This window comes from Stegostoma tigrinum, chromosome 26 (genome assembly GCF_030684315.1).
Source record: "Stegostoma tigrinum isolate sSteTig4 chromosome 26, sSteTig4.hap1, whole genome shotgun sequence".
NCBI lineage: Eukaryota > Metazoa > Chordata > Chondrichthyes > Orectolobiformes > Stegostomatidae > Stegostoma > Stegostoma tigrinum.
The window spans coordinates 14,444,296-14,505,243 of NC_081379.1; the positions used below are offsets into that span (position 1 = coordinate 14,444,296).

The 60,948-nt window shown below is 41.7% G+C and overlaps 1 protein-coding gene across 1 annotated transcript; it reads left to right on the forward strand.

The window, feature by feature from the left end:
* Positions 1 to 7,330: 7,330 nt before the first annotated feature.
* LOC125464083 (aldehyde dehydrogenase, mitochondrial-like) lies at positions 7,331 to 57,982 on the forward strand. The gene is made up of 14 exons (XM_048556117.2): positions 7,331 to 7,454; positions 7,636 to 7,789; positions 20,055 to 20,159; positions 21,531 to 21,671; positions 26,810 to 26,889; positions 33,794 to 33,905; positions 36,886 to 37,014; positions 44,836 to 44,949; positions 47,003 to 47,105; positions 48,301 to 48,485; positions 50,013 to 50,177; positions 51,747 to 51,904; positions 56,504 to 56,618; positions 57,306 to 57,982. Exons 2-14 carry the CDS (start codon positions 7,664 to 7,666, stop codon positions 57,336 to 57,338), a joined length of 1,566 nt encoding a protein of 521 aa, XP_048412074.1. The 5' UTR covers positions 7,331 to 7,454; positions 7,636 to 7,663; the 3' UTR covers positions 57,339 to 57,982.
* The last annotated feature ends 2,966 nt before the right edge of the window (positions 57,983 to 60,948 follow it).

A 60,948-nucleotide genomic window follows, 5' to 3' on the forward strand; every position in this document is an offset into this window, starting at 1 on the left:
GCTAAACACCAAGATGGTATTTTTTGCAAAGACAGAACGCATGCAATCTTCACAAATAAAAAATAAAGTTTCAGCTAATTTAATCAATCATTCATTCACATTAGGCAAGGTATCTTGTCTGCATATGGAGAAAATTTTGAAGTTTTAATATGCAAGAGGTTATGCACATTGGTAGTAAGAATAGAAAAGCTGAATATTATTTAAATTGGGAAAGATTGCAGAAAGCTGCAACATAGAGGGAATTTGGACCTAGTGTATGAATCACAAAACATTAGCATCCAAATTTAGGTAACAGAAAGCAAATCAAATGTTGGTCTTTATTTCAAAGGCAATGGAGTCTAGAAATAGGAAGGTCTTGCTAACACTATACAAGGCACTAGCCAGACCACAGCTGAAATACTGTGAACAATTCTGGGCCTCCCTATCCATGGAAAGATATACTCTCAATGGAGGTAACCTACAGAAGATTCACTAGGTTTATTCCATATATGAGGTATTGTATAATGAGAGGTAGAGTAGGATGGGCTTGTACTCATTGAAGTTTAGAAGAACGAGAAGAAATCTTATTAAAACATAGAAGATTATTGGTGGGGGGGCATTGACAGGATAGATATACAGAGGTTCTTTCCCCTTGTAGGACAGACTGGGGCCACAGCGAGTAATCTCAGAGTCACCCATTGAAGACAGAGATGATGATTTTTTTCTGTTAGCTAGTGGTGAATCTGTGGATTTTTTGTTACCATAGAGGGCTATCAAGGCTGGGTTGTTAAGTATACTCAAGGCTGAGATAAGCAGATTTTTAATATTGAAGGAATCAAGGATTATGGGGATAAGGCTAGAAAAGTGGAATTGAGGATCATGAGATCAGCCATGATGTAGTTGAATGGCAGAGTAAGCAAGCTATTGGGACTGAAGGCAGACAAATCCCCAGGGCCTGCTGGCTTACATCCTAGGTTCTTGATGATTTTGTGAAGGGTAAATCACATATGATTAATTTGCTAGAGTTCTTCAAGAGCGTAACAAGTGGATGATGGTTCCTGTAAACATAGTATATGTGAACCTCCAGAAGTTATTTAATAAGGTGCTGCATTAAAGTTTGATATGCAAAGTAAGATCACATGGGGTTAGCTGTAACCTATTAGCTTGGATAGATGATTAACTAACCAACAAGTAGCACAGAATCAGAGTAAATAGGTCTTGTTTTTTGATTGGCAAGATATAACTAATGGAGCCCCAACTATTTACAATCTATATAAGTGACCTGGATGGAGTGATAGAAGGTACTGTAACCAAATTAGCAGATGACACTAATGTGGGTAGGAAAGTATGTTGCAATAAAGAAATAAGAAATTTACAAAATGAATATGTGACTGAATATGCAAAAATAATTGACCCTGTGAATAGATAAAAAAAACTTGGCTGTGCTAAATCGTAATGCTATATTCCAGCAATATTTAAAGACATAATTGGCTACGGCATATGTAGTGGAGTGTGAGCACAATTAATATGAAAGTGACAGAACATACAATAATTTGCTTTTATAGTGCCTTTAACATTGTATAATCTACCGGTGTGCTTCAGAGAAAGAATGCAAAATTGGGCTTAAAGGGGAAAAGGAACCTGAAAATAAGATGCAAATAAGACTCACTAAACATTATTAGATTTCAAATTGGACAGCAATTTCTATCAACTGCACATAAATGTGTCACTCAGGAAGTACCTATTAAATGCACTGCTCAAGACGACACAAGAATGGAATCTTGCTGAAAGATTAGATCAAAGTCTCATATGAATGGTATAAGGTCAGTGTACTAATTCAGTTTATAAAACAGAAAAGTTGCCAGAAACTAAAATCACGTTCATTTCTAAAATAAGACATGAAATGCAATTAAAAATTAAGTACTGCTAAACAACCCTCTCTCAGTATAAATTAATTTTAACAAGTTTGGACTCTGATCCAGAGCTAATAGGAACTGCAGATGCTGGAGAATCTGAGGTAACAAAGTGTGGAGCTGGATGAACACAGCAGGCCAAGCAGCATCTTAGGAGCACAAAAGCTGACGTTTCAGGCCTAGACCTTCGTCAGAAAAGGGGGATGGGGAAGGGTTCTGGAATAAATAGGGAGAGAGGGAGAGGAGGTCAAAGATGGATAGAAGAGAAGATAGGTGGGGAGGAGACAGACAAGTTAAAGGGGCGGGGATGGAGCCTGTAGAGGTGAGAATAGATGGGGAGGTAGTGAGGGGATAGTTCAGTCCGTTTCAAGCCCACAGACTCCCACAGCTACCTAGAATACACCTCCTCCCACCCACCTTCCTGGAAAAATTCCATCCCCTATTCCCAATTCCTTCGCCTCCACCGCATCTGCTCCCAGGGTGAGGCATTCCACTCCCATACATCCCAGATGCCCTCGTTCTTCAAGGACCGCACCGTTCCCCTCCGCTGCAGTAGTCGAGAACGCCCTCGACCGTCTCTCCCACATTTCCCGCAACACATCCCTCACACCCCCATGCCTGCAATAACCACCAAAGGAGAATCCCCCTCATCCTCACATACCACCCCACCAACCTCTGGATACAATGCATCATCCTCCAACACTTCCGCCATCTACAATCCGACCCCACCACCCAAGACATTTTTCCATCCCCACCCTTGTCTGCCTTCTGGAGAGACCACTCTCTTTGGGACTCCCTTCTCCGCTCCACACTCCCCTCCAACCCCACCACACCCGGCACTTTCCCCTGCAACTGCAGAAGTGCTACACTTTGCCCCCACACCTCCTCCCTCACCCACATCCCAGGCCCCAAGATGACTTTCCACATCAAACAGATGTTCACCTGCATATCTGCCAATGTGGCATACTGCATCTGCTGTACCCCTTGTGGCTTCCTCTACATTGGGGAAACCAAGCGGAGGCTCGGGGACCGCTTTGCAGAACATCTACGCTCGGTTCGCAGTAAACAACTGCACCTCCCAGTCACGAGCCATTTCAATTCCCCCTCGCATTTCTTAGACGACATGTCCATCATGGGCCTCCTGTAATGCCACAACAATGCCACCCGAAGGTTGCAGGAATAGCAACTCATATTCCGCTTGGGAACCCTGCTGGCCAATGGTATCAAAGTGGATTTCACCAGCTTCAAGATCTCCCCTCCCCCCACTGCATCCCAAAACCAGCCCAGCTCGTCCCCGCCTCCCTAACCTATTCTTCCTCTCACCTATCCCCTCCTCCCACCTCAAGCTGCACCTCCATTTCCTACCTACTAACCTCATCCCGCCCCCTTGACCTGTCCGTCCTCCCCGGACTGACGTATTTCCTCCCTACCTCCCCACCTATACGCACCTCTACAGGCTCCATCCCTGCCCTTTTAACTTGTCTGTCTCCTCCCCACCTATCTTCTCCTCTATCCATCTTTGATCCACCTCCCCCTCTCTCCCTATTTATTTCAGAACCCTCTCCCCATCCCCTTTTCTGGTGAAGGGTCTACGCCCAAAACATCAGCTTTTGTGCTCTTAAGATGTTGCTTGGCCTGCTATGTTCATCCAGCTCCACACTTTGTTATCTTGGACTCTGATCCAATCAAGTTGCAGTAGGGATTTCAAAAACAATTGTATGAAACTCTATCTTTCTTTCGTAAACTAGTCTGCTCTCCATTTCACTTTCTGAAACTTATTTGACATAATTAAATATTCTGACTGATGCTCCTAGTTTGGATTCTGCATTGCTTAATAATGATTCTCCATCCTGGTTAATTGAGGAAGCACATGGTGTCTTGTCCTGTTCACAAGTCACAGCTACCCTTCACTCTTTTGATAGTTTGTTCTAAACTGAACTGTTCAATGCAACAAACTGCCTGCTAACTGCAAAACTCAGGCATTATGTTTAGAGAAGCATTAACGAAAAACTGATTGGTTTAAAACTCTTCACAAATTCTGGAAATGCTCAGCACTGTTACTATTCAAGGTCAACACCCTCTGGTCAGAGCTTTGTTCACATTGTCAGCATTTGGCTAGAATTGTCATTGACCTGAAGTGTTAACTGCTTCTCTCCAGGGATAATGTTTGATTTGGAAAATAATTGCATTTATATGGAACCTTTTACAACCATGGGATGATCCAAAGCGTTTTCACAGCAACAAATTTGCCAAGAGCAAGTAATGTGGTAATAAACAGAATTTGCTTTTGTAATGTTGACAGCTAAAAATTAGCCAGAATGGTGGAAATAATTGCCCTGCTTTGCTTTAATATGATATCACATTCACATGGGTTTAAGGTCACATTGCATTACCAATACCTTCAAAAATACCACACTGCTCAGTGCTGCACTGAGGTTTGTGTTCAGATCTTCAATCTACAACCTAATGTCTCAAAAGATTACCAACAGCTGACTTGCTGAGTATTTTAGGCATTTTCTGCTTTAACTTCTGATTACTAGCTGATTTCATTTTGTTTCTCTGCTGTCTTGTTACCTCATCTTTTTGTTCTCTGGCACCAATTATGTTACTTAATTTCTTGAATATTTGACCTTCTTTAGACCTTTCTCTTCCAGCCTACCTTCACCGCCCCCGCCCCTGTCCCTGTCCAGGTACTTAATCTCTATTATAACTTTCCCAGCTCTAATGAAAGATTTCATGAAATATTATCTTGTTGTCTCCACTGCTGTCTTTAACCTCATAAAAAAACAAATTCATGCCCAGTGTTCTGTTGTTTTAAAGTTTTAGTTTCACAGATGATACACGTTTGCGTTGAGGCAACTACAATCTTTGCAGCTTGCAGTTATCAAGCTACAAATGAAAGCCATTAGTATGATCAAAATGTCATGAATTCCTAAAGCATATACCAAAGAATGGAGGATTTACAATCATCTATTCGCAAGCAACATTTGAAGAGTCCTTCCTTCACAACTGTTATAAAGTCTATTTTGTTATTTTCAACAAGTAATTTTTTCCCTTGAAAATGGATTTTTCGCGAAACCTCCAATATCACGTGATGCAACCGGTTCGTAGCGCCATCGTGTGGAACGCAGTGGACGGTTAGTTTTGAAAATGAGTGATTGTATTCTGGAATGGGGCGGTTCACGCCTGTGATTGACGGCGGGAGTGGGGCGGTTCACGCCTGTGATTGACGGCGGGAGTGGGGCGGTTCACGCCTGTGATTGACGGCGGGAGTGGGGCGGTTCACGCCTGTGATTGACGGCGGGAGTGGGGCGGTTCACGATTGTAGATAACAAAAGTGTGGAGCTGGATGAACACAGCAGCAGCATCTCAGGAGCACAAAAGCTGACGTTTCGGGCCTAGACCCTTCATCAGAGAGGGGGATGGGGAGAGGGAACTGGAATAAATAGGGAGAGAGGGGGAGGCGGACTGAAGATGGAGAAGATAGGTGGAGAGGAGAGTATAGGTGGGGATAGGTCAGTCCAGGGAAGACGGACAGGTCAAGGAGGCGGGATGAGGTTAGTAGATAAGAAATTGAGGAGTGGCATGAGGTGGGAGGAAGGAATGGGTGAGAGGAAGAGCAGGTTAGGAAGGTGGAGACAGGCTGGGCTGATTTTGGGATGCAGTGGGGGAAGGGGAGATTTTGAAGCTGGAGAGGTCCACATTGATACCATTGGGGTGCAGGGTTCCCAAGCGGAATATGAGTTGCTGTTCCTGCAACCTTGGGGTGGCATCATTGTGGCATTGCAGGAGGCCCATGATGGACATGTCATCTAAGGAATGGGAGGGGGAGTTAAAATGGTTCGTGACTGGGAGGTGCAGTTGTTTATTGCGAACCGAGTGGGGGTGTTCTGCAAAGTGGTCCCCAAGCCTCTGCTTGGTTCCCCCAATGTAGAGGGAGCCACACTGGGTACAAGGTATACAGTATACCACATTGGCAGATGTGCAGGTGAACATCTGCTTAATAATGGAAAGTCATCTTGGGGCCTGGGATGGGGGTGATGGGGGTGAGGGAGGAGGTGTGGGGGCAAGTGTAGCTCTTCCTGCGGTTGCAGGGGAAAGTGCCAGGTGTGGTGGGGTTGGAGGGGAGTGTGGAGTGAACAAGGGAGTCACGGAGAGAGTGGTCTCTCCAGAAGGCAGACAAGGGTGGGGATGGAAAAATAGCTTGGGTGGTGGGGTCGATTGTAGATGGCAGAAGTTTTGGAGGATGATGCATTGTATCCAGAGGTTGGTGGGGTGGTGTGTGAGAACGAGGGGGATCCTCTTGGGGCGGTTGTGGTGGGGGCGGGGTGTGAGGGATGTGTTGCGGGAAATGGGGGAGACGCAGTCAAAAGCGTTCTCGATCACTGTGGGGGGAAAGTTGCGATCCTTGAAGAACGTGGACATCTGGGATGTGCGGGAGTGGAATGCCTCATCCTGGGAGCAGATGCAGCGGAGATAGAGGAATTGGGAATAGGGGATGGAATTTTTGCAGGAGGGTGGGTGGAAGGAGGTGTATTCTGGGTAGCTGTGGGAGTCAGAGATAATGGGAACTGCAGATGCTGGAGAATTCCAAGATAATAAAATGTGAGGCTGGATGAACACAGCAGGCCAAGCAGCATCTCAGGAGCACAATGCTGCTTGGCCTGCTGTGTTCATCCAGCCTCACATTTTATTAGCTGTGGGAGTCAGTGGGCTTGAAATGGACATCAGTTTCTAGCTAGTTATCTGAGATGGAGACTGAGGTCCAGGAAGGTGAGGGATGTGTTGGAGATGGCCCAGGTGAACTTGTATCTGTAGGTTGCAGGAACAGCAACTCATATTCCACTTGGGAACTCTGCAGCCCAATGGTATCAATGTGGATTTCACAAGCTTCAAAATATCCCCTCCCCCCCACTGCATCCCAAAACCAGCCCAGCCTGTCAATACCTCCCTAACCTGTTCTTCCTCCCACCCCAAGCCGCACCTCCATTTCCTACCTACTAACCTCATCCCGCCTCCTTGACCTGTCCATCTTCCCTGGACTGACCTATCCCCTCCCCACCTACACTCTCGTTTCTATCCATCTTCGGTCCGCCTCCCCCTCTCTCCCTATTTATTCCAGAACCCTCTCCCCATCCCCCTCTCTGATGAAGGGTCTAGGCCCGAAACGTCAGCTTTTGTGCTCTTGAGATGCTGTTTGGCCTGTTGTGTTCATCCAGCCTCACACTTTGTTATCACGCTTGTGTTTGACGGCGGGAGTGGGGCGGCTCACGTCTGTGATTGACAGCGGAACTAGGCCGGTTCACGATTGTGATTGACGTCGAAATGGGGCGGTTCACGCCTGTGACTGACAGCGGAATGGAGCGCCTCACGTCTGTGATCGACAGGGGGCGTCGCGCAGTTTACGCCTGTGATTGACGGCGGAATGGGGCGGTTAATGTGAATAGTCGATACAGAAAAGCTGTAACGATCACGAATGACCGTTGGTGGGCGGGTATCAAGCTAGGGAGGAGGGGAAAGGATCTGGACTGTTGCCTGGCGTCACATGATTTCTGACTGAAGGTTGTTTCCAGAAATATTTGTCTCGTTCTTCTTCCACGATCCTGTCCGTATTTTCTTTGTGTCGATGTTACTTTAATTCCCAGTTGATTAGCAGCTGGGAGTGGGTTCGGTCTTCCGTAGGCGCCGCGCGTTGAAGGATCGTGAAGGAACGAGAACTAAATTTTTTTTGTTTGTAACGCAGGTGAAGTGTTTATTTGCCCCTCGCGAAAATGTTGTGTTCGAAAGTCCGTTCACTTTCCAGGGTCTTTGCAGTGGTCACCTCTGGAGTCGGGAGATATTCTGCGGCTGCAGCACTTCCAGCTCCAAACACCCAGCCAGATGTTTACTATGATAAGGTAATAGGACGCAGTTCTGTGCAATAATCATGGACGTTGACTATGTAACTTGATTAAAAATGTATTTGATGAAACTGTACTGAAATGCGAATTATTTATTACCAGACGAAATTGCCCCTTTTAGTAAGGCTTAAATCAGCAATGTAAAGAACTTCGTTAAGTTAACAATACGGCATTTCGCAAGCCTTCTGAACATCTACAAGCCAGAAATCGTGACTAATTTAAGAAAAAACTTTCCACTTCCTGGTGCAGCTCTTGTCTCTTGTACAGATCAAGAATGTACAAGGCAAGATACACTCCTTTAATTGGCATTACATTTGGTATGATAAACATGTGTTCTGCTGCAACCACCATTGACAAAACGTACTGGAACAAATTTTAAATGTGATATCTATAAATATGTAGAACAAGAGTAGTGTGTGTGTTGTAACTTTCAAGTTGCCCAACACCTTGACTTGGAATTATACTATTTCCTCACTGTAACTCTGTTACAATCTTTTGAACTGCCTGCTAAGCAGCAATATACTTTCACCACATTGGAGAGAATTGTAGTGGTCCAAGGCAATTAATGACTTTCTCAAGGAAACTTAGTGAAACAAGGTAACAAATGTTATTCTCACAATTGAAGTATGTAATAATAATTTTAACAATTTCAGTAAGTTGAAGGAAATGGGCAGTGAAAGTTCCTGTAACAGGACTTTTAAAAAAAATTTTCAAATGGCATCCATTTGTGGAAGTCTAACATTAAATTGTGCAATGTTCTTTTCACACAGACTTGATGTACTAACATAAAGCTGCATTTTTTTTATGACTTGATCTTTTCAATCATAGGCAGAATTTTCCAGCCAGAGAGAACACTTGGCCACCACTTTCAGATCCAAATGTGTTCTCTAGTGCAATCCTCAGTAAGGCAGCAGTTAAGAGCCCACCTGTAGAATCACCAACAGAGATGAGTTAAGAGGTAAATTGATTGTGACAAATTTGAGCAATTGGCAGCTTTCACTGTCAGTGAGTGCTGCATTTCTCTTGTGACAGGATCAGGAGAGGTACGGTTGAGAAGCAGGCTGATTTTTTTCAGTTGTATCAATAAAAATTGACCACATGCAGATTGCATTGGTTCAGATGGTTAATTGAATGCATATAGACACTTACTGACACAAGGAAGATGTGAAGTCAGGAGAGAGATTCCTGTAACTTTTTTTGTGAATAAATCCCTTTTAAGTAAGGCCTGGATCTGTTTATTTCCTTCAACTGAGTATCAGGAATATATGAAGTATGGGAGATGTCAGTCCAACAATTGCTCCTAGGAAGGCAAGCCTCTCCAACAGGAGACATCAGACTTGAAATTTTTTTCCTAAGGAAAAGAATGGAGCTCCAATCTTTTGCCTGTGTTGTGGCCTCTTTTAAGTTAGTCATACAGCAAGGAAACAGACCCTTCAATCCAACTCAACCAGACGTTACACAATTTTTAAAAAGTTACCACTCGGATTCTTCTTAACTATTTCCCCTTCACCCTAAACCATGCTCTCCAGTTTTGGACCCATACCCTTTGAGAAAGATCCTGGCTAATCACCCTGTCCAATTCCCTGCAATTCTACAAATCTCCACAAGGCCACTCCTGATGCACCTGGGGTTTTAAAAAGCAGCCCGGATCTCAAACCCTCCAGTCCTGGTAAGTTCCCTGCAAATCTGCTCTGCAGTCTCCCAAGTTTAGCAACATTCTAATAAAAGAAGGGTCACCACAACCACATTCAACACGCCCAAAGTGGCCCCACACATATCCCACACAGTCACTCATATATTTTAATATATTGCAGGATCTGGAAGAAAAATTCAGTCATGAAGTGAATAATTAGAAAAATCTTTCCAGTAATTTTTCTGTGGATCCAAGAGAAATCAATGCTGCATCTTCCTTCACTTCAAATAGTAGAAGTGCCTTTAGCGATGTCCTTTTCAACTGTATTTGTGGATGATTCTTGGGTACTATTTCTACATAATTTTCAATTGTCCACAATAAAAAATCCTTTTATTTTTACTCCTGCTTATCTGTAGTATCTTGGTCATCTTCAAGTCAGTCCCTTTACAAATGTCTGACTTGATCATTTGAGTATTTGTTTTCATTTTCTTAATTAGCGTATGCTGCCTGCTTCATGCAGCCTGTTTCATACATGCAAATTCACATACTGCAAAAACCAGTGTAAGCATATATGATGACACATGCTGTTGACTTTCGGGTGATCTTATTAAAATATTGAATTCTGTTTTCAAGAACTTTGGGACCATGCAGAGGAGAGTAAGCCATGTGTATGGTATCCAGACAACCATTCACTTTTACTTGAGTCCAGAGACAAGGATAAGATGTCATCAAATAAAGCTATCAACTTATTAATTTCAACCTCACTTTCATAGAATGTGGATCAATACTAAATGGATATTACATTGAGCTACACCCAAAGTGAGTTATTGCAATTCCCATTTTTCCCTGAATCTTCTAACCGCAAACGTTTCTATTTCACACCCACTGATTGTTGTCTCATCTCATTCATGATCCCTGGAGAAATTTTACTATCCAAAAGCTATTTACATAATATTTCAAAACAGAAATTAAACATTCCTAGTTGGCTCCAGATGGTAACATATTTTGCTTGGCTGATCTTTTAAGCAGCACTTTTATTTTTCCCCAGAAGTAACTCATTGAATCATGTCTGTCTTCTGCACTGTTGAGGTTGATTTTTGGTTTTCATCACAGATCGTGGAATCCCTACAGGTTGGAAACAGGCCCTTTGGCCCAGTTATTCCACACAGACCTTCAGACATCCGATCCAGACTCATCCCCCTATAATCTACCAAACCTACACATCCCTGAACACTATGGGCAATGCAACATGGCCAATCCACCTAACCTGAACATTTTTGGACTGTGGGAGGACCCAGAGGAGACCCACACAGACAGTTAGCTAAGGGTGGAATCGAACCTGGCTTCCTGGTGCTGTGAGACAGCAGTGCTAACCTCTGAATCACCATGCTGTTTTGGTGTTAAATTAACTTCTTTCTAAAACAAATGTTTTCTTATTTCATGACGTATAGAAAGGACCTACACTGTACTCGTATTAATTCTTGGCAAGAGCAAAAATTGTTTATCCACTTTAAGCTTGACAAGTTTCCCTTTTGAATGCTTGAAAGAAAATTGATTTGAATAGCTGTTTTATCAATTCCAATTTCAAACAATTGTACTTGGGCTTACTTTTAAACGGTCCTATTGATTCAGTGACAGAAGTGCTTAATGTTAGTTTACAATTAACTTGCACATCTTTTCAAGTAAGAATTTGTCTAGAAAAATAACAAATGGTGAGAAACAGCCTGAATGGTTAAACCAAGTCCAAATTTGATGTAGAAATGTTCTTGAACTTTCAAGATTCCTGGAACCCTGCAGTTAGGTACTTATATTGCCTGGAATGTGTTTCTTTTTATCGTTTAAAAAAGAAACAAATCCGTTATTGCTGTGGCTATGAACCCAATGTCTTGGTGTCAAATCATATCTAAACTTATATTTTGTATTCACTTGTTTCTGTACATTTAGTTACAAAAGTTGTATTTTTGGAAGGCAGATTGAGTCGACTTTCCAATTTATCTTGCTCCATCCCTTGGAAAATTCTCAAATCCACATAATTGTCACTTTTAAAACTTTTCTCTGATCAAAAATAAGTGTCAAACTCTTTGAATTTACTTTACAAATAAAATTACTTGTCTTTACTAAGTTTAAATAGTGATTAAAAATTTTATCACTTTGAATTGTTTCTCCTCTTCTTATGACCAAAAGCTTTAAGATAGCAGCTTTGTTTTTAAAAAAAGAACTTTTATGTTTAAAAGTGTGTTTTCAATTGAGTAATTTAAACAGGTAGTCAAGATGTTTTGTGTTTAAAGTTGTGTAACACAAGCTAAGTATTTGCTGAGCAGCCTGCTTATTGTGTAGTGTACTTGGAAGTGCTGGGCTTGCCTTGGTGGGACCACATTTGATTTTTTTTTCCAATTTGTGGGATGTGGACTTGGCTAAATGGTCAGCCAGTCTTTTTTTCCCCATCCCTAATTCTCTTTGAAATATATCAGTCATTTGTGATTTAGCTACATGAACAAAATTAAAAAGGGAGGTTGTGGATTGTGACACTTTGACAATGAAGGAATGATGTTATAATTCAAGTTAGGATGCTGTGTGCTTGCAGAGGCATGGTATTTCAATGCTCTTCTAACCTCTAGATGGTAGAGATCATGTATTTTGAAGGTGCTGTTGAAGGATACTGTGCCACAACTCAACAGTAAGTATCCAATGCAGGTCATGTGTGGAAACAGATGATTTCCAATGAAGGGTTCTAGTGCTTCTCTCTCCTGTGTGACAAGCCTGAATATGTCTCTGTTCAGTGTTCACACTTGCTACTCAGGCAGCCCTAGAGTGTAACAGGCTGAGGTTCCTTGTCTCATTTCTGGTCCAAGGTCTCGAGGACAGTTGTGGAACCCTAATTATCCTCTTGACTAAATGGGTTCATCTGGGGCAATGGCTGATGTGTTTGGAATGGGAGGTTTAATTTGCTAATAATGAAGCTTCACTTCTGCATTGATACCAGGTGATGTGATTTCCCAATGTGTTTTTTTTCCTAACTCTGCAAACATGTACAAACTGTTCTTCAGAATTTGTGGAATTTCATCAAATCATTGCAGGCATTTCTTGGAGTAATGATTGCAAGCAGTGAGTGATGCTTCTGAGTAATGTGATTAGAATAGACAATATAGACAAGAAAAACAGGCACCGTTAGGATTTCAAGAAATTATAAATAGTTCTGTGCATTTTGAAAGTTTGCTAATTTTCAGACTGGTGTGTCCTCCATTATTACTGCCAAAATTCATTCAGCTGCTGTACAACACAAGGTCAGTAGAACTGAAGAATGTGACACAACCTTAGCCTTCCTCTCCGACCATGTTGGCCCAGACAATTATCTTGATACAGATTCAGACTGCTTAATTCTATCCAAATCACTTTTAATTCCTGGAAAAGGCCACAACTTGAAATAAGCTCATGCTATCATCCTCTTATTGATATATATGTGTGTGTGTGTGTGTATATAGTGTATCAATGTTGCAGCACTTCACTATCTGGGACAAACTATCAAGGGCAATCTTTTTGGTAGATATGTTGGAGTAGGATTAACCAGGCAAGATTGATTTGGATATGGCTTGTTGGGCAAATTTTCCAGCCAGTTTTCAGCAAGTCAGAGCTCAGATTTATTCACCTTCAAAGCAACTGTACTGGACTTTTAATAGGCAGAGAAATTGGAAGGCAAATTCAAGGTAGAAGTCTGCTCATAATTCAGAGAAACTATTATTCTTAACTCTCATCATTCCCATTATTGTGACAATGGCTAGTTGGTAGGCTTCCGTTCATGGATAACGGATGAGTCTTCCCCAGACTTCAGTTTTTGACTCAGTTTCAAAATCTTTTGAGATAGATGTATAATTCTGGTTAAAGCAGAAGCTCCTGGCCAGAGACACCCCTTTCAATTGTTTTTCTTTAGAAAAACCTCTCTTCAACAGAGTGAATGAACTCACTGTGGGATTGTACAGAGTTATTGTTCAATCAACAGCCAGGATTTACTAACCATGTAAAAGTAGAGATAGCTATAGTCAGATCACAGCTGGAATACTGTGAACAGTTTTCGACCCCTTGCTGAAGTACAGATGTACTGATATTGAAGGCCCTCCAGAGAAGGTTCGCTAGACTGAAAGCAGATGTGGAGGGATTGTTTTATGAGGCGCGATTAAGTCGGTTAGACCTGTATTGTTTGGAAATTAGAGAAGTGACCTTTCCAAAACAAGATTCTTGGGGTATTTGGTAGATGGGGAAAGGTAGTTTCTTCCTTGCACTACAGTCTAGGACCAAAAGACACGATTGAGGAATAAGGAGTTGCTAATTTAAGACTGAAGAGTATCTTCTAAGTAGTGAATCTGTGGACTTTTTTCACTGAAGAGGACTGTTGATGCTGGGTCATTAAGTATATTCAAAGCTGAGATAGATTGATTTTTAATTCAGTAAGGGCATTGAGGTGAAGACAGGAAAGTGGACTTGTGCATTATGAGATCAGACATGATCTCAGTGAATGATGAAGCACACTTAATGGACCAAATGACCTACTTTGACTCCTGTGTTTTATGGTTTTATAACATCTATATTTGATCTGTATAGTTACAATGTAAAATGATCTTTCTCTTATTTCTTGTTTTTTAAAAACAAACTATGAAGCTCTGTTTGCTCATCCACATTTGAGAGAGTCACTGTGCTCTTAGTATGAATTTTAGGATTTCTTTTCAACTCTCATGCAAATCATTTTAAATTTTACTTTGAATTTCTGCCAAATGTTTCAGAAATTCAGACTTATCTTTGAATGTTAGAGTTCAAGCGATATGGCTGCCTTCACAACTGTACACATTTCAATTCAGTCATATTTCCACTGTAATGTTTTATGAAAAAACACCATGCTTTAATGATACGTGTGTGGTGTTTCGAATGATATACCTAGCTGGGTAAAAATACAGCTTTGTGGAACTAGGGTAAGAATTCTGGATGGTGGTATTGGAGTCAAGAGTTGGATATCATTACTTGCTAACTGCTTTTGATATAACACATCAGTGTTAGCCTCTCAATCTATTTAGTTCTGAAACATATTCAATGACTTTGCCTCTACAGCCTTCTGTGGTAGAGAATTCCAAAGATTCGTTGCCCTCCGAGTGAAGAAATTTCATCACGTCTCAGTCGTAGATGCTATCTCTTGTGCATTCTGAAACTGACACCTCATTCTGGATTCACTGCCCAGGAAGAACATCATCCCTACATTCAGTCTGACCAGCCCTGTCAAACTTCTATACATTTTAATGAGATTCCCTATCATTTTTCTTAACTCAGCTGAATACAAGCCCAGACCACTTGATCTTTTTGTACAACAAACCTGCCATCCCAAGAATCTTTTTAGTGTGCATTTGAACTCGCTCTTTGGCAGGAATATCTTGGTTCCATGCACTAATCCCGGATGTGGTCTCACTCAAAATGCAGTAAGACTTACTCCCGTATGCAAACCTTCTTTCATTAAGGGCTAACACACCTTGACAACTGCTTGCTTTCAAAGCCTGGTGTGCGAGGATCCCCCGGTCTCTTATGCATCAACTTTTTCCAATCTGTCAACATCTTAAAAATATTTATGGTAACAATCATTAAGGTTCTGTGAAAATACATGGACTTGTGATGACAGCCTGTTTGCAAACTAGCTCTTGTGAAAATTAGTCTACTTGGCCTATGGTACTTTCTGAAAATCAATATTTACCTCCCTTAAGCAAGCCTGCGGTCATATTGTGAGAGTCTGTGCCCTACTTTAACAAGCAAAATTTGAACATCCTCATTTTGAAATAGTTTGGGTGGGGAAGGGCCTGTGTGAGGCTGTAGTTAGTGTTCTCTTTCCTGACCCCAGCTAAGTGAGAATGACTCTTTATCCCTCGCATCCGTTTTATTCTGGTCTTGGTCTGTGCAATGGCCTTGGATCATTCATTGGCACCCTTCTATTCCATAGATATGTGGAATGCAACAATTAATCAATAACTTCATGGCAAAGGAGCCTCTAATTGTCAGCAGTCACATAATTGAATTCCAAGCTCCAGTCGAAAGGCACGTATAAGCTAGTGTTCCTAAACCTAAAATAAAGGTAACTGTGCAGATTTGAAGACAGAATTGACTAAAGTTAACTGGGGTAAAATGTAAGCCAATAGAATTTCAGTTGCAGATGTTTCTAAGGAGATAATTTAGACTTAGCAAAGGTTTACATCAATGAGAAAGAGAAGCTTTGAGAAGGATGTATCATCATCTGGGGCTAAACAAGGAAGTTAAAGATAATAAATTTAAAGAAACAGTTAAAAATCTGTAAGGATCAGGGGATTAGACAGTCTCTAAGATCGAGCAAAGATGCAGAAAATACAGCACGAGAGAAAGCTAGCTATCTCAACAGTTTTTACAATCTAGAGCACGAGGGGAATAGCCTTTATGGGGAGAGGATCAATAATTCAATTGGCATGAGAAAATTCCTCACTCGGTCTTCAGAATTATCTACTTTGGCATTGCAAATGCTGCACTGTTGACTATTCAAATAACAATAAAACTATTATATAAAGTAAAAAGAATGAAGATAAAATAGACTATTATACAACAAACTTAAGTATGAAATGATGAAATGTGATCCCATTAAACTCAAATGTTCCTTTACAAATCCCAAAACACATGATTTGTAAGCACACTTCATATGACACCAACACATCAGAAAATCCCTCTTCTGTAACATCTTGATGGGTTAACTTCAATTCAACTGCCTCTGCAAAATCTGACAAATTCTTCCTGGAGCTATCATAGAAGGCTTAAGTGTTCTCCACGTCAAATAACCTGTTTAGGGGTTTTATGCAAGCGCTTTTGTTCTGGGTCTATAATGACCTCCTTACTCTATGTTCTGCCTTTCTCAGGGGCAATATTTATTATGAAACCTTCTGCAGAACAACTCAAAACCAACAATGGTCGGTTTCTCTAAACTGTGGACACTTCCCCTTTTTGTGCAGAAGTTGTAGACTCTTTATCTCTGGGTCCAAGTCCCTCTTGCTCCAAAAATGTATTGTGACATGCCTGCAAAAGAACAAGTATAGAAATCTCAGCCTCAGCACATTTAGTTATAGGCTGTAAACAAAAAGCTTTAGTTCTGAAAACTAGCTGCCTCAAACCATTTTGAAAGTAAATAATCATGGCTACAGAAATAGAAGTTAATGATCAACTCATTCTCACTCAGGAAGACTTATGTCACTACTTCAAAAATGAAAATCCAAATTTAATACAGACAACACTAAACAAAAACCTCTGACTCTGATGGAAACTTTGCAGTCTACCCAATCTAGTTAAGTGCATGATTGGAAGAACTAATGGGAAAAGGAGGGAATATTCATGTAGCCATTCTGTGGTGCTAGAGCCTAGTATGTGAATGAAAAGACTATGCTAAAGCACTTGCAATCGTCATCAACCAAAAATGCCAAGTGGTGAAAATTTTACCTCTGCCTCTTTCTGAGATCCACACTTCTAGGATGCTAGTCTTTAAATTGTTTTGATTCACTCTTGAGTATGGTGGATATGGCAAAATGTTGTGGATTCTAACAGTGGGCTGAAGACTTTGTAGAACATAGAACATAGAACAGTACAGCACAGAACAGGCCCTTCAGCCCACAATGTTGTGCCGACCATTGATCCTCATGTATGCACCCTCAAATTTCTGTGACCATATACATGTCCAGCAGTCTCTTAAATGACCCCAATGACCTTGCTTCCACAACTTCTGCTGGCAACGCATTCCATGCTCCCACAACTCTCTGCGTAAAGAACCTGCCTCTGACATCCCCTCTATACTTTCCTCCAAACAGCTTAAAACTATGACCCCTCGTGCTAGCCATTTCTGCCCTGGGAAATAGTCTCTGGCTATCAACTCTATCTATGCCTCTCATTATCTTGTATACCTCAATTAGGTCCCCTCTCCTCCTCCTTTTCTCCAATGAAAAGAGACCGAGCTCAGTCAACCTCTCTTCATAAGATAAGCCCTCCAGTCCAGGCAGCATCCTGGTAAACCTCCTCTGAACCATCTCCAAAGCATCCACATCTTTCCTATAATAGGGCGCCCAGAACTGGATGCAGTATTCCAAGTGCGGTCTAACCAAAGTTTTATAGAGCTGCAACAAGATGTCACGACTCTTAAACTCAATCCCCCTGTTAATGAAAGCCAAAACACCATATGCTTTCTTAACAACCCTGTCCACTTGGGTGGCCATTTTAAGGGATCTATGTATCGGCACACCAAGATCCCTCTGTTCCTCCACGCTGCCAAGAATCCTATCCTTAATCCTGTACTCAGCTTTCAAATTCGACCTTCCAAAATGCATCACCTCGCATTTATCCAGGTTGAACTCCATCTGCCACCTCTCAGCCCATCTCTGCATCCTGTCAATGTCCCGCTGCAGCCTACAACAGCCCTCTACACTGTCAACGACACCTCCGACCTTTGTGTCGTCTGCAAACTTGCTGACCCATCCTTCAATCCCCTCGTCCAAGTCATTAATAAAAATTACAAACAGTAGAGGCCCAAGGACAGAGCCCTGTGGAAATCCACTCACCACTGACTTCCAGGCAGAATATTTTCCTTCTACTACCACTCGCTGTCTTCTGTTGGCCAGCCAATTCTGTATCCAAGCAGCTAAGTTCCCCTGTATCCCATTCCTCCTGACCTTCTGAATGAGCCTACCATGGGGAACCTTATCAAATGCCTTACTGATGTGCCTTACTTTGTGCTCCAGAACTGATGAAGCTGTCACTTTTTATGGCACTATTTTGCCTGTTTGTTTTTTTTTGGTAGAGCTTGTAAGGCAGAGGTACTGAGCTGTCTCTTTTTCTTTCATTTTTTTAAAAAAAAGTAAACAATTGAGGTCTTGGGGCTGTTTTTTAAAGTTGGAACAATGGAAGCAGATCGGGTGTAGCCACCTCTCTGACCAGCTTTTCTAGTTTCTGGTTTTTTTTTTAGATTTAGTTTTAAGCAGAAGCCATTGGGGCCTTCAATGAATGTCTCCTGCCTATTACACTCTGAGTCTCCCCTAGATATTTTTTTCCTTGATTGGTGAACTGCATGTGAGAAACTGTGGGTCTGGATTTGCCTTTTTGCCTTATGGAATGTTACTATATTGGAACAGTTAATTAGTAATAGTTACTGTATCTATTATTTGGTTGAGTATCCACCTGACAAAAGTATAAAATTGCCCAAGTATTTTCAGTGCATAAAACTGAATTCATTAACTCCACTACCAGCAGCATTTACTTACCAATAAGCCACTTACTCCTGATTTCTCGATTCTTCTTGGACTATACACCTCCCAATCCTATCACACATGGTTCAACATGGGTAAAGATTTCAAATCTGGGGATGCATTAAGTGTGACATCAAGGAGCTGTAATAACATTGTCGGTGGAAATCAAAAAAAAGTTTTGCTGATTTGAACCCAATCTGACAGAGGAAGTTGGCTTTGGTTGTTGATTGCTAATCGTTGCAACTACACTTTATTTTCTGAACAGGGTTTTTTGGCAGTGTCCTAACTCGGATGTCTTTGGCTTCTTTAATGACCACGCTGTCATGAAATTAAATGTAGAAATATTCTCTGCGCAGGATTCAGCTTAGTTTCAAACTCCTCTGAAGCAACCCATGTCTGGATGATATGAGACCAGGACAGCATTTAAACTTTGGATTCTTACATGGCAAATAACCTTCACCCCCCAAAAAAGTGCCAGGAGTTCGCAATCTCCAATGAGACAGATCCGACAGTTTCACATTTTTCTTTGCGTCATAGTTGACCAGAAATTAAACACTACCAGGCACATAAATACAATGATTTTAAAGCAGGCCAGAATCTGGCTATTCACTAGTGAATAACTTGCTTCCTTGCCAAAGGTGCAAATAAGAAGTGTGTTGAATTACTCCCATTGAGTGCATTTCCAACAATATTCAATTCCACATCATCCAGGGCAAAGATACTTTATTGATGACCCATCTCCTGCTGTAAACGTTCAGCCTGTGTGTAGGGAGTGAATGTACTGCTGTGTGTACCATCTCAACAATGGTGAAAATTATTCAAATATTCCTGCTATTTAGGACTATAATCCCAAGCACACGGGAATAGTATCACTTCTGAAATAATCACAAAGATACTTATATGTTTCCAAGACTCATTGCTGCTTCATCGCAGAGTCAAAATTGTAGAATGTCTCTGGAGTGTACCTGCATTAGCACATGCTGAAGGACAATTTGCAATGGTGCATAAATTTTTAAAAATGACCTGAGTACCATAGGATACAATCATTACCAAATTTTAAGTATTTGAATAAACAAATAACTACATGACCCAACTTATTTCTAAATTTACGCCTTTTTGACATGACTTATTTTCACTTTGTCTTCAAACACATCCGATGCCAGGTCAGTTGCTTAAAGGTCAAAAAATTTGGGTCAAAATCCCTGCCTCAGTTTGGTGCGAGTAATGTTATTTGAATTCTACAGTGATCGTTGTCTGCTTTCTCAATTGCTAATAAAAGAAATCCTGAGAAATTAATGTCCTATCCTCAACGCAAGGTGATTTATGTATGTATGTATGTATTTATTTATTGCAGATCTTTATCAACAATGAATGGCATGATGCTGTCAGTAAGAAAACATTCCCAACCATTAACCCTTCCACAGGGGAAATCATCTGCCAGGTTGCCAGGGGCGACCAGGTAATTTGAGTAGCCGGTCAGTTGTCTATTTCTCATAATTTTCTGCCCTTTCACCAGAGCCAGCTGTTTCCTTTATCTTGACTCTGCATAATAAATTTAAGTATGGACAGATTTATGGAAAATGAATCAGGTGTTGATTGTAAATAGGGATAACATTGCAGAAACAATATCTCTCAAATGCTTTGAATTATACTGCCAATTTGTTCAAAAGTAAGCCCTTTTGAGGGTCTGATGAATAAAGGTACCTTACTGCCTTGTGACTGGAGGTTGAGTAGTTTAAGCGTCTAATTGTTAGAAGAATAAGAGGTAACATTAGAAGCATACAAGGTTCTTGAAGGACTTGACAGGGTAGATGTGGAAAGATTGTTTCCCCCTTTTGGGAGAGTCTAGAACCACAGAATAAGAGATCCTACGTTCAAAATGCAGGTTAGGAGGAATTCCTTTTGAGGATAGTGAATCTGTGGAATTCTTTACCCCACAGTGGGTGTTAAGGCTGGGTTGTTAAGTATATTCAGGGCTGAGATAGATACTTTTAATCAATAAGGGAATTGAACATTATGGGGAAAACACAGGGAAGTGGAGTTGAGGATCATCAGAGCCATGATCTCATTGAATGGCAGAGCACACATGATCGGCCAAATGGCCTATTTCTGCTCCTATGACTTGTCCAGTGGTCTAAGAGAGAATATTTGAAGCAGGTCTTGATAACATTCAAAATCACAAGGATTAGCATAGAATTGCAATTTCTTGTCACGTGTTTTTACAAAGTCAGTAAAGTTTTCAAAGTCACCGTACCTCGGTGCCTAAATCTCAGTTCAAATAACAACTCCTGGGTTTGGGATACACTGGAAAACTAGCCAAGACAAGATCTCCATGCCTGGACTAGACGTCTATCCTGGGCAGTTGGAAGTTGCAGAAGCCTGAGCGAAAGAAGGAAAAACTGTTTCTAGTTACGAAAGGACACTTAAGGTAGTAGGCAGAGGTGACAGTGGAGAGAAGAAAAAAATGCTATTTGTAATTTGAAATGTATTGCTTGGCAAACTGTCATAAGATTTCAATTTCCTGAATGGAATTGAGTAAATAAGCAAAGTGGAATGGGAGTGCTTGGATGCATCTTTCAATGAGATGTAAGCACAAAGGACCATGTGGCCTATTTCTGTTCCGTGAAGTGTGTTGAAGGGTGGGAAAAGTGTTCGTTTAGATTGAAAATGGCTTAAACTGCGTTGTCTAGTGCCAGTAAAGATATTTTAAAGTTTCTTTCAATTTCCTGTACCTGATAGTCGGTTCAATGTTTATATTTCCTCAAACACTGTCAAATGCTTGCTTTCTCCCTGTATGTTGGCTTATGTTTGGTATTCTGTCTGTCCACAGGATGATGTGAATAAAGCAGTGAAGGCAGCAAAAGAAGCATTTAGGTTTGGATCTCCATGGCGATTAATGGATGCATCACAAAGAGGGGTCCTTATAAACCGTTTAGCTGATCTCATTGAGCGTGATCGAGCATATTTGGCAGTAAGTTCTCCTTGTGTTTTGTTGCACTTGGCAGTCTGTTTTACTTTGCAAAACATTACAGCAAGAACAAAAGTTTTGTAACTGTCAAGCACTCCCAAATTCTGTCCTAACATTCCTTGGATTTAATATTTCCTGTTTATTTTAACTTGGTTTGTCAACATGAGCAGGGCACTTCAAATTGAATACGAACACGTCCCTAACAATAACACCTGCCCTTCAGCATCGTAGTTAGCTATGATTACAGATGTATTGGGACGGGGTTCAAACAATTTGGTCAATTTATAGCTATCTACGAGAAAAGGATAAATCTCATTGTCGAATCTACAGTGATTTCCCCACAATCCACTGCAGCGAGATCCTGGTCGTCTTCCTCCTGGTCCTGAAGAATTTGTCCTGGTAACCCAGCATTGGTTCCAAACATGTGGGGGCACTGAAGGCATGGCCTTTATGGTTAGGCAAATCTAGGAAAAACGTTGGAAGCAAAATTCAGAATTATTTCTTGCCTTTATCAACCTGACCGAGGTGTTTGATTCTTTTAAATTGTGAAGATTTATGGATTGTTCTCCAGTGCTTTGGTTGCTCATAGGACAATAGCAAACTTCAATAACTGCCTGCATGACAAAAATAACTTTTGCTGTCCTCAGTGAAAGATCTGAAACTGACACCTTGTACATCCAGACTGCAGTCAAGCAAGGCTGGGTGATCACCCCCATATTGCTCACCTACTCGAGCATAGTCATTCCCGTCATTCAAAATGAAATGCCATCCAGTACCCACTGTAGTCTAGATGGCAAGTTTTTTTTTAACCTTAGCTACTTTCAGCAAAAACAAAGCTCATTACCATGAACATCAATGACCGTAATGTTGTAGGGGACCTACACATGATGACTTGCCACCTCCCAGGAGATTTAGAATGCTGAACCTTTACAACATGTTTTACATGACATTTGGCTTGTCCTCAAATGTCACCGAGACAAAGGTCTTCATCCACTTTCCCCCTGCATTCCAACCCATCTCACCCTCCCCCACAACTTTTGGGTAGAAGGGTGACTATGGAGTAAATGCAGTTTCCCATAAAAATGTCAGCACCTTTTTCCAAGAGGTTACCGCCAATGAAGAAGTCCAACATAAAGTCAACTGTCCTGGCAATGCTGCCTTCACTGGTAACAATGTGCCTTTGACACCAGGTCAGAAGTCAGACAGCACATTAAATTCCAAGATAACAAAGTGTGGAGCTGGATGAACACAGCAGGCCAAGCAGCGTCTCAGGAGCACAAAAGCTGACGTTTCGGGCCTAGACCCTTCATCAGAGGGACTGATGAAGGGTCTAGGCCCAAAACGTCAGCTTTTGTGCTCCTGAGATGCTGCTTGGCCTGCTGTGTTCATCCAGCTCCACACTTTGTTATCTTGGATTCTCCAGCATCTGCAGTTCCCGCATCTGCAGTTCCCATTATCACTAGCACATAAATTCCAACAGGTTTATTTGAAATCAGGCTTTCAAAAGTGTAGTCCCTTTGTCAAGTGACTAACCTGGTGTTATAGATAGAACATAGAACAATACAGCACAGTACAGGCCCTTCGGCCCACGATGTTGTGCCAAACTTTTCCCCTGAGCCTTAGGTCTATCTAACCTCCACCCCTACCTTATACAAGCATCCATATGCCTATCTAATAGCTGCTTAAATGCCCCTAATGAGGCTGACTCCACTGCCCTCTGCTGGCATTGCATTCCACGCCCCTACCACTCAGAGTAAAGAACCTACCTCTGACATCTCACCTATATCTATCTCCATTCACTCTAACGTTATGGCCCCTCATAATAACTGCCTCCACCCTAGGAACTAGTCTCTGGCTGTCCACTCTATCTATACCTCTGATCATTTTGTACACCTCTATCAAGTCACCTCGCATCCTTCGTTATTCTAAAGAAAAAAGCCCTAGCGTGCTCAAACTTTTCCACGTAAGACCATCTCTCCATTCCAGGCAACATCCTGGTAAATCGCCTCTGCACTTTTTCCAACGCTGCCATATCTTTCTTGTAATGAGGTGACCAGAGTTGGACACACTACTCCAGATGTGGCCAAACCAGGGTTTTGTATAGTTGGAGCATAACTTCACGGCTCTTGAACTCAATCCCTCTATTAATGAAAGCTAACACATCATATGCCTTCTTAACAACTCAGTCCACCTGGGTGGCAGCTTTCAGGGAACTGTGGATATGAGCCCTAAGATCCATCTGCTCCTCCACACTGCCAAGAATCTTTTCGTTAACCCTGTATTCTGCTTTCAAGTTTGTCTTTCCAAAATAAATCACCTCACACTTTTCTGGGTTAAACTCCATCTGCCAGTTCTCGGCCTGGCTCTGCATCCTATCAATGTCCCTTTTTTAACTGAGAACAGTCCTCCGCACTATCCACTACTCGACCCACCTTCATATTGTCCACAAATGTACTAATCCACCCTTCCGTTCCTCCATCCAAATAATTTAGAAAAAGCACAAATAGAAGAGGACCCAGATGAGATCCTTGTGGTACACCACTCCTAACTGAGCGCCATGTTGAATATTTTCCATTTGCTACCACCCTTTTTCTTCTAAGGGTCAGCCAATTTTGAATCCAATCTGCCATGTTTCCCTCTATCCCATGCCTCTTTACCTTCAGCATGAGCCTATCATGGGGAACCTTATCAAATGCCTTACTTAAATCCATGTGTACCACATCCACTTCATCCATGTGCTTCGTCACCTCTACGAAGAATTCAGTAAGGTTTGTGAGGCATGATCTACCCCTCAAATCCGTGCTGACAATCACTAATCAAACTGTGCCTATTCAGGTGATCATAAATCCTATCTCTGAGCCCTTTCCAATAATTTTCCCAGCACCGAAGTAAGGCTAACTGGCCTGTAATTTCTGGGGTTATCCCCCATTCCTTTTGAGCAAGGGAATGAAGTTTGCCACTCTCCAGTCTTCCAGCACTATACCTATGGACAGTGAAGACGAAAAAATCATTGCCAAAGGTGCTGCCATCTTTTCAGTTGCTTACCATAGAAACCTTGGATAAATCCCATCGGTCCCGGGGTACTTGTCTGTCTTCAAGTTCCTCTAAATACCTAGTACATCTTCCTTACTAACATGGACTTCTTTTAGCCTACCAGCCCGTTTCACACTGTCCTCCCCTACAACTAGGTCCCTCTCAGTTGTGAATGCCAAAGAAGAATATTCATTAAGGACTCCTCCTATCTCTTTAGGCTCTGTGCACAAGTTCCCTTTTTCAATCCTTGATCAGCCCTACCCTGTCTTTGGCCGTTCTCTTATTCCTCCACGTATGTGTAAAAAGCCTTGGGGTTTTCCTTGATCCTGTCTGCCAAGGTTTTCTCATGTCCCCGATAGCTCTCCTAAGCCCCTTCTTCAGCTCCTTCCTGGCTAATTTGTATCCCTCTAGAGCCTTTTCCAATCCTTGTTTCATAAACTTTTATAGAAGCATCCTTCTTCCTCTTAACTAGTTTGACCTCCCTTGAGAACCAAGGCTCCCTCACTTGACTGCATATTCCCTGCCCACTAGGGAGAAACATATTGAGCACGCGCAGTATGCGTTCCTTAAACAAACTTCACATTTCTATTTGTGCTCCTCCCTGATCTCCACATTACTATAGTACTCTTCCCTGACTTCTGACCTTGTTGACCCCAGTCCAACACTGGCACTGCCACATCTTTGACAACAGGAATTTTGGAGTTCAAGGAGGGTCCTGATGTGCAAGGCTGTGGTGTTGACTACCCTCCTGCACTACAGCAAAACTTGGATCATCTGGAAACATCACATTAAGATTCTTGAAAGCGCTGCTAGTGGCAGCTTTTGTAAAATTTTGCGAGCCAACTCGACGACTGGATCAAGGCAAGCATCCTTTGTGAAGTTGTATCTACTAGCATAAAAATGCTGCTCTGAAAAAGCCAACTCGTGCACGGATGGATGCCCAAAAACCAGCTTCCTGGGCAGCTTCCCTTCTCCCAGTTCTCCATTACTCAAAAGGTAGCCAAAGTGTAAACATATATTCAAAACTGCCCAAAAGCACAGAGGCATTAACACTGCTGTCTGACTACAAAGGTGAAACCTGCTAATGCTTGGCATAGTGTTTTCTGATCCATCAAGGCACAAGCAGCTTCAAGGCTCAGTGTCTCAACTATGAGTTGGAACACCAGTGGCAGAAGAAGGAAGCCAATCTGAGGATGTAAATTTTCCCCACTATGATGTGGCTTCCCTGAAGGGGATTCTAAAATTGAGCACTTCAGTCTTTTGATCGCTCATCCAGTTTGCCACATACCTGCGTTCTTTGGCTTATTGGATGCTAGAAATTTGAAAGAAAAAAAACAAATTGCTGGAGAAATGTAGCCGGTCTGGTAGCATCTATGGAGAGAAAGCAGAGATAACATTTTGTGTCCAATGACCCTTCTTCAGAACACTTAATGCCACACATCATTTTTGATTCCAAGGGACCATCGATGACAAGAAACACCTGATTAAGAGGTAGAAGTAGGAGCTTTTAGTGATGGAATAGATGTACAGTGGAAGTTTATCTGCATCAGTTAAGATGACAAGATTATAAACAGTCTAGTTGAACCTTAGACAACGATGAAGTAATTGGATAGAGTTAAAAGATCGGAGGCCAAAGGCATTGGCTTTGACTTCCATAATATGTATTGTGAAACAATTCTTCTCTTTAAGGATTCTGTATGTCTAATAACAAAGCAAATTGAAGATGCTAGGGAATGAATGGCTATTGTGGGTGTCATCAGTATAAATGTGGAACAGAAGTATTTTTTATGATGTCACTAAGACAGATTGGATTGGGCGAGGATCGATCCTTGGGGGCTTCTAGAACCAATGATATTTAAGCAAAACGAACTTGTTCTAATTGCTAAGTTGAAGTTTCTGTTAGGGTACCATAAATTTCAGCATTCATGCAGTCCAATGCAGTGATCCAGAAATTTTTTTTTTCTTGCTGTTGTGGCGGTATAGCTGTTAATTAGAAATGTGCTGGCCAGCCTTGGTCAGACAGGAGGTCACATATGGAAGGAGGTGATGTGTGGGAGGGTACCTCTGATCAATTAATCACGTTATTGTAATATAATTTTATTTTGCAGTCATTGGAGACGTTGGACAATGGAAAACCATACCACACAGCCTACATGGCAGACCTAAATTTGGTTATCAAATGTCTCAGGTATGCATTATTTACATACTCTCTTCAGTTCCTTTTGTTAAGAGTTTATGTAATAGTACTGTCTTACTATGGAAAGATTAGTATTTTCCATATCAGTGCTCTCTTTTAACTTGGTAAGTAATTGATTTTTAAGTGGTTCACTTGCTTTTTGCAGATCAGTAATGTTCTGTTTCCTGCTAAGTTTTCTGCCAAGAATTCTTTCTAAATCTGTTCAAATTATTTTTGAATTATTGGATGGAACGTTTTATCAAGAATCAAGATCAGGACCAAATGTGGGTCCCAACCCTGATGTCACTGTGTCTTGCTCATCTGCTCTATTCATCTGTTCTGTCTTCTGGACTCAGCTTATTAAGTTGCCTTCAAGGAGGCATGTTCAATTTTGGTGTTTGTAAGTGGCGTCTGCAGGTGAGAGGAGTTATTGGAATGCCTGAGGCTGGGGAAAGTGGAGTATCGTGAGCGCCTTAACATAAAGATCTGATTCCCTTCTCTAGCAAGATCAAGGTTTGAAGCCTATCTAGTATATGACCAACAGGCAATTTTCAAAAATTTCCTGCCTCCAAAGTTGACCTACTGGATTTTCACCAGTGGCTTCTAAAGTTGAATGAATGTTCTAATAAATGCTGTCTTTGTATTTAAGATCATATTTATAAATGAGTAAAAATGTATAAAATGTTGCTGTATCACAAGCCATTGCTGATAATTATATGTGTATTTGAAGGTTATGATATGCTATTTGTATATTGAAGTTTAGCCTGGAAAAGAGAAACTGTTTCAAATTTGAAACATCGTTAGATGAGCATTGGGAGTCTGAATAGATTACATTCTGTTCCATATTTGCAACAAGTATACCTTAAGCTTGAATGTAATGAGGATTTTGCTTGGGAAGTTAGTCATTAATGTTGCATTGGTGAATTTTTTTTCACCACTTTCACCGGTGGCTGAAGGGTCAGTAATCAGTGGGACAGATTTAAAGTGATCAAAAGAAGGGCAAAATAAGGAAATGTCTTTTAAACGACAGGTTAGCGGGAGTCTGTTTTTAATCGATTTATTGATTGAATTCTTCACGTCTTACAATATTGATACTTGATCAGTTGTACAGATTCTTGAAAGTACTCTTTTAAGCAAATAAATTCCGTTTAAGAAATTTTTTAATAAAGAAGTGGTAACATATTCTTTGTTTCTGAACCACACAAAGACCCGAAGAGGAAGAGAGTATTTAACCAATGCAGAGTTAATAAAAACCCAACTTAAACTGAGCTGTTTTTCAAACAAAATTGTAGAAACAGACTCAGTGGCTCAGTGAGTTTGTCCCTAGTGAGTAAATCATAAAAACCATCAGAATCTCAGATTCTGCCCACAGTCTGACTGGATTAATCATTTTCAGTGGGAATAACGGAGAGGATGCCAGAATAAACCTAGAGAGTGGAAACTGAATAATTTGCCCTTCTTAATTGACCTCAAGAACTTGACACCAGATGTACTATGCTCCCTGTCTAGTCTCTTGTAACCTCTAGTAGCTAATCTTTTGTTTTAGTAAGAAGATCTTACATGTGGCGTTTTAAATGTACAATTCCCTTTATTAGTTGGGAGTTGGTTTATTTCTTCTGGCTATGCTACTTTCATTGCATTGTTTTCCAAGGGTGGCAGGTGGGTGAGGGGTGGGTGCGGCTGTGGAGATGGGGGTGCAAGGAGGGGACAAACTGCAAGATGGGGTTGAAGGGAGAAGGCAGTTGCGAAGAGGGATTCTTTTAAAACAATCAATGAAGTATTCAGATGCAGTCGGTTCTGCTAGGACATGTGTTCCAACAACACAAATTGGCTGTAACACCACTAATGAACAGGAGAATACTATTTCTAAAACGTGAACTTGTCAGCTGTAACAATTCTGTTATTGCATGGAGGAGTATGTGTCAACATCATAATTGTTTGGTGAGCTTCGTCCCGACCACATGCAGAGTTGATGCTGAAAGAGTCCCTGCACTGGCATCACATGGTCATCTTGCATATGGAAGTGAACGCCATCAAGAACTTGGGTTTCTATGAAGCATATGCTCCTGGCTTTAAGGTGGCAGAGGATTATATGATTGTGCTGCTGGGTGCCTCTTGCTAGTGGAGATTTTAAGCCTGTGGTGCTGTACCACTCTGTCAACCTACAAGCCTTGAACAGGTACCGTTAAGTCTTCTCTAGGTGTCTACTTTTAGGTCAAGCGAAAGAGTTAGATGATAGGGCAAATCTTTTCTGACTCTCAATATTTTGGAAGATGTATTTGGGAAGTATTACAGGAAGACAAACAAATTTGGATTTCAAGATTCTCCTCATCCTGGATAATGTGCTAAGCTATCCTCCCATCTTTTGAGCTTTCTGAGAACATCAAAGTGCTATTTCTATCCCCATACAGAATCTCTCTCTCCTTCAACCCTTGGACCAGGGTGCAATAGCAGCTTTTAAAGCTTATTATTTAAGATGCACATTTAAGAGGCTGATTTCAGCCACCGCGGGGAGTAGGGTCAGTGTTCTTCAGTTTTGGAAGAGCTTTGACATCAAGAGTGCAATTGATGTTATTGGGGAGGTCCTGTGGTGATGTCAGTGAAGAATCCTTGCATGCAGTTTGATGGAAGTTTCTCCCAGATTTTTTTTCAAGATTCTGAGGGCTTTGATCTGTCAGAGGAGCTTCCAAGAATCAAAGAACATGGTGTTGACTTTTGCAAAGCAAATTGGATTTAAATAAGTGGAGAGTGAGAATGTTAAAGAGCTGCTGGAGTCCCATTTGTGAAGACCTTTATACAACTGATCTACAACAACTTGTCACTGAGGGGAAAGTGGAATCTAGAGAAGAGGTAATCATCCAAAATGCAGCCCAACAAGAGCTTTCCATTTCTGTTTTGTCCTCTATCTTGAGGGAAACTGAGAAACAGTTGCAGCCCTTCGAGGACATTGATTACAATGCAGAACACAGCAGGGTAGCAATTCATGGAATAAGATCTTATTTGGCACCCCCTATAAACAGCTATGAATACCATTAACAACATAGAAACCTCAATCTCCTTCCCCATCGAGTAATTTTGACATTTTTCAATATAAGGTGTTAAAGTTACTTCTGTTTCACTTTTAAATATGAATAAGGCATATTTATTCAAACTGTACAGTCCTTTTGTGGTAGGTATTTTGTGTGATTTTTGAGTAGCTGTTTTTGTTGGTCTATCCCTAACCCTGCTTTTCCTATAGGCCCCATTATTTCTATAAATGTGATTTTTCTATGACACTGTTGTGCAGAAATGCAACTATCACATTATACCAGAACTGACTGTAACTGGGAAGCGGAAAATTTTGAAATCGTTCATGCTAACGAGTGCCCTAAACTAGAGGTTTAACATTAAACCATAAGGCTGCATAAGCTCAAGAAAATGTCAATGCTATCGGAATGAATACTGAATTTAAATGTGCGACACAGGAGAAAGGATGATAACCTATGGCTAGAATGATCTAGTTTTGTGTATGAGGGATATTAGTGCATTATCTGGCTATACCCAGTCTGTGGAAAAATATGTTGAGCTGATAGTTCTGTGTGTAAGATGTTACTTTGAATGAAACTCTTGACATTTTTTGTGACATTTTATCTGCCATGGTGTCCAGGAAATTTAATGCTTTTCGTGTGTGGGGCTTTCAACTTAATGGAGGGTTGATTTGATTTATTGAGATATTGATGAATTCTTCTAATTCTGCTTCTGTGTGAATTCAAAGACTGCCTATGTGAACACATAGGCAATGTTAGTACATAAATACATCACTGAAATAAATGAGCAGTGAGAATGACAAAGGAGCCCTCATGTGGGGAAAAAAATTGTCTCCTGCATTGGAAGCATAGACAATCCCACTTAAATCACTTATCTGAGGCCACTATAGCTGAATCTGCTTGTGATCTGACTTCTTGGTAAACTGGAATCTATTTAGTCCAGTGCAACGATTGGTGCTTGCCCACAGGTGACTGGTGCCTGTCATGTACTGATTCTGCCTGTATTCTCTGAAATGCATGCAAGCTCAATATCTGAGATGGTAGCTGCAACTGTGAAATAATTGAAGATGGTGTTTCTTCATTCTCCTGTTGATGTTCCTGGTCAGATACCTGGGTATCTGGAAGGGAAAGGGTGTGATTCATGGAAAGTAAAAGTCAACGAACCAGCTCCTGTGAACAAATGAAGATAAGGTTACATGGAACAATCCCTCTTCCGCACCTACACTGGCCCTAAACCCCACCTCTTCCTCCATTACATTGGTGACACCTCGTACTCTCACGAGGAGCTCAAACAGTTCATCCACTTCACCACCACCACCACCTTCCACCCCAACCTTATGTTCACCCGGACCATCTCTAACACTTCCTTCACCTTCCTGGACCCCTCTGTCTCCATCTGCGACAACCACCAAGAAACCAATATCCATTTCGAGCGCACTGACTCCTGCAGCTACCTAGAATAACCACCTACCATCCACCTTCCTGCAAAAATGCCATTCCCTATTCCCAATTCCTTCCTTCACCTCTGCCGCACCTGCTCCCAGAATGAGACATTCCACTCCCTTCAATCTCAGATGTCTTCATTTTTTTAAGGACTGCAACTTTCCCACCCAGTGCGCCGCCGCGCGCACACGCGCACGCACACACACAGGCTGCCCTGCGCAGGGGTCGGGAACGCCCTGACCATGTCTCCTGCATTCCCCACACACACTGTCCCCACGATAACAACCAAAAGAGAATTCCCCCTCATCCTTGCATGCCACCCCACCAACCTCCGGATCCAATGCATCATCCTCCAACACTTCTGCCATCTGCAATCCAACCTCACCACCAAAGACGTTTTTCCCTCCCCACCCTTGTCTGCTTTCTGGAGGGACTACTGTCTCTGTGATGCCCTTGTCCACTCCACACTCCTCTCCAGCCCCACCACACACGGCACTTTTCCCTTCAACCGCGCCACCTCCCTCACAGTCAACCCCATTTCAGGCCCCAGGAAGTCTCCACATCAAGCAGAGGTTCACTTGCACATCTGATAATGTGGTATACTGCATCCACTGTACCTGTTGTGGCTCCCTCTACATTGGGGACACGAAGCAGAGGCTTGGGGACCACTTTGCAGAGCACCTATGCTCGGTTTGCAATAAAAAGCTTCACCTCTGGATCACGAACCATTTCAACTCCCCCTCCCATTCCTCAGAAGAGATGTCTATCCTGGGCCTCCTGCAGTGGCACAACGATGCCATCCTAAAGTTGCAGGAACAGCAACTCATTCCACTTGGGAACCCTGCAGCCCAATGGTATCAATATGAATTTCACAAGCTTCAAAATCTCCCCACAGCATCCCAAAACCAGCCCAGCTCATCCCCACCTCCCTAACCTGTTCTTCCTCTCACCTAGCCCCTCCTCCCATCTCAAGCCGCACCCCCATTTCCTACCTACTAACCTCACCCTGCCCCCTTGACCTATCTATCCTCCCTGGACTGACCTATCTCCTTGCTACCTCCCCACCTACACTCACCTTTACTGGCTCCATCCCCGCCCCTTTAACTTGTCTATCTCCTCTCCACCTATCTTCTCTATCCAACTTCGATCCGCCTCCCCCCTCTCCCTATTTATTTCAGAACCCTCTTCCCCTCCCCCATTTCTGAAGAAGGGTCTAGACCCAAACCGTCAGCTTTCCTGCTCCTAAGATGCTGCTTGGCCTGCTGTGTTTCTTCCAGCCCCACACCACCTTATCTAAGATAAGAACATGATGTATATGGTTGCCTATCCCTCCTTTTTGGTTAGCTCCTTTTATTTACCCCAGTACTATTTTGCCTTACTTGCCCCTCTAGGAGAGAGAGTGTTGCACTCTTTAGCTGATGTGATCATAAGCTCAGATGTGGTTGTAAGATTTGTATTTAGTGGCCATGCTAATTGTGAGGATGAGATGAAAAAAATGAACGCTGAGTATGACACTGGATTGGATATTAAGTTAATTATTGCTGATTTGATGATTGTATGAGGTTGCTGGTGCAGGTGGTAAGATCTGATATTTGAAAATACATTCACTGACCTTAGCCAAATGTAATGGGCTTACTGAAATTTTCACAGCAGTACACCTTACTGGTTCCTTTTTTTTTTGTGGGGGCGGGGGGGTGGGGGTGCTTGATTCATGATGTTGACATCCACAATTATCTGCACCTACTGCCTTTTTGACATGTACTGAGCGATTGTGTGCATCTCTCTCCACCTCCAAGTCTGACCCTCCCTATATAGATGTGACACTTTTCGATCCATGCAGTGTTCGAGCTTTGCTTTAGTACCATACCCATTCTTTCCCAAGTCACATTTGCTTCGATCACAATTCACAAAGCATCTTCCCTTTTCATAGGGTGCAGACTTGCTTTAAGTGGTACTAAGAGGTTACGGTATGGGCCCCTCCTAATTTATTTAGCCTATTAAATGTTTACCTGAATGCTCATTTGAATGAGCAAGCAACATCAAGTTAACATTCTGCCTCTATTGCAATTGATCGGGCAAGTTGTACACTGCAATCTTGTGTGCTTGTTTTCAGTATCTATCCAGTTTAGGCTCCTTTTTTGTTTTTTTTTTGCTTGGAGGACTCCATAACCCAATGATGGAGGTATGTATGGATTTGCCATTTATTTGTAGAAGTGGTATTACGTAGTTTTGTTAACTTCTTGGCAACAGAAAGCTTTGAGATGGTATCTGCAAACTGTTCCTCATGGATGCAATTGAATAACGCAATGCAGAACATGCAGGTATGAACCTGCAGTGTTGTCTGACTCATGGTGGATTAACATGGTTGGAAGTGTACAAAGCAAATAAATTTAATGGTGTGCCTTGGAGGCCATCCCTTAATCATTGTTTTGGGGTTTTTTTTGCAGGTACTATGCAGGCTGGGCCGATAAATACCATGGTAAAACCATCCCTCTAGATGGAAACTACTTCTGTTATACACGCCATGAGCCAGTTGGGGTGTGTGGGCAAATCATCCCAGTGAGTGAACAAAGAAGAAAATTTTTGAGAAGTTTTACTGTATAGATGAGAAGCAAAGATTGCTTTTGCTTTGTGTTTTCATTAGGTTCTTGATGATGATGATTATTATTATTGTTATAATGTTGAAGTATTTCTTTTCAAATGAATTGGTTATCATTACCATCTAAATTTTAATACAAAAAACTTAGCCTGTATTTACATTTATGACAAAACTTCATTGATTGTGCTAAAGGGACTTGCACAACATTCAGGCAGTTACTGATCATGAATGTTAATCTAATTGGTTGGAAAATTTTAGGCTCCCTTTCTGCTGAAGGTAAAAATACGGATTCAATACCATATCTGTTGAATACTTTACTGTACGACACCTGGATTGGAATTAGGCTCAGTGGCTCCTATTTTATACGCTAGTACTTCTATTCCACCAACTCTCTAAGTTAAACAGCTACTTGCTCCTGAGTGTTTCAAAGATTTTCTGTTGCAGGTCTGTTTATCAGCCCTTCTGCACCAAAATATTGCTGACTTTCTCCCTAGTATACAGTAATTCATCCATTGGATCTTACCAGTAATTGCTAGAATCTAGCCCATGCCATAGTAGCATGGGTCCTGATTATGCATTTTTTTTTTTGCAGATTCCAGTTGAAAACCACTGCAAGAGATTCACTGTACACAAAATCTTCCTCATCTTGTTACTGTCATTTTAATTGTTTAAACAACTGTGAAAGTGGCAGTATGCTTTATTTAATAATTTAAAAACTACAATTTTTACTCACCTAGTTTTCAAAAGTGTAACTATCATTTTTCTTGTTTTCAGTACAAAAGATCTTAAATTTCACACACACTTGTGAATACGACTATATGTTACACAAGAGACCATATTCAAAGTGGACCTTCATATCATCCTTTCTTCTATGAAGAAATGCACCTACCTGCCCAGGGCTGAGCTGTATTGTCAGTACTTGCTCCTGAGAAACAAATGTGGCATGCCAATGCAATTTGGCAAATGGAAATAAGGGGTTAAATACCAATACTTAAGTTTAGTGAAACAGGTTGAGTAGAGGGCTGTAATAGAAGTTACAGATTGACTGTTTCTAATTCAATGTACTTTGGAAAAATTCAAATTGATTTGAAACATGGCACCAGTAAATGTGTAATTCTCCAAAGCTGAATTTTGCTTTTTAAATCTTTGGTGCTTACCACATTCATCTATAATTTAAGATTGGGGTTCATTGCTTTAACTATATACTTTACCCTAAACTTTAGTTTTAATCGAGTAGCCAGGGTGAGGACCTTGTCTGAACTCACGAACCACACTAATTAGTACAGTGATCTGATTTAACCCATAAGGTGCATGACTGCTAGTTTCTCTTCAGTAAGGCAATAAATATTAGCAAGGTCATTGGGGTCATTTAAGAGACTGCTGGACATGTATATGGTCACAGAAATTTGAGGGTGCATACATGAGGATCAATGGTCGGCACAACATTGTGGGCTGAAGGGCCTGTTCTGTGCTGTACTGTTCTATGTTCTAAATATGTCCTGAAGCTACTTCATTTCAAACAGCCACAGAAGTAATAGAAATAGGATTTGAATTTGGAACATGGATGAATTGCTTCACAATTCAAATCAAGTTTCTGATCAAGAAGTATAATGTTGCCTGTCTCTGAGCCAATAGTAGATGCACAGAAGAAGATGCAGCAGAGACACTTAGAGCTCTCCAAAACTTAAGTACTTCAGTAAATGATACACACCTTTAATTACCAGGATATTTCAACCACTGCCCTTTACTACCTGAGTCCTGTAATCAACCCAAAATGTTATTACCCAAGCAAGCAGGCAGCTAGTCAGGCTGGAACTCTTCTTCACCTTGTTGCCACACCTCCTGATGTAGGATATTTCTTCACAGTTGTTAGGCTCAGACTTAAGGCTAAAATTGGGGGGGTTTTGGACTGCTTTTTGTGCAGGTCAGACCTGCCACATTTGGCATTCCAACTTACTTATTTGGAATTATTTGTGAAACTCGACCAATTCCAAATGGTCAAATGCTGTTGGTTTCTGTGAAGCCGTCTCCCTTTTATGCTCTCAGTTGTGACTTGGCCTCCTGTTTTGGTCTTCCCGGCAGCTAGAATGAACAGAATGACATTCTTCCTGCCTGAAGCTGGAACTTTGGTTACTACCCTTAGATTACCACCTTAGAAAACTGCTTTCTCAAATAGATTGGATTAGATTCCCTACAGTATGGAAACAGGCCCTTCAGCCCAACAGGTCCACACCGCCCCCTGAAGCATCCCACCCAGACCCATCCTCCTATAACCCTCACAGCCCTGAACACGATGGGCAATTTAGTGTGGCCGATCCACCTAGCCTGCACACCTTTGGACTGTAGGAGGAAACCGGAGTACCTGGAGGAAATACATGCAGACATGGGGAGAATGTGCAAACTCCACACAGACAGTCGCTCAAGGCTGGAATCAAACCCGAATTCCTGGCGCTGTGAGGCTGCAGTGCTAACCACTGAGCCACCATGCCACTCAAATACATGAATTAAAGAATCCTGAAACAATAACTGCCAAGTTTATTGTGAAAAAAAGACAACAGAAAAAAGATTTCAGGGCACTTTAGTTATAATAATACATGGGAACACTTTTTTGTACAAAACTCATCGTCCAATAACCTCTGGAAGGTGGCATCTTTTTCCACTACAAGCACAAATTTAGCAGCAGATTTTAAATCTAAAAATTTAAGGTGAATTAACATACAAATTACTCCTGGGCAATATCGGTAAATGAATACTACAATTCCTGTCTTATGTTGTAGCACATTGCCTCTGCTTCTGTCCGGCTTGCAGCTAATTTTTCTTTTCAGTCCATTGTAAAGTCTCATTGATTCTCATATCTTTGGCCTTATCCAACAGTTATTGATAACTTCTCTGTATTTCTTTATTTTAAAAGTAACTTTCAATTTTATCTCCCTTTTTCAGTGGAATTTCCCACTGTTGATGCAGGCCTGGAAGCTTGGACCCGCACTAGCAACTGGAAATGTGGTGGTGATGAAAGTGGCAGAGCAGACCCCATTAACAGCGCTTTATGTAGCAAATTTAATCAAGGAGGTAGGGCTAAGTTTTTTTTTTGGTAAACACTTTTTAGTTTACCAAATGTGCTTAAATTTTGTTTCTTTGTGCAATATGTCTCATTGTCATCTGGTTCATTAATGCCCTTCAGGGAGCAAATTTCCTTTCCTTCCTTAGTCCAGGCCACACCTGATTCTGGATCCACTACAGTGTTATTGACTGGCTTTTAGTTGTCCTCTGAAATGGTGGTTTCAAGCTACTTGGTTGTTTCAAACTGCCACGCAGCAAGGAAATGGACTGCAGTAATTCAAAAACGTGGCTCACATGTGCACTCGAGCAATTAGAGAGAGGCAGTAAATATTGGCATTGTCTGTATCTCAATAATGAAACTTGACTTCTAAAAGTTTCTGATTTGCTTTGACTATGGGAACGTGATGAGACCACATCTTGATGTTGGATGGAAAATAATAAGGTAACTCGCCTATGGTCACTTCCTTAACAATAATCAGTAACAATATCAGATGATTGGTTGTATTCCATCATATACTTTCTGTGAAGGTGTAAAATAAAGAAAGAGGAAGGGAACATTTTTAGAGACCAAAGCTGAATTAGATAATACTTAAGGCTTCAAGAGAATTGCTGCTGAAGCATCCTGAAATGACTCTGAACCTACATTCACCTTCACTGGCTCTAACCCTGCCTCTTTGACCTGTCTGTCTCCTCTCACCCAATCTTCTCCTTTTATCCATCTTCTATCCGCTTCCCCCAATCTCCCTATTTATTTCAGAATCCCCTTCCCCTTCCCCATTTCTGAAGAAAGGTCCTGACCCGAAACGTCAAGCTTTCCTGCTCCTATGATGCTGCTTGGCCTACTATGTTCATCCAGCTTTGTACTGCTATCTCTGATTCTCCAGCGTTGGCAGTTTCTACTATCTCTGAAATGACTCCTGTTTCCTTTTAAATATTGTTTTGGCTTTGCACACGGTGTTGCTTCAAGAGTGTTATTATTGGTGCCTTAATGATGGTGGTGATGTCATCTGTTGTATAAATGTGTTTTCTTCTTTATCCATTGATTTTTTTTTTTATACATCATTCTTGGAGGTGACTTTTGTTGCCCGTTGCAATGGATTTCCACCGGGATGTCTCCAAGAGCCGGTGCAACAGTTTTTAAACAAAGCCTGGAGATCCAAAATCCTGACCTGACTTGTAATTTCCTGCTTAATCTTATGAAGGGTTCAGCCTCCTTGGAGTGTAGGTTTATAGTTCCTTGAAAGTGGAGTCCCAGGTGGACGGGATGGTGAGAAGGTGTTTAGTATGCTTGCATTTATTGGTCAGTGCATTGAGTATGGGAGTTGGGAGGTCATGTTGCAGCTGTACAGGGCATGGATTAGGCTGCTTTTAGTAGACTGCATGCAATTCTGGTCTCCCTGCTAATGGAAGGATGTTGTGAAATTTGAAAGGGTTCAGAAAAGATTTGCCAGGGTTGGAGGGTTTGAGCTATAGGGAGAGGCTGATAGCCCCAGCCTATTTTCCCTGAAGCGTCAGAGGCTGTGGATTGATGTAAGTTCTCTAAAATCATGAGGAAGGGACATGGATAGGGTGAACGGCCAAGGCCTTTTCCCCAGGCCGGCGGAGCCAAAACCTAGAAGGAACAGGTTTATGAAAGAGGGAAAAGATTTAAAAGGGACCTAAGGGATTTGCTTTTTTAACACAGGTCTGTGTCAATGGAATGAGCTGCCAGAGGAAGTGGTGGAGTCTGGTACAATTACAACACTTTTAAAAGGCATCTGGATGGGTATATGAATAGGATATAAGTTTAGGGCGATATGGCCAAATGCTGGCAAATAGGACTAGATTAATTTTGGGATATCTGGTCGACATGAATGAGTCAGACTGAAGGATCCATTTTGATGCTGTACAATGTTATGACTCTGCCTCCTCTTTCCATTTCGTGATATGAAAGGGGCACAATCCTGAATGTTCCTGCCTCAAAGCATCACGGATCCTACATAATATTCAAAGCAAGTGAACTGTCAGATGAGGTATGTTAGTACCAGATCCAGAGTGTCTTTTTGCCTGTTCTTTTGAATGTGGTCGTCAATAACGATGTCCAACATTTGTGGCCCATTATGATTTGTCTTTGGCAGTTAGCTGCCACCATGAAGACCTGCAATCTCTCTGGTGAAAGAGCTCCCACTATTTTGGAATGGTAGAATTTTGACCTGGCCACAATCAAGTAATGGTAAAGTGTGTTCAAGTTAGATTGAAGTATGATTTGGAGAGAAAATTTAGCTATGCTGATGTTTATTCTGTCATTGCTCTTGTCAATATTTTGAGTTAATGAGTTTGGAAAATCTTTAGGATAGTAGATGAAGTGTTGGTCAAGTGGACTGATTTTTTCCTGGATAATGGTAAGTTTCTTGTGTTATGACTGCACTTATCCAGGAGATTTGAGTATTTTTCATTACATTCTTGACTTGATCCTTGTAGATGCTGGAAAGACTTTGGGGAATTAAGTGTGATATTCACTGCAAAACATCCACCAGCTGTAAAATATGGTAATTCCCAACATATTCCTATTTGGAGACCTAGCAGTGATAATCCCATTATGTGTCATTGGTAGGCTGTCTTTGTTAGCGTTATTGCCTGTTACTTCAGTGATGTAAATGTTATCTCAGGAGGCGGATAGGGCCATTCCATTACTCTTTTCATTTGAGGCAATGACCTGACCAGCCATCAGATGATGACTTTTCTTTACCTCCACACTGTTCAAATGGTGTTCATCCATATCTTTGACATTTTTGTCCAACAAAATCCAATTTCTTGTTATTGTGTGGAGTGATATGACAGTCATCTGTTTGCTAGGGTCCTCAATAGGCAAGATGGATCATCCACTGGGCACTTCTGGTTGAAGATACTTCAGCCTTGTCTTTCGCGCTGATTTTTCTGGGATCTCTCATCATTGACTTTGGGATATTTTTGGAACTTTCACTTCCTGTTAGTTGTTGAATTGTATGCCATTCATGACTGACTGTGTGACAGAACTGCAAAGCTTAGATTTGATCCAGACAAACTTACGACTTAAGAGCAGAAGTAGATCATTTAGCCCTTCAAGACAGCTCTACAATAACATCATCATGCCCAATTTTGTTTGTGTTCTGAATGACATGACACATTTGCGTCTGCCCCAATAACTTAGGATTGGTGTTAGTCAAGTTCCATGTCTGCCTTGTCAAGATCATTCATGAACCTCACTCAAATTACCCCTTATTCTAGTGAAAACAAGTCCAGCCTGTTTAATCTTGCATTGTAAGACAACCCGCGTGTTCTAAGTATCAATCCAGTAAATTTACTTTGAGCTCTAATACGTTTACCTCCATCCTTAAATAGAGACCAAAATTACACACCGTATTTAAGATGTGGTCTCACCTGTGCCCTGTAAAATTGAAGCATGACGTCCTATTTTTAATATCAATTTCCTTCTGTAATAAAGGATAAAATCCTGTTAAATGTAAAATATTGTGGATGCCAGAAATATGAAACAAACCCAGAATGCTGGAGAAACTCACCAGGTTCTGTAGAAAGAGAGAGTTAATGTTTCAAGTTTGGTATGACTCCTCTTTCTCCTGCCCATGATGCTATCAAACCTGCTGAATTTCTCCAGCTTCGTGTGTGTTAGCATTCTATTAGCTGCCTTCTCTTGCTACTAACTTGTCATGACTCAATAGATCACCTAGATCCATCTACAGAATTCTGTAGTTGTTCTGTTTAAATAATATTCTGCTAGACCTGTTTGAAGTTTGCCCCATTTTTTGTGTGATGGTAGTGCCACACAACGCAATGGATGTATCCTCAATGTGAAGCTAGGACTTCAACACACTAACTGCGTGGTGGTCAATCCAATCTGCACTGTCATGAACAACTGCATCTATGATGGGTAAATTGGTGAGAATGAAGTTAAGTAGATTTTTCTACTATTGGTTCCCTCCCCAGCTGCCACAAACCCAGTCTTTGACCAGCTTTCTTAATAGTGATGCTACTGAGCCACTAGTGGTGGGCATTGAAGTCCCCCATCCAGAGTACATTAAATATTCTTTCCGCCCTTAAGTTTACTCCAAATGTTGTTCAAACAGAGTAGCACTGATTTAATTGAGTGGCGTATAGTAGGTGGTAATTATCAGGCTGTTTCCTTGCCCATGTTTGACCTGATGCCATGAGACATCAAGGGGCCTGGAGTCCATGTTGTGAAGTCCAAAGGAAATTCCTTCTCGACTCTCTGCCACTGTGCTGTCACATCTGGTGACGTTGTCATGCAGATGGCACAGGATGTACCCAAGGATGGGAATGGTGGTATCTGGGATGTTGTGTGATTCCATAAGCATGACTATATCCAGCTATTGCTTGACTAGTGTGCAGGACTGTGCAAATTTCAGCATAAGTCCTATGATGTTGGTAAGGAGGACTTTGCAAGTTGACATTGCCGTTGGTATCTAGGTTGATCCTGTGCGGACATCCATTCAAAGGTTTCACTCCCTTGTTGAAACTTTTTGTATTGGTTCAATACAACTGAATTGCGTGTTTTTTTAAAATTCATTTGTGCGTGTGGGCGTTGCTGGCTAGTCAGCATTTCTTGCCCATCCCTAGTTTCCCTTGAAGGTGATGGTGAGCTGCCTCCCTCCAGATCTTGTTGCAATCATCGGCGAACATTCCCAATTCTGACCTTATGATGGAGGGAAGGTTATTGATGGAGCAGCTGAAGATGGTTGGACACTACCCTGAGAACTCCTGCAGAGATGCCCTGGAGCTGATGCCACACTTGGTTGAATGCAGCCTTGATATCAAGGGCTGTCACTTTTACCTCACCTCTGGAATTCAGCTCTTTTGTCCATGTTTGAATCAAGGCTGTAATGAGATCAGGAGCTGAGTGGCCCTGGTGGAACCCAAACTGGGCATTGCTGAGCAGGTGTTGCTTGATCACTTTACTGATGATCGAGAGGAGACTGATGGGGAGGTAATTGGCCAGATTGGATTTATCCTGCTTTTTATATACAGGACATACTTGTGCAATTTTCCACATTGTCGGGTAGATACTAGTGTTGTAACTGCACTGGAACAGCTTGGCTAGGGGAGCAGCTAATTATGAAGCATAAGTCTTCAGTACTATTGCTGGAGTGTTGTCAGGGCCAGTAGCCTTTGCAGTATCCAGTGTCTCCAACCATTTCTTGATTTCACGTGGAGTGAATTTAATTGTTTGAAGACTTTTATATGTAATGCTGGGGACCATTGGAGGAGGTCGCGAAGGATCTTCCACTCGGCACTTCTGGCTGAAGATTGCTGCGAATACTTCAACCTTATCTTTTGCACTGGTATGCTGGGATCTTCCATCATTTGAGGATGGGGATATTTGTGGAACCTCCTCATCCAGTGAGTTGTTTTAATTGTCCTCCACCATTCATGACTGGATGTGGCAGGACTGCAGAGTTTAGATCTGATCTGTTGGTCATGGGATCGCTCTGATTATCACATGTTCCTTTCGCTTTTTGGCGTGCAAGTAATCCTCTTTGCTTTCACCAGGTTGATACCTCATCTTCAGATATGCGTGGTGCTGCTGCTGCTGGCATGCCCTTCTGAACTCTTCTTTGAGCCTGGGTTGATCCCCTGGCTTGATGGTATTGGTTGAGTGGTGGATATGCAGGGCCATGAGGTTGAGTACAATTTTGCTGTTGATGGCCCACAGCACCTCATGGATGCCCAGTCTTGAGTTGCTAGATCTGTGTGAAGTCAGTCCTATTTAGCACGGTGATAGTGCCACACAATGATGGAGGTTGTTCTCAATATGAAGGCGGGACTCCATCTCCACATGACTGTGTGATGGTCACTCTTACCAATACTGTCATAGACAGGTGCAATTGCAGCTGCACATTGGTAAGGATGAGGTCAAGGTATGTTTTTCCCTCTTGTTGGTTCCCTCACCACCTGCCGCAGACTCAATCTAGCAGCTATGTCCTGTAGGACCTGACCAGCTCGATCAGTAGTACTGCTGCCCAGCCACTCTTGGTGATGGACGCTGAAATCCCCCACCCAGAGTACATTTTATGTCCTTGCCATCCTCCGGTGCTTCCTCTAAGTGTTGCTCAACATCGAGGAGCACTGATTCATCAGCTGAGGGAGGAAGGTATGTGGTAATCAGCAGGAAGTTTCCTTTCCCATGTTTAACTTGAAGCCAAGAGACTTTGTAGGGTCCAGAGTCAATGTTGAGGACTTCTAGAGCAACTCCCTCCCCACTGTGTATACCACTCTGCCAGCCCCTGTGCTGGGTCTGTCCTGCTGGTGAAATAGGACAGTCCCGGGGATGGTAATGGTGATGGTGGTGCCTGGGACATGGTTTATAAGGTATGATTCTGTGAGTATGACTGTGTCAGGCTGTTGCTTGACTAGTCTGAGACACCTGTCCCAATTTTGGCACTAACTCCCAGATGTTAGTGAGGAGGACTTTGTGTGGTTGACAGGACTGTTTCTGCCATTGTCTTTCCCTGTGCCTAGGTTGATGCCCGGTGATCTGTCCAGTTCCATTTTTTTTGTCTTTTTGTAGTGATTGATACATATGAGTGGCCTGCTAGGCCACTTCAGAGGGCAGTTGAGAGTCAACCACGTTGCTGTGGGTCTGGATTCACATGTTGGCCAGATCAGGCAAGGATGACACATTTCTTCCCTAAAGGATGTTAGTGAACCAGATGAGTTTTCCTGACAATCAATAATGGTCACTGTTAGACTAGCTTTTAATTCAAGTTATTTACTGAATTCCGATTTCACTATCTGCTATGTTGGGATTTGAATCCATGTGCCCAGAACATTAACTTGGTATTCAGGAGGACTAGTTCAGTGAGATTGCCACATTGTTGCTACTTGCCCCTTGTTCATATAATTTAAACACTTTCAAGCCTGAGATCAAGACTCTTGCCATTGTTGGCCCAGGTCATTATTTTATCCTGTTCTTGCTGAATGGTAGATATCAGAGTCTGGAAATGGAGTTGAAAGATGTACTCAGTCAACTGCCCCATTTTGGACTTTGTATTGGATGGCAAATAGCTGTGAAGCAACTGAAGATATTTGGGATCAGAGCACTGCTGTAAGGAAGAATTCCTAGAGCTGAGATGATTAGCTTCCAACAGCCACTGGAGAGTTTTCTTTCTCTATTTCCTTTGACTTCAGTTTTACTCGGACTCCTTGATGTCGTACATATTAGAATGCTACCTAAAATATCAAGGACAGTCACTCTAGTGTACCCTCTAGAATTTGACCCTTCTGTCCCTATTTACACAGGCTATAATGAAGTCTGGCAAAATCCAGATTGTTAAGAGTCCTTTGGGACTGTTGATGACCGGACTGTTCCACTAATTTGCTAATGCAAATGACAACACTGCAACAGAAATCGGAGTCTAGATCCCCAAAGCTGGCAATTTAGTTTTCTAAAATTTTCAAAGTATCGGCCACAAGATTTATGACTGGCCTTGTGGGGCAAGGGAGGGAACAGAGCAGCTCCCTCCATTGAATACTCCACTGCGGAATGCAGATATTAAAGATCCACCCTATTTTGTGCAAATGTGTGCTGACCCATGTACATCAAGTGAACCAACCATAATCCTGCAAAATTCAGCATTGGATGACAGTGCTGTGTATATTTTTGATATGATTGCTCAATTTGCATTTTACAACTATTCAGTTCACTTTTTTCTTTTATAGTTTAAGTTGGGAAAGTGGATGAATGTTGATGGCAGAAAAATTTTGTTTATTAGATTTGTGGGAAGGATTTTCAGTCTATTTCTCATGACTACTGTCACTTTGCACTCTTTTTAACAGGCAGGATTTCCACCAGGGGTTGTGAATATTATTCCTGGTTTCGGAGAAACTGCGGGAGCTGCCATTGCCTCTCATATGGATGTTGATAAAGTTGCATTCACGGGATCCACTGAGGTCAGTTTGGAAACAGGTTAAATTCTGAAAGCTTGTTACAGATTGGGTCAGTGAATAGCCCATTAGTTTGTAGATTGCACTACCAGTACAAATCCTAGGAGTGTAATCCTCAGCTGAACTAGACAAACTGTGTAATAAGTTTATATGCAGTAATACATCTTATTTAATTGGGCTTTTTGATTTACAGTTCATTGTGCAATAACATAACAAAGTGTGAAGCTGGATGAACACAGCAGGCCAAGCAGCATCTTAGGAGCACAAAAGCTGACGTTTCGGGCTTAGACCCTTCAACAGAGAGGGGGATAGGGAGAGGGTTCTGAAAGAAATAGGGAGAGAGGGGAAGGCGGACCGAAGATGGATAGGGGAGAAGATAGGTGGAGAGGAGAGTATAGGTAGGGAGGGAATAGGTCAGTCTGGGGAGGACGGGCAGGTCAATGAGGCGGGATGAGGTTAGTAGGTGGGAAATGGAGGTGCGGCTTGAGGTGGGAGGAGGGGATAGGTGAGAGGAAGAACAGGTTAGGGAGGTGGGGACGAGCTGGGCTGGTTTTGGGATGCAGTGGGAGGAGGGGAGATTTTGAAGCTTGTGAAGTCCACATTGATACTATTGGGCTGCAGGGTTCCCAGGCGGAATATGAATTGCTGTTCCTGAAACCTTTGGGTGGCATCATTTTGGCACTGCAGGAGGCCCATGATGGACATGTCATCTAAGAAATGGGAGGGGGAGTTAAAATGGTTCGCGACTGGGAGGTGCAGTTGTTTATTGCGAGCCGAGCGGAGGTGTTCCGCAAAGCGGTCCCTAAGCCTCCGCTTGGTTTCCCCAATGTAGAGGAAGCCACAATGGGTACAGTGGATACAATATACCACATTGGCAGATGTGCAGGTGAACATCTGCTTGATATGGAAAGTCATCTCAGGGCCTGGGATGGGGGTGAGGGAGGAGTTGTGGGGGCAGGTGTAGCACTTGCTGCGGTTGCAGGGGAAGGTGTTGGGTGTGGTGGGGGTTGGAGGGGAGTGTGGAGGATCCTGGGCCTCCTGCAGTGCCACAGTGATGCCACCCGAAGGTTGCAGGAACAGCAACTCATATTCCGCTTAGGAACCCTGCAGCCCAATGGTATCAATGTGGAGTTCACAAACTTCAAAATCTCCACCCCCCTACCACTGCATCCCACAACCGGCCTAGCTCGTCCCCGCCTCCCTAACTTGTTCTTCCTCTCACCTATCCCCTCCTCCCACCTCAAGCCGCACCTCCATTTCCCACCTCCTAACCTCATCCCGCCTCCTTGACCTGTCCATCTTCCCCGGACTGACCTATCCCCCGTCCCTACCTCCCCACCTATACTCTCCACTCCATCTGCCTTCTCCTCTATCCGTCTTCGGTCTGCCTCCCCCCCCCCCCCCCCTCCCTATTTATTTCAGAACCCTGTTCCCATCCCCCTCTCTGATTGAAGGGTCTAGGCCAGAAACGTCAGCTTTTGAGTTCCTGAGATGCTGCTTGGCCTGCTGTGTTCATCCAGCTTCACACTTTGTTATCTTGGATTCTCCAGCATCTGCAGTTCCCATTATCACTGTGCAATAACATCCCTGCTTTGAAAGCAGTTTATCACTTCAGTTGTTAGCCAACCAGAATAATTCTAGCATTCTGCCCCCATCACCAAAAATTGCTTCAAACAATGCAAATTTGCACGCAGTTCTGTGTTTGAAACTGTACCCTCATTGCTTAATTCAGAAGCTCACAGCCAATATATAGTGAAGGTGTTCTGTGGTTCAGTAACCCAAGAAGTTTGAATTTTATGGCTTGGATTAGACGAAGCGTGCAGATATCTTGAGCTAGTGGATCAACACCAGTCAATAAAAAATTCTGTAGAAATAAATTCTGGCTTTGGAGGTGATCTAACTATTGATTTTGAAATATTTTATTTTGGGCTCATGAATTATGCTATCTTGCCATATCCTGAAGATGATGATTTCTTGTATTTCATTACTTTGTTTGCTGTTTTAGCTTTTCTAAATATACTTATTGTTTTTCAGAAGTTTGTTTCTGTCTTATTCACAGGTTGGTCACCTGATCCAGCAGGCTGCAGGAAAAAGTAATTTGAAGAAGGTGACACTGGAACTTGGAGGAAAAAGCCCAAATATTATCCTTTCTGATGCTGATCGTAAGAAAGCTTGTTATTACCCGCAACTTAAGCAGCTAACTTGTTGAACTCCACTAATCTAGTGTGTGTATCTGAATGTGGAGCCGGGACATAAACTGCTAGATTCAATAAAATTATATATTTTTTAAGGCCGGCTGAGTTGCTGCTACCTATGCATAAATTTAATATATTGTGTGTGTCTGTGTGCGCGTGTGTTTTTTTATATGTATTAAAAAAAAACGCACGCACATATATAATAGAGAGGGAGATTTTAAAAATGTGTATGTTGTTATATATCTTTTAAAGGAAGAAATTGAATTTTATTCCACATCAGCCTTACCCCTCCTAAGACTCAATGAAAAGCTGATTCAAATTAATTGCATTGCTTGAATTTGCTTATCCAGTATATATAACAGATTAAATATGAAAAATGTTTTGTTTCCCTAGCTGGTTTGAGCTGACATTGCTTTTATGATCTAAAATGTGATCATGATGGAAAGGAGAATCAGCTGTTAATTACCTACTCAAGCCTAATTGTAGACTTCAGAGACCTTGTTTGCCTTGCCCTTTTTTCAGTAAAACTAATAGAGTAAAGGTAAAGTCACCTCAGTCCCAGAGAACGATATGGCTGCTTTCTTTCATTAGAGAGACAGCTTGAGTGCTACAATACCTCAGGTAAACGGAGAGTTTGAGAAGGCGAGTCCTTCGTGATACTCTGTGACTGAGATTATCAAACTTCCACTGTTGGCGTTACTCCACCTTGCAAACCATCGCCTGCTAATTATTGTTGGGGGTTGACTAACTCAGTTGGCTGGATGGCTGGTTTGCAATTCAGTGATGCCTAAAGTGTGGGCTCAATTCCTGCATGGGCTAAGGTTGCTGTGAAGGCCTCTCCTTCTAAATGTCTCCCTTTGCCTGAGGTGTGGTGACACCCTGGTTAAAACACCACCAGTCATCTCTGTTTCAGAGTGTAGCCCTATGATCTGGTAGGGCAATGGCAACAAAAGTAGTAAGTAGCTCCTGAGGGCAGTAATCTGCAGATTGGCCTGGAGAAGGAAATTTAGACCTGAATGTTAAACCAAAGTGTGTTTCTTTAGCAGCATTCTCGAAATAAACCAAAAGTGTGTTTTTTGTTTCAATGATTTCTCCATCTCAATAAAAGTTTACTCTTTTTTCTCTTAGAAATGTTCTGATACTAATCTACTTAAATTTCCAGTTGATCATGCAGTTGAGGAGTCCCATACAGCTCTATTCTTTAACCAAGGACAATGTTGCTGTGCCGGATCTCGTACGTATGTTCAAGAGTCTATCTATGATCGATTTGTAGAGCAAAGTGTGGAAAGAGCCAAACTTCGGACTGTGGGAGATCCATTTGACTCCAAGAATGAGCAGGGGCCACAGGTAGATGTATAGGGACTGAAAAACTGGTTGAAAATATTTTGTTTTCTTTTGCTGTTTGATGAATGCTGCTGTGTTGCCCTTCATGCAACACAAGTAATTTTACCTATTGCACTCGTAGGCTGGAATTTTATACTGTGTGCCAGGTTAGGAGGGAGCAGAGTGCACAGTTGGTTGCCATTGTGGTGGCACATGCAAGTCACCCACTCACCATTGCTTGGACCAGTAATTAATAGCCACTTAAGAGCTGCCTCCTGCTGCATTTGCTGCCTTTACTTATTGTGAGTAATGCCATATGGCAAGGCAGCCAAGTGAAAACTGGTGGCCTTTGAGATTCAGGCAGGGTCCCTCCTGTTTGAGTTCTTTGTCCCGTTCCTGGTGACACTGCTAGAATTACAGAAATGCTTGTTCTTTGGCTAACAGTGCTTGGAGGCTAGACCCCCTCTTGGATCGCAGCAAAAACACAGCCACCACCTTCAAGTAAAATTTCAGTATCCATTTTGGTTGTTCTTTACTCTTACAAGACAATCTCTTTCTTGATCATTAACTCCTGTGTTGTATTGCTCACACCCATCAGCTCACTGGTGTCTGTAATAGAACCATTAAACTCAATTGTGGTCAAATGCTGGCGCGAAAGATATGTCTTCATGTGGTTCAGTGATGCTGAAGAAAGTATCCAAAAAAAAAAGTGATTCATGTTCTCCTAAAAAGTAAGGTAATTGCTACATATGATCTGATCTTCTGTCAACTTTTATTCCGACTTTACTAGTAGTGTCACATTAATAAATTATTCTTAAGCAGATGAAGAGAATTACTTTAATGGTTGTGATGCCCTCAGTGTTAGAATTCTGTTGACACTTGCCATCTGACTTACCAATGAAGGGCAGCCACTTATTTTAAAAAGTAGCTGCAAATGGTATTGAATTACTGTAAAAGATGACCACCTTCCAGGGAGGTAGGGGAATGATTTAGGACAGAAAATGGCAAAAAAATTTAAGTATATGAAATGATTCATTTCACTGGAATCAGTTCAATGTGGATATTCATTTATGGAAAAAGGTTGAAGATTGCATTTGTACAGGACCTTTCATGACCACAGAGGTCCTAAAGTGCTTTACAGGTTATTTAATATAGCCACCATTATAATTTTAAGAATTGTAGCAGCCAAGTTGAGGGCAACACCCATGAATAGTAATATGGTAATCACATAATCTGTTTTCATGATACAGATTTCGGAGGATGAATATTGGCTATATCTTTTGAAACAATACCATGGGATGCTTTATATTCACCTGAGTAGCCAATGCCTCAATTTTACATGATATCTGATGCATTGCACCTCTGGTACTGGAACAGTGAGTCTGCCTTGGTTTATTTTAAGAAGCCTTGAAGAATGATATCAGCTGAGCCATGCTGAATAATTCTTCAATACACTTAGAAATATTTGGTTATTGGCTACCAATCCTGGACTTTGGAACACTTGTGTGGATTTAACAACTGTTGGTAACCAATTATGTATGTTTGTTGCAGGTAGATGAGGAGCAATTCAACAAAATTCTGGGATACATCAGTCGTGGAAAAAAGGAAGGAGCCAAACTGCTTTGTGGGGGAGGAGTGGCAGCAGACCGTGGGTTCTTTATCCAACCAACTGTGTTTGGAGATGTGAAGGATGATATGATTATTGCTAGGGAGGAGGTGAGTTCACACCAAATTAAAAAATTATGACTAGGATAACAATCTTCTTTTGGTATCAAGGGCTCAGAATGTTAGTTGAAAATGTTAAGCTGTATCTGCTTTGCGCCGTTATTGTCTTTGTATTTTGGTAGAAGGTTTACACTTCCAAGGTGTGAACGTAAAATTCAAATTAAAGCTAATATGATGTAGCATCCAGAACTGTACACAGTGCCCCAAGTGTGGTCTAACCAATTTTATATGAAGTTAGCATGCTTGATTGCTTTTCAGTCCCTCCCATTTTGATGTTTGCAGATTTAGAAGTTTTTGTTTAACCATTTTAGACTTTGGAATAAAGTTGCAAATGAGTGGCCCCTCTACTGATCTTTATGGATCAGTACTTCCCATCTTCAGCCATTCTGACTAGTCTTCACTTATACTTTCTGCTCTGTCTTTCAGCCAACCAGCTTTTCTTTTTTCACTGATTGTCCCTTGAGTACGTGTTGTGATGTTTTCTCATTACTGTATTATTGTAGTGCCTTATCAAAAGCCTTTTGGAAATCCGTATTACATGTTCTCCAATACCCTTATCAATACTCTTTTTGTTTTGATCTCTTCAAAATCCAATGATATTAGTAAAGCAAGACTTGCCCTTTTAAATGCATTTTATTTTTGTTTCATTTATTCTTTTAGTGGGGGGTACCATTGTTTTTCCTTTTATCAATATTGAGCTGACTGGTCTATTGTTACTTGATGTGTTCCGCACCTTCCTAAATATAGATATAAATTTAGTCATCTGCTAATTCTCTGATATACATTTTTTCCTAATGAAATAATAGTGCCTTAAGTGAACATAAATATTTCATTTGCCAAAGTTGTTTAATTAATTGAATGTGTCACAGTTGTTGACTGTTTTCCTATTTAGTGTTTGTTAGCAAGAGTGGAATTGATGGCCCTGCTAGTGACTCTGGATGGGACCCGTAATGTTATAATTAACGAGAACCACTGACATTTTATATGAATTTTAATAGAATAAAAGTTTCCAAGACACTTTATTAGGCATTATAAACCAATAGATTACATACTTGACGGTTTGATGTCAAGGGTGTTTTCTAATTTTAGGATTCAACTGACTGCTCATATCAGTCAAGTTGACTTTACCTGAGCTTTGTCTAGTTGGATTACAATCTGTAGCCCAAGTCTGTTTCTGCTGATAGTAACTGAAAATACCATGGAAATGTCTATTTCTGTTCAGCGACAATGATGTAGGTGTTATTTCCCCTTTATCAAAACAGATTTGCTACAGATTTGAGAAATAGTAGGAACTGCAGATGCTGGCGAATCGGAGATAACACTGTGTAGAGCTGGATGAACACAGCAGGCCAAGCAGCATCAGAGGAGCAGGAAGGCTGACGTTTCGGGCCTAGATACTTCAAAGAAGTGTCTAGGCCTGAAACATCAGCTGTCCTCCTGTTCTGAACCTGCTTGGCCTGCTGTGTTCATCCAGCTCTACACCTTATGCTAGAAATTTGTGTTGAAAATGTTATGAAGTATATCAGAATTAATATGCATTCTCCTTTTATTGTAACATAGATCTTTGGACCAGTGATGCAGATTCTGAAGTTTAAGACAATGGAGGAGGTGATTGAGCGAGCAAATGATTCTGTGTATGGACTTGCAGCTGCAGTGTTTACCAATGACATCAACAAGGCTAACTACGTGTCTCAGGGACTACGCGCAGGAACTATCTGGTCAGCTTGCCTATACAACTTTGAGTTATGCATTTGAGGAAGAACAGTGTACATTTGGGATATTCTACAGCTGTGGAATTCACTGAACTGGTGCAGCCCAAAACTTAACAAAGATTAGTTAGTCATAGTCATACAGGACAGAAACAACAGACCCTTCAGTCTAACTCATCTGTGCTGATCAGAAATCCCAACCTGACCTTAGTCCTATTTATCAGCATTTGGCCTGTATTCTTTCTAAGTCATTCCTAATTCGTATACCCATCCAGATGCCTTTTAAATTTGTAATTGTACCCACCTCCATCCCTTCCCCTGGCAGTTCATTCCATATATGCACCACCCTCTTTGTGAAAGTTATCCCTTCTGTCCTTTGTAAAACTTTCTCCTGTCTCTGCTCATCTTAAACCCATACTCTTTTGGACTCCCCCAGCCTAGGGGGAAAAAAGACCTTGGCTATTCACCCAATCCATGCCCCTCATCACTTTTTAAACCTCTAGGAGGTCACCCCTCAGCCCCTGACACTCCAACTTTTAAAAAACCCCAGCCCATTCAGCCTCTCCCTATAAACCCAAACTCTCCGGTCTTAACAATATCTTCGCAGGAAAGATTTACACCCTGTCAAGTTTAACAACATCCTCTAAGGTTTTGGAGTAGATTTGTAGCTCATGTTCTGGTTGGTTGGCTTGCCGAGCTGGTTCATTGTTGTTCCGCAGACGTTTCATTACCCTGCTGGGTAGCATCAGTACAGCCTCTGAAGTGTTATGTTTTCCTGCCTGGTTTTTAAACTTTGCAGACCATTGAGCTGGATTACCTCACTTCTGGTTTTCCTTCACAGTGGAGTGTATATGGGGTCAAGTTCTGTATGTTTGATGGCTTTCTTCGTAGAGTACCAGACTTCTAGGAACTCCGTACCTGTCTCTGCTTTGCTTGTCCCAGAATCTTGGTGTTGTCACAGTTGAATTGTTGGTTCCCTTTCTCCATGTGGATAGGGATGAGTGAGTATTGGTCATGTCTTCTTGTAGCCAATTGGTGTTCGTGTACCCTTGTTAATTTCCTTCCTGTTTATCCGATGTAGTGTTTGTCTCAGTCTCTGCAGGGAATCTTATAGATGACATTGGTCCTGTCCGTAGTCTGTTTAATGATGACAAAGGTGGTATCCATGTAGCATATCCATAGTTTTGGTTGGATGAGCAGAGAGGCTGTACTTTCCAGTTTTTACATCAATCTTTCTGCTCATCCAACCAAAACTATGGATACGCTCCATGGATGACACCTTTGTCGTCATTAAATGGACAAAATTAGAGGAGACATGCAGACTAATAAACAACACCCTCACTGGAATCAAATTCACGAGAGAAAGAGAGGAACAAACTGCTTCCGTTCCTGCACATCATGGTAGAGTGCAGGACAAATGGGGAACTCCAAACAAAAGTACATAGAAAAGCCAAACACACCGACCAGGTACTGAACTTCAACAGTAACCATCTGAACGCACGCACGCACGCCTCTGCGTGTGAACACCAGTTAAACGGGCAATAACACACTGCAGCAGCACGGAACCATGCTGAGAAGAATACCTCTTCCAGGTTTTCAAAGATAATGGATATCCAAAAAACTGGGAAAGAAGATGCCTATGTGAACAACACCAGAATGATACTACATGCCCCGACACACTCATCACGTTACCTTACATCAGGAACACATCAGAACTAACCACAAGACTCCTACAACCATTGGGCATCAGAGTGGCACACAAACCCACATCAACCCTATGACAACTGCTCACCTGAACCAAAGACCCACACCTGCTATGGACAGGACCAACGTCATCTTCACATTTCTCCTTTTCATGTTGACAGGGGAAAGTTAGATTGAATCTGGCTTTCACTACTCTTTAAGGAAGCCAACAACTCGCTGCATAATAGAAAACAGCCCTCCTTGGTTTTTTTGACAAAGATCTTAAATCTTCTGGTTACTGACATTGAAATATGTTTTATTTTAGTTTGGGGGGCAAATGGATGTTGAAATCGGTTAAATGATATTTTTATATCACTATTTATCACCTTTTTGTACTTAAGGAGCTGCAGGAGCAAAGAGACCTAAGTTTATATGCATTGTTATTTCTGTGGTGGGCAAACTATTGGAGAGGATTCTGAGAGATAGTACTTTATAATTATTTGGAAAAGCACAGTTTGATTAGAAATTGTCAGCATTTCTTTGTGAGGGGCAGATCATGCCTCACAAGCCCCTTTGAATTCTTAGAGGCTGTGACAAAATACATTGAAGATAGAGCAGTGGTTGTGGTGTATATGGATTTTAGCAAGGTTGTGCTGCAGCACTATGAAACTCTGGTTTGACCACATTTGGAATATTGTGTTCAGCTCTGGTCACCTCATTATAGGAAAGTTGTGGAAGCTTTAGAGAGGGTGCAGAGGAGATTTAGCAGGATGCTGCATGGACTGGAGGGAAGGCCTTATGAGGAAAGGTTGAGGGAGCTAGGGCTTTTTTTTTCATTGGAGAGAAGAAGGATGAAAGGTGATTTGATAGACGTGTACAAGATGATGAGAGTCATAGAGTGGATAGTCAGAGACTCTTTCTCAGGATGGAAGTGATTGTTTGTTTGATTGTTACAAGCGGCTATAATTTTAAGGTGATTGGATGAAGGTATTGGAGAGATGTCAGAAGTAGGTTCTTTACACAGTGGTGGGCGCGTGGAATGTGCTGCCGGCAGTGGTAGTGGAGTCAGCTACTTTAGAGACATTTAAGAGACTCTTGGATAGGCACATGGAGTATAGTATAATGTAGGGTGTGCAGGGTAGATTGATGTTAGTAGGATAATAGGTCGGCACAACATCGTGGGCCGAAGGGCCTGTACTGTGCTGTACTGTTCTATGTTCTATATACAAGATTCCCTGCAGAGACTGTGACAAACACTACATCGGACAAACAGGAAGGAAATTAACAACAAGGATATGAACGTAAATTGGCAACAAAAAGACAGGGCCAATACTCGCTCAACTCTATCCACACAGATGACAAGAACCACCAAGATCCTGACAAGCAAAGCAGAGAAGAGGCATGGGAGTTCCTAGAAGCCTGGTACTCCACGAAGAAAGCCATCAACAAATACATGGTACTCCACCTCATTTGCAAAGGAAAACCGGAAGTGAGGTATTCCAGCTCAACAGTCTGCAGAGTTTAAAGACCAGGTGGGAACACAATGGTGTTTCATCGGAGGCTGCACTGATGTTATCCAGCAGGGTAATGAAACGTCTGTGGAACAACAATGAATTAACAACATCCTTCCTACAGATGGGCAACAAGTTTTTCCACCTTTCTACCTGTAGCTGGTGGGTTTGGGTAAGTGCAGTTTAGAAACCAGCAAATATGTACTTAGTGCTCAATGAATGGCGGGACACTAGGAAGCTCAGAAAAACTGGGATCCTGGGGTACTTGGTCACAGATCCTGGAAGGCAGCAGGACCAGTTTATAGGGTGTTTAAGGAGGAGCACTGGACAGTTTATTGGGCATGGCATAGCTCAAGTGCAGGGAGGATATGTTGGAGCTGTACAGAATTTTGGTTGGATCATAGCTGGAATACTGAGTGCAGTTTTGGAATTCACCTGGAATGGAGCAGTTTGGCAATGAAAAGAAGATGGATAAGCTTGGGTTTTCTTTAGAGCAAAGAAGGGACCTAATTTGAGGTGTATAAGGTTGAGGCTCATAGGGCGAATAGAAGGAAGCTGTTCCCCTTGGTTGAAGAGCCAATAACAAGGGGGCATACTTTTTGTAAGGTGAAAGACAGGAGGTTTAAAGAAATACCAGACACTAATCTTGCGTTTGGAACTTGTGCAATGTCTGTTGCTGTTATGCTGATTTGACTGCCTGGTTTAAACATTGATATTTTGTTTTAGGACTGTTAGAAATTGTGTATATGCCCTTTGCCTGATTGTTCCACTCAGCTCTCTGCAGGAAGAACAAATGACAACTCCATTATTTCACAGATTTGGTGCCTTCTTGAAGAAGTTTCACAATACTTTCTTGCATAAGTAGTATGTAGAATCATGGAATCCCTACAGTGTGGAAGCAGGCAATCCAGCCCACTGAGTCTATACCAGCTCTCCAAAGACCATCCCATCCCTGTAATCCTGCATTTCCCCATGTTAACATACCTAGCTCGCATGTCCCTGGACACGATGGAGAATTTTTAGCATGGCCAATCCACCTAACCTGCACATCTTTTGGCTGTGGGAGGAAACTGGTGTACCAGAAGAAACTCACGCAGACGGAGGAAGAATGTATGCAAACTCCACACAGTCACCCAAAAGTTGGAATCAAATCCGGGTCCTTGGCGTTTTGAGGCAGCAGTGCTCACGGTTGAGCCACCATGCTGCCTGTCTTTTGTAGTCATCTAATACTAAAATAAGACTGTACAAAATAATTAGAGGATGCTCAAGTTCTCAATTATTTTTATTTCTTAGAATTTCCAATGATAGGTGACTTATTGAGGACCTGTTAGTCGAATGTCTTGATGGAATTTTTGAGCCAGCTTCTAAATTTTATACCTCATTTATAACTTGATATCTTCCCTTCTCTGCACAGGATAAATTGTTATGATGTGTTTGGAGCTCAAGCTCCATTTGGTGGATACAAAGCTTCGGGCAATGGACGGGAACTTGGAGAATATGGACTGGAAGCATACACAGAAGTAAAGACTGTGAGTAATGAGTGGTGGCAGTATAAACTCATTTCAGAATACGGTGATCATTATACTAGCTCGTGGAGAGTTTGTCTTTTCTGCCAGTTGTGGACAGAATAACTTCTTTCTCCTCCCTTTTTGTTTTATTCTTAACCATTATCACCTGTATTTCTTTTACTTTATCCAGGTGGTCATTTTGCAAGTGTTACTCTGGTGGCCATTTCTTGAGAGACAGAATTCAGCAGATTATATGACAAGCTCTGACTCATACGTACAATTACAGTTATCCAATAGAGTTCCCTGTATCACCTCCAATTTAAGTTATTCCCATGACCAGTTCAAGCTCTCCAACTACTTAGAATGACTTAATTCAAGAATTGAGATTGATTGATTATCTCAATATTGTCCAGAAATAAAACCTGACATCTTTCTTGAATGTATAATTGAGTCATGCTGATTCAAACACCTGTGGTGTCCATTATAAGTGACACTTTTTTTTTCTGAAGCACTAGCAAGTGGGGAAAGAGGTGAAAATAAATTAGGGTAGGTACTCCTGCATATTTACAAAAGAGCATGTTCACCGATCGGTCATATTGCAGCCACATAGACATTTCTGGCATTAGGTTTTGAAAGAACGAATGGTGGAGGCTGCGACCTTTTGTTTTTTTTTCCAGAAGTCTAAAATGTTTATTTTATTTTTTACAGGTGACACTAAAGGTCCTCCAGAAGAACTCTTAAGACCGACCACTAGCTTTTTGAGTGCCCTTTCAGCCTTCAGTGTGGAATTACAAAGAATAGAACATTTAAACTAATGACAGCAATCTTTGAAACGTGTCAAGAAAATTGATTGTATTGTCAACAGTGCTAAATGATGATTAATGCCATAATGACCGTTACCTCTTAATTAACTAAAATATTTAAGTGCTAAGCATGCAAACTAATATCATTTGAGTTCCAGCTAATGAGTTGCACTTGCATTTAGTTACAGTTTAATACAGGCAAATTAAGGGTTGATTTGCAGTAACTGATCGATTAGTACCAAAATATTAATTATGCTTTTTTCTGCAGCTCATTTGGTAATGTTGCTTTCTTGGACACAAATTAAATAGTCAACTAGTTAAACATTAAGAATTCTAGTAGTTTTGTTTATTCCTTTTTTAAAAAATCTTGTACTTTGAATTAAAGAATCCATCCATTTGTAACAATGGCAGAAGATTTCCTTGCCAAAAGCTGCAGCTCCGTATTATTGGCGTACGTGGCATCAATGAGATGGAACAGCTTTTGACAGACTAATTATTTGTGCAATATTAGAGATTTGTTTAAAATTTTATATCATAAAATTCCAATGTACAGCATGAAATAAAGCAGATTTAATTACATAATGTACTCTCTTTGACCTTGGTTAAATATTTATATTCCCAATACATAGTCCATCCCATTACAGATGGTTTAACAATGAACCATGTGAACATTTGTCTAGATGAACCAGATGTGCTGAGGTCTCCCTGCCAAAGACAAGGGGATCCTCCTTGGTTTGAACTGCTACATGTCCAAGTGGAGCAGACTTAGTGAAGGTTAAAGTCTTGGCTCCCTCTGCAGTGTCCTGAGGAAAGGCTTCCGAGGGTCCATATGTGGATTTTTTGGCTGGGTGTCTCCTTGCAAGGAAGGAACATCAGAATAAGCTCAAGGTTCTCTATCATCATGTCTTTGGTCATAAGGACTGGGGGCTAGTGATGCAGTGCAGGTCTGTGTGCATATCCAGCAGGCCCTGAGAATGCTGGACCTAATCAGCCATGACAGCTACCAACCTGTTATAGAGAGAGACATATGATTGTATGCTTGATGCAACTGGTCCCGAGACCATAGCTGCAGTCTGCAGCCTCTGGGCTATCAGGACCATTGCCTCTCACATACCTGCTTGCTACTCGGATGTTTCTTTATGCATTCTTATGAATTCCCTGATGTCTGACTCCCCATAGTCCTCTGCTGCCTTAGGCTGAGCAGGTGCCTGGCCTGCAGAAGTCCTCCTCCTCCTATTGGTGGCCTGGGATCTACCTTGTCTGGCCGTGGAGCAGACACAGTGAGGTAATACTAGCTTGTGCTGCCAAACGTTCTATACCTGATGATCCCACCAGGGCATGGGGTGGGTGCAGGAGGCAGTCTTACTGATGTTTCCTCTGAGGCCTCTCTCTTTCTCAGGTCAAGGATGACCCTTCTGGCAGACCTGTTCATTTCCCTCAGTGCCATGGCCATCTCAGTTGTACCTTGTAAGACATGACAGCATTACATCCAATGGTTAGAAGGGGTGTGCAATGAATAACACTATCAGTGGACTTAATGTGGAATGAAGAATGGTACATTGTTGGTGGGATGTAGATATTTTGAACACACTTCAAAATGGGTGAGGAGCCTAACATTGGCCATCCATCCACCTTCTCTTTGCCTGTTTTCCTGCTTTATGGGTTGATTTCTCTTCTAGTCGGTGAAAATGGCTGTCACAGCTGTTAGTGTTGGTGTGGGTGTTTGAAAGGTGTAGTGGTGTCTAAGCAAGTGCATCACCTGCACAAAGGACTTGTAGGGTTAATGGTATAGGGGTGGATATAGAAATGAGTGAGTGATGGAAGATATTGCATGCAATAGTGAGCAGCAGATTGAGCCTTGGTGGGAGGTAGGTGCAGTAGCAGGGAGAAATGTAGCGCATGAATCCCAGTGGAACAGAAGAGATCATTGACTTTCCTATATTCATTGCTGTTCCTCAAGCCACTAGAAGTAGGACTGACTGGGGTGGAGACCTTTTAGACTAGTCTGCCAGAGCCTGGTGACATAGCCTCAGTCTTCCAGGAAGTGCACGCACACCTGCCCCTGCACATGCTTGTGCATTCATACACACTCCAGATCCTTGCCAGAGAATTGTGGCATTATTTTCTCCTTTTAATATCTTAAGAACAATTGTCCCATTGACAAACAGGGTGGCTTTTGGAATGCAAGTGCTTGACCAGGTGTCAAGCAGCCTCTTGGAGATGGTACAGAGAACCAGGGATGCTTGTCTTTTGACAGATACCCATGAATAGCAAATTCTCTCAGGAACATTGCATGGTAGAATAGGACTGGAATTGAGCAAGAAGGACATCAAAGGTACACGATGGTAAATAAGGTGGATTTAGTAAAATGTGGGGAGGAATCTTGCTGGGTCTAATAGGAAATCAACAAAACTGAGACCTGACCAAAGTAAGATGCAAGATTAACAATTATTATGAAATGAAAATTGTTTCTAACACTAGAATGCAGTCATTAAGCAATTTTAAATTGCTGTTTCAGGGAATATTTGTGACTGTCAACAATGAGATTATCTGTGGTGCACCCAATGAACTTTCCCTAGAAAATCCATATATGTAAACCATTTTCAGTGAAGATGAGTATGCTGACCTGCAATGAGAATACTAATCATTATTGTTTGGTAAAATTTAAGGAGAAAATGTTTCATGTGCTGCTAGAGTGACTGAAGGTGTGTTTAGTGTTTTAATTTAGGGAAGGGCAGGCAACCTCTTCCCAACTACTAAGTGATGCTTAAAACAGCTTCGCACAAGTGGATATTTACATTCTTCATTCTTCCCTCCCGTTTCCCTCAGTTAAAAATTCAGGCATTGTGCATGAAAAATCATGGGTGCGGGGGTTCACATGTGGGTAATGGAGGAATTAGAGCTTTCGGTGTGAGACAAGTTAAGGTGAGTTTGGGGAAATCGTTCTGGAGTGCATGACTATGCCAACCTTGGAAGTGGGTGTCTAACCTGGTTTAGTGTCAAGGAATCAAAGTTAAACTTGTAAGTTCAGCAATCAGGCCAGAGCGTACTATTTCTGCTGAAATCATTTCATGTTGTGAAAATAAGAAATGTTACGAGACAAGCAACCGGAAGCCTGAGTAACGATCAAATATTTGCGTTAAATAAAAGCAAAATACTACGAATGCTGGAGATCAGAAATAAGAAGTGTTGGAGAAAAGCCAGTCTACCAGCGCCTGTAAAGCAACAGCAATCAGTTTACAACAACTTGCACAATTCATAGAAACAGTGCATTGAAAACACCGCTTCCCCACGTTATTCTGTAAAATGGGAGCGAGCAGTTAAGGCGTGTTGTGCTATCTCCGCTTGGGGAAAATCACAGAAACCGAAGATCTTTGGAAATATTCAATCGGTGTGGCAACATCTGTCACAGTCAACATTAACGTCAAAAGTTGACTTTCTCCATATCTAACGGGTCGTCCAAAATATTCTTTTTTTAAAATTTCGCACTTCCATCATTCGGTGCCGATTTTTTTTATTAAATGAAAGCAACAGTTAATGTGAGAGGT

Coding starts and splice junctions, on each gene's coding strand:
- LOC125464083 (XM_048556117.2), top strand. CDS start 7,664: ATGTTGTGTTCGAAAGTCCGTTCACTTTCCAGGGTCTTTGCAGTGGTC. Junction 7,790..20,054: donor CAGATGTTTACTATGATAAG/GTAATAGGACGC, acceptor TATTTATTGCAG/ATCTTTATCAACAATGAATG. Junction 33,906..36,885: donor TGTGTGGGCAAATCATCCCA/GTGAGTGAACAA, acceptor TCCCTTTTTCAG/TGGAATTTCCCACTGTTGAT.